At 47.9% G+C, this 72,089-nt stretch overlaps 1 protein-coding gene across 1 annotated transcript; it reads right to left on the bottom strand.

The window, feature by feature from the left end:
- Window positions 1–38,498: 38,498 nt before the first annotated feature.
- LOC144143164 (uncharacterized) lies at window positions 38,499–70,365 on the bottom strand. Its single transcript, XM_077674965.1, has 11 exons — window positions 70,338–70,365; window positions 68,223–68,530; window positions 65,963–66,107; window positions 61,296–61,588; window positions 58,233–58,585; window positions 53,371–53,505; window positions 51,351–51,561; window positions 48,515–48,738; window positions 43,284–43,479; window positions 41,950–42,192; window positions 38,499–38,892 (listed from the first exon to the last, which is right to left on the bottom strand). The coding sequence occupies exons 1-11, from the start codon at window positions 70,363–70,365 to the stop codon at window positions 38,623–38,625; spliced, it is 2,406 nt and encodes an 801-aa protein (XP_077531091.1). The 3' UTR covers window positions 38,499–38,622.
- Between the last annotated feature and the right edge of the window lie 1,724 nt (window positions 70,366–72,089).

The following is a 72,089-nucleotide window of genomic DNA, read 5'->3' as shown; positions in this document are numbered from 1 at the left end:
TACATATCGTCAATTATTTTTTCTGTGCATATTGCGCGTAAAGAACAAACGCAAGTGGAGATGAACCCTTGAACTGTGCTCGAAGTGGCAGTGGCACCTCGACTAAACCGATGGACTTGCTTTTACGATAATTGATTTAAAGTTTAAAAAAGACTTATGTGCCCCATCCTGCGAGAAACCTACGTCGTCGTTGTAGTTGTCCTGTCAAAAAATGGCCTCTGCTGTAAAAACTAGGGACAAAGTCTGCGGGAATTTTAGGTAATCCTATGGGCGGCGAGCACTAATCTGGAATGTTTACGCTTGTAATTGATGGCTTTGCGAATTTCTGAAGCTTGCATATTAACCGCGCAAACCTCCTGATTTGTCGCAAATCCCCATAGCGGGAATGTTCGCCAATCCCCTAAGTGGCGCGTATGTAGCCAATGGTCAACTAAAAGTTGGTGTCGTTATTGTTCTTTTATACGTGGCACATACCTACCTGCGGGATTGGCCCGGAATCGGTGGGGTTGAGACTGTAATGTGCGGCTGGTTGCTGAAAACGTTTATTTAACAATGAGGGTGGGGGAGGTGGATCGAAAAGTGGTGGCTGTCCATCTTGTCTTCACTCAATTCAAACTACAAATCGGAAGCGGAAAAGCTTTAGACAAGTGAGCTCCGCATGACACGTGAAAGCGATGGACGTGAGTAAAACAGCTACCCACTAGCCGCGCACAACAATTATTATCTGGATAAGCTCTGTTATGGGACATTCTGCTTGCGGACCTTATTCGCCAAGGACTACCAACGGAAACAAAGAGACGAACGCACAACGTCGCAGTAAGAAAGTTGCTACTAAGTACGCGCCTGCAAATCCGCTGCCTGTGCTGTTGCTTTAGTAGTAGTCGTTGTCCGGTCGAAACAGTAGTCACAAATATAAAAAGGAAATAAAGGAATTAAAGCAGTTCCACTCAACGTGAACGCTGTCGGAAGTGCAGGGCAATGATTCGCACGGTATCGCGGTTCTTCGCTCTTTGCTATCACCCCTTATGCTTTCCACTCTCTGTCTCACTTCTCTTGATGAATTAATGTGCGGTTTCGTTCAAGCAGCTCGATTTTCCCGCCGTCGCACTGCTCCCGTGCCTTCTCCCAGGACAGCTCGCATAAACTTTTGTTTTTTGATCTCCCGGTAACAGCATTAGCGGGAGTCCTCTTATTTTTTGTTGCTTTCATTCGCACGTGCCGGAGCGTTTCTGTGCCATTTTTAACTCGTCCTTTCGTGTGCCGCGACCACTTTTTTTCGCTTACTACGGTAAAAACCAAACCAATGAGCATTCTCCAGTGAATGGACGCGGGGACTGCCGGTTAATTACAGATATGCTTGCTTCGAATGTACCTGCAGTTTTCTTTGTGCTAAACAGTGGGGACATGTATGACAAGTGCCGGCGTTTCCAGGAGTTTCGAACCGTTTTGCGTGTATAAACCTCTTGTTAGAGCATCCCCTTAACTTTTGTCTCGAAGGCTGGATCGAGGGACAGGCGGGAATCTTTTCTAAGGCTCTGTGTTAGTGCGTGACGCCACGTTACTGGGGTGGCTAGATAGCGCGACCGCGGACGATCTACGACGATGAGCCGGACCCCTCGAGTGCTCTGCACTTAAACTTCTGTGCCTTTCCACTCTGCGAACAAGGCTGACCAGTGAAGCTGGACGCCATCAAAGGAGAGGGTGAAGCAAAATACGTTTGTTTAGAATTGGCGAGGGAGGATACTTCTTAGCTAATTGTCCGGATGAAACATGGAAGCATTAGAGATTTGTTAAAGCGGACAAACAGGGGGCTGTGAGTTTTCCTCCGTCATCGTAGGCATCTTAGTGGACGTCAGTGTAACGCACAAAACCAAACCGCTAGGACACTGAGAAACGCAGTCAGGTCGCATCGGACCTATTTGATTTTGATTTTACCACCTTCACGACGGGCATGTCATCGGTGAACGCATGAAGCCTCCCTGCAGGACGGCCCTACAGGCCTCTCACCCTCACTCCACCAGTGCAAGCATAAACTAGCAAATGGAGATGTGCGCTTGTTTAAAACGGAGAAAAAAAATGCAAGCTTGCACTCGAGCACAACTACATTACAAAGGTTTTTACAACACAGAAGCAGCTTAAACGGCTAGTTCTTTCTATGGCAATTACAGCGCACTATTTCCGGTATCATATCTCTTGCCTCAGAAGCAGACATTTCGTTCCCTCATTGCCTTACTTCCTAAACTATCAGACGATGAGTGCGCTATAGTTTCTGGGCCTATTACACTTTAAAAGGCAATCTCTTATCTTAAGACCGACAAGACCCTTGGGCCAGATTGTCTGAGTGGCGAGTGTTATCAAACGTTATCTGATATCATTGCTCCCATTTTGTGAGGCATATTCAGAGGAGCATAGGACCGTAACGTTTCCGCCAACGTTTTGTTAGGACACAGTGTTAATTATGAAAACGCTAGGTGAATAAAAGTGGGAATCTGCAGGAGGCTATCGGCAAATATCTCTCTGCAATGAATCTCAGAAATGTGCTGCTTTTAACGGCAGAAAAACGATTTTCGCATTCCCGAAGCAGTGGCACCTTATATGGCTTATGATTATTTTGTTTTCTTGCATTTATTGAGCTTTCATTAGTCATGCGGTACGTAGGTATCAACTTATCGAATCAGGCAGGCAATATATACTCCAAGTTTTGTGTGCCGCCATAAACCAAAAAAAGCCGTAATTCCCTATATTCTTGCAAGTTGTAGGGAGGTCGGCAACCATGTAGCTAACTAGAGGCTGCATTCTTCATGATAAGACATACGGCTACCCACATTAGCGTGTAAAAGTAGTGTCAGCGCTGCTGTTTAGCTTTAATAAGGCTATCCGAATTAGGCGTTGCGGGCTATTTTAAGTGCGAATGCACTTTATAAGCGACCCTGAATTCCGGCGACCGCCGTCCGTCCACATAGCAACAGCTGCGGGTGCGCGCGCTCCTCGTCTTCCTTGGCAACGGGGGGAGATGGGCGCGCGCTGCCTGGCCGCTGACATGGCACATACCCACGTGGGGGATTGGCCAGGAATCTCCTCGTCTTCCTTGGCAACGGGGGGAGATGGGCGCGCGCTGCCTGGCCACTGACATGGCACATACCCACGTGGGGGATTGGCTAGGAATCGGGCGTGAGAAGGGCTAGAGTACTGACACGAAATTTCAAAGCTGAGATCCGCTCTAGCAATCAAGTACAACGACAACACAAATAAGTGTCTGTGCATGGCACATACCCACGTGGGGGATTGGCCAGGAATCGGGCGTGAGAAGGGCTAATGCACCCGCTTAACGGAGTACTGACACGAAATTTTAAAGCTGAGATCCGCTCTAGCAATCAAGTACAACGACAACACAAATAGGCGTCTGTGAATAAATGCATCTTTCTTTCTTTGTAGTTGTGTGTGTGTGTGTGATCTCTCTTTCGCGAACATTACCGAACCGCGCAAATTCAACTCGTGCATTCGCACTTTCACATTCTTCCCCTCGGGGAAATGCGGGGAAAGTTTTTGTTCAAACTAGCGTGGGGTGTTTGGAGTTCTGTGGGAGTGCGTAGAAAAATTTACAACGAAATGTTATGTTTTAATGGGACACCATGACATTTGAGGACGAAAAAAATCGTAGCTCGTTCATCCTGGCAGTAGGGAAGTTCAGCGAAGCTGGCATTTTGGTTGATTTTCTAGGTTGGGATTTATGTATATTGGGCACTTTCTATATTAAATTATAAAGACAGCGGCCCAATCTGCACATCACTGAATAAGGGCACACAATTATTCCGTAGAGACTCAAGCGTTTTATTACAGCACAGCTGCGCATATCACAGCGCAGGTTTTAGTGCCCCGCAAAGATGGATGCCTTGGAGTGCGTGACATTACGCAATGACAGGCATGAGATAGACGCCGTGCCTGGCAAGCAGTGGACACGACCCCGGAAAAAGGCGGCAGCGGTGAATAAAGTGGGGCTGTAAAGCGTCCCTTTCTGCAGATGACAAGCTTCACAGCGCTACATATAATATGAGAAAACCAGCTGAAAAAGAAGCCTCCGCTGATCTACCTGCTGTCGGCTTCGCCTCTAAACACAAATTCTCGTACCTTTTGTCTAGGGCTTTCTTGTTGCAGCTTCGCTGCAAAATATGCTAGTTTAAATGTGTATTTATAACTTGCTTTGTCTTATCTACTCATTGAAGAAATACTGCTGTTGAAATCGATGCAAAAGCTTGTAGTGACAATTAGGGACATCTGGCAACTAGAAAACAGTTCTTGGGGGAATAGGCATAAGTTACCAAGTTAGCGAGCGAACGTATTACACGCTGTGGTTTTTTACGTCAAATAGCGCCAGCCGCATTCGATTCTTGTTCAGTCTTAACATTTCTGAAACCAGAAAAGGTAGACGCTAACCCATTTAGACAGATTTGGGCACACGTTTGTATTAACATTTGGGCATAAATAGGGTAGTCTGGCATTTCATTACAGTACAAATGATTTTAACGGAAAACAAAAAAACTACATCATAAATACTTCATTCAATGGTTGCCGGGGCGGGTTGTTGCAATGGTTCGAAACAGTAACCGTGAGCATTGGAAAACGGCAGCCCAGACGGGAATAGAATACCAAAAACCGACACCACATGGTTTCAGTTCAGACAGTTTCTGGGACTCGCATTGAGTAGCGGACCACATATCCATGACTCTCGGAAGTTCACAGCAGAGCAGGCCACTGCTACAAAGAAGGGGCTCCACAGATACCAGCTGTCAACCATCGGAAAAGATTCACTCTGAACGTTGGCCATTGAGCGTGTTCACTTGCTTCGTTGAGGGCACCTCGTCAGCCGAGACTACTTGTTGAGACCCGCAGCGATGACTCCCGGCTTTACGCAGCGTCGCTTTTATCCTATCAATGACTACTGTATATAGTCGCGGTAATATAGGAAGAGGATCACGTTAGCCCCGGCGACACCGCCGACAAAAACGCAGGACACGCGAAGTACGCACATCCGGAAGCTGCGCGAATTAAGGGTGGCGTTGCCGAGTTCTTCAAAGGTAGCCAGTTTTGCTCGACCGTTGGCATTCTCCATGTCCTCTACCCTTGTGCACTTTGTCTTTCTTGTCTTTTGCCTCTCGCATGCCCCTGGGAAGAATAGGCCACAACGGGAGCCCTTGATTATTATCATGATGATGGCCTGGGGTGAATGGGTCAGGCCAGCTTAGGAGGATTGGCCATAAAGAACTTTCTTTAGTAATAGAGCCCTAAGCGATGTGTGCCTAACAGAAGAACATGGAAAGTCCCTCTTCTTTATGGTTGTCCGCGCGAACCTGCGGTGGGTGCAGCGTCATGTGCTATGGAGATACGTGAAAAGCTTCTAATTGGTGAGCAAGAATTTTCATGGGTTACGAGTTATACACTCATTCATTTGGTTCTAGCCTCGGCTAGTTTGAAATAGATTTGGGTGGTAAAATTTAGATGGGGTAGTCCTTTAACCTAATGGTCCGCCAGGCGAAGTGTCTCGTGGCAAGCATGATCACCAGTGAAAGCCTACGACTACGTACATGGCAGTGCCCAATATCCATCAAAGAAGAAATATAAAATGACTTAAAGCCATAGCACCAACAATTTCAAGCGCTGACACGTGCTTGTCGTTACATCTGAGGAACGCGTTCGTAGGGTCGGCATTTCGACTTGCGAATTTTCAATATGTACTTAAATGAAATTTCAAAGTTCACGTAACTATATATGTAAATAGCTTCTTGTTTACGTCGAGATAAATCGTCAGAAATTTTAACTGTACTCACCTCGTTTCGCGTATTTTAAATAAATATTATTTTCTTTCCAAGGAGAAACCGATGATAGAGTACATTTCATCATACGTCGGCACATGGCGTTTTCAGGACTTGGCAGCCAAATAGTTGAAGCCAAGCCGAGCCAGAGTGGCGACCTATCTCCAAGACGGTAGCGGGAGGTGTCACGAAAGAAAGACGAAGGTATAACAGAAGGCACGGCCAGTTTCAACAGCGACGCTCAGCTGAACAGGATGGAAGAGCTCGGCATTCGCTCCGTCAAACGCAGTCGAAGGAGGTGCCTCTACCGTGTGGGCCTCTTTGTGATGGGGATGCTGGCCGCCATCGACGTGCTCATCTTCTTGCTGTACATCCACATCAAGGGACGTGGATGAACTTCAAGGACGCCTGTCCACGCCGGCAGTCATCGCTGTGCTATTGGGCCCTGAGAGCACCAGCAGGCAATCTCCGCCAATGTTTTGAACTCAACAAAGCAGGTGAACTTGACACCTGGTCCAGTGAATGGGTTGTGGTAACTGTGGAGTTCGCCATTGAGAAAACGCGCCTGATATGCCGAATATCGAATTCACGATGCTGGTGGACGGCTACTGTACGCTGGCCATGCAAATGGTCACGCTAGGTTTGGTATTTAACGAACTTTGCCAAACAAATTTTTACGTTTTTGATACTGAGCCTTTTGTTACATACGGTGCCTACTTTTGATGTTTGTATGTTCAGCACCGGTTTTGTTTGGCATGGTCGCAACAATTGATGGCAAAATATATCAATCCAATTTTGATGCAGTAGTTCTATAGCTGATTCGATGTCTGAATGTTTATATAAACCTATTGATTCATTGATGTTGATCTAGATTAAGCACCGATCCCATTTTATTGCCTGAGCAATAAAAGGGTCATCTACGAAAAAATTCCCCGCATTTCCCCTAGGGGAAGAATGTGAAAGTGCGAATGCACGAGTTGAATTTGCGCGGTTCGGTAATGTTCGCGAAAGAGAGATCACACACACACACAACTACAAAGAAAGAAAGATGCATTTATTCACAGACACCTATTCGTGTCGTCGTTGTACTTGATTGCTAGAGCGGATCTCAGCTTTGAAATTTCGTGTCAGTACTCCTTTAAGCGGGTGCATTAGCCCTTCTCACGCCCGATTCCTGGCCAATCCCCCACGTGGGTATGTGCTATGTCAGCGGCCAGGCAGCGCGCGCCTATCTCCCCCCGTTGCCAAGGAAGACGAGGAGATTCCTGGCCAATCCCCCACGTGGGTATGCTATGCGGACATCGCCGGTGGACGCAGGTTCAGGGTCGCTTCAGAGGTGCATTCGCACTTAAAACTGTGGCTTCGGTCCGCGTCGTTTTATAACACAGGGACCAAAAGCATCGAACGAGACTAGACTGCAGGGAGCGTGTTGAGAAAGCTGGCTTTGAGAATGGACAGAGCGAAGTTTCCAAGGGGTTATCGGTCGAAGGCAGTCTCGTTGCCTCAGACTTCACGCGTGCTCTCAGCACGTCAGTGTTGGCCGGGCTGCATCGGTTCGTAGACACTGCAAAGTATTAATTTTGTAGCGTAAGCTACACTGGCCGAGGCTGAGCAGTTTCGCGTGTGCGGTAAAGGGCCGTTCTGCGCAAGCGCGAGGGACATTGGATTGCAATAGATTGGATTGGATTGGATTGAATTAAAGTGGATTGTGTTGGATTGCGTTGCGTCATAGCTGCGGCAGACGCACTGGCGCCGGTGGGTGCCCAGGTGTGCGCCTCAATTGTGCAGTGGCCAAGTCTGACGCTGCACCGGAGCCGCTTGATAGCCGTTTCGCTGGCTCGTGAAGAGCCGTGATGAGCATGCGCGAGGAGCAGTGACTAGACAGGACTTGACTGGACTGGACTGGACTGTACTGAACTGGATTAGACTGAATTGGACTGGACTGCACAGGATTGGACTGGATTGCTGAATCTTAGCTCACGCTACGTATATCGTGGCATAGCAGAGCTAACCCACTACTAATTTTAGATGCAGAACATCTGATTCACTCGCCTTGTCCCTCCGGCGTCGTCGTCGTTGTCGTCGTCGTCGTCGTCGGCGTTGTCCACCCCCCCCCCATTCTCCTCGCCGCGCCAGCTGCGCTCTTCGCCGCTCACCCCCTCTCCTCTCCGATAGCGAACACTCTCTCGCGAGGGCAATGGATTGGATTCGATTCGGTTGGATTGGCTTGGATTAGATTGGATTTGGATTGGATTGGATTAAAGTGGATTGTGTTGGATTGTGTTGCGTCATAGCCGCGGCAGACGCGCTGGGGCCGGCGCATGTGCAGTACTCTCTCTTCCGCGGTTTCCTCTCCTTCGGGCGCGCTGCGCATATAACGGGTGTGCCGTTCGCCGGCGAAGCAACATCCACGCTTGGCTCAAACACCTAGAATCCACGCAGCTTTACAAGTACGCCAACGTCCTCATCGACTGGGACCGGCTTACGCAGTGCCCTCAACGTTATGCGCGCTATAAAACGCGGTCCCTTCGCCGCTCCGCCTATGCGTCGCATCTACACAGGGATTCCCGCGAGGGGAGGTGGGAGTTTTTTTACACCGGTTTTCGGGAACGTTTGCCGGAACGCCCTCACAGTAGGTTAGCGGCCCAACTACGCATCTAAAATGGTTTTCTTAGATTGTGTTCGACACCACAGGCGATATTATGTTGCTGCAGATGCGGCAATTTGTCGGGCTGAGTATTATGTTTCTTATGGCATACTGTAGTCGTATGGTTACGCTGTGAGGCCGAACGCAGTCATCTGCCACACGGCGATTGACATACAATGTGGCGATGTTAGTTCGCACGTTGTTAGCAATTAAATTTACCTTCTGAAAAGGGTAAGCATAGACCTAACAACAATGCATTGATGTGGATTTGGCCAGCGAGAATGGGAACTCTTGTAAGAACTTTGCGGCCTATTTAGAAACTACAATTTGGTTGCCACGTCAACATACCCATAGAACACGGGGCTACGTCTTCCATTATGCTAAAGTTCCGCTATACCCATTCAAAGAGTTTGGCCAGAGACAATGGCATAAATTGTCAGAAGCTCTAGGGCTACCCATATGGATACACTGATATGGCGATATAAAAACAAATCTATAACTCATATCACACACGAGACGCATCACTGCCTTTCGGAATTTTTTTTTTCTGGTTAAGTGGGTTACTTTTTTACTTCTGTTCAAATTACGGTGCGTAATATGGTTGGGGATGAACCGAAGGGTCTTGGAAACGAAGTTTCTTTGGTTGGTGAGCAATTCCCCGAAATCCAGGATTTAATTAACAACACCTACACTGAGCTCAGTTGTTTGGTCATTACACTGCTTCTGCATAGGACGGCTTTACTGGTGCACAGGCCCTATCGCAGACCAGACGGCAGCAAATCCTCGCGCAGACATCTGCCCGCGTGATACCCCCTCCTTTTCTTTATTTGTATTACGGCCAGATTGGATGGGTAGTGGCACGTTGTCGCTAGGCTAGTTTCTGTTTTGGCCAGCTAAACTTACATGAAGTAGCCGACCGGACTTGATCTATTCAAGTAAAACGCCCCCTTTGCTCTGTGTATATTACGTGTGTTGTGTCGTGGGCGACGGCGAGCGACCTCGGCAGCGACGGGAGCGAATGCGGCCACGCCGGGCCCAGGTACAAACCGAAAGAAGAGTGCGACTTCACTGATTCAACCCCAGACAATGAATGATTTATTCCCCATCACGACGGCACCACCAGACACGCATACGCACGTGATTGGAGCATTCCCCTCACGTGCGTCCCACCGCAACGACATCTAGTTACAAACCAATACAACACATGCGCATACAGTGCGCGGGCGCTCCACCAGAGGGCGCCACATCACCACAACGTGCAGTGGCCTTTAAGGTTATGATTTCAAGCTTGTATTCAGACACACATTGAGTTTAATTGGGCGCCGCTTGCAAAGTAACTGTCTCTGAACGTTTGAGCTTTTAAGGTACGTATGTTATCACTACATCTGTTCACTACTCAGTGCTACCCAATAGCCGCGCCAAACCAGCTTTTTGTTTCCAGTTTCCTGGATGTGTTTCAGATCTTGCAGTTAAGGGGCATTTATGTGCAAGCTTCTGCATCGGTATGTTCTTTTTCGATGAAATGATGTTGTGACCGAAGAAAAATAAGCTGTACTTTCAAACCCTTACAAGTACCCCAGTTGATCTAGGCACTGACTAAACAAATGACGATGCTTAAAGGGACACTGAAGTGAATTTGTCAAGCTACCGTTTTTGCTTGGACTGCGTAGACTGGCTCAAATTAGCACACTTTTCATCGTTTATCCGGTTGACAAATCGGTAATTATTTTACAAAGCGCGAAAGAAGAAAAACTACCATGCGCGGTTTGCGGCGGCCGTACCAACTATAGCTGTGACGTTGGGAGGAGCGGGCACCGTGATTGGACGATGCCCAAGGTGAGCAACCAAACAAGTTTCGGTTTCGGTTCTGTAAAATACAACCGGGGGCGTTGTTGGATGGGCATTCTCAAAAACTCAGTAATCATCGTACCGCCCTTCTGCCATGTTGTCAGCTGTGAAAATGCATAAAGATAAGCCTCCCAGGACGGCTTGGAATCGTAGCATTCACTAGCCGAGGCTTACGCAGTGCATGGACGCCCTCCACGTACCCGCAGACGCACAAATGTCATGCGCTTTTCCCCCATATTTGGAGCTTGCCTCACTCATGCCTGTACCGTAAAAAGCGTGTTCGCACCAGGCCAAGGGTCTGTTCATTCTGGCCTCTGCCCAGTGCCCGCAAGCAGTCGGTGCTTATGGCAACAGCACGCCAACGAGAACTCGCTAGCGCGCCAGTGGCAGCCTGCGCGCGTTCTGTGAACTACTTCGTGGAGCCATGAACGTTGCGGCCCCCAAAAAAGGTGAACTCAATGTAGAAAACATCGGCAGAAAACGAAAAAGTTAACTTACAAAAAAAAAGCACGTACCCGCGGGGACTCGAACTCGTGACTTGCAAAACACTTGCGACAACACACCTAGCGCCCCAGACCACTAGGCTACGAGACCGGTTTTTTTTTCTTAACAAAACCAGGTTTATTTACATCATAAGCATGTACAGGGCAAGACACAAGGCAAACATGTACTGGGGAAGACACACTACTATACATGCTGCTGCCTTTGTTACATTGTTGATGCCACGTTCCTGACTGGCGTGTTACGCTGTTCAATAGAAATCACACTCATACACTATAGAGAGCGCATTTACGGGTAAAAAAGGAAAAAAAGGGGGAGTTGTGTTTCGTTGCAGCGTAGCTTGTTGCTGGCTTCATATCCACTTAAAGTGTTCCAGCTCCTTTGTTTTAAAAGCTACCGTCGCACGGCAGCAGCGCGCAAGGGCTTGTCCAGTTCTGAGTCTGAGTCGGGTGCCCCGAGCGCACTGACGGTCCACCCCATCTTGTGGACGAAATGCCTCCACGCTGGCTTTGGGGTGGGGGTACACTCCACCGCATCCACTCGCGCACACCACAGTGAGTGTAGGCTGTTACGAATCGGCCAGCGCCACGTGTTTTCCTGCATCAGCGACCACGTGGGAATCGACCATGCGCGCCCGCGTGTCGGTGAATCGTACTTTCGTGTCTCGACATGCCGGGTCAGTCACCTCGCTTTGCAACGCGCCTCTGGCGGCTGCCAGCGACACGCCCAGGCATGCTTCATGACGTTCGCCACACCCTTCAGGCACCTGCGCGTCGGTGAGTCCCGCCTTGACCTCCCCGGCTCAGACGTTTCGCTATCTGCACGATCAGCAGTTGATGGCGCGACCCCGGTACCCCTCAAGGACACTCTCTCCCCCCCTCTCGGACGCCATGTGGGACGAAGCCATGGGTGACTCACTAACTATGGACAGAGTGTATGCGTGTCTGTGATTTCGTGGCGTGTTACTCTTGGGGGCGTTTTTTCGGGCATAAAAGAAGCAGCACAAACGCTGATATTCATTCCTGTCTGAGCAGCGAATCCATGCGGTCGCTCTGCTCGTGTCCTGTTTTGTAACCTCGCCCGTCAGGGCATTGTATGTTTTTTTTTGGCTTCGGCTCACCTCTCGCCATGAAGTAAACAGTTACGTTCGCCTATCAGCTCTGGACGTCTTCCCGGCTGCAGTCATCCTTCACGGTCGCAACAAGGCCAAGTGTAATGAGTTATGACGCATTCGCACAGCTCCGAGTGTTCTATCGGTACGTCCAGGTAACGGAGACCTGCCCAGTCAATGTCCCAGTGGACGCCCAGAAAACACTGCACCTCGTCCCAGAAATAACGTGCAGTGTTGCATTCTAGGAAGACGTGCTCCGCCGTGTCCAACCTCCCGCACAGGAAGCAGCCCGCACCGCGCGGCAGAAAGATGCCACGTTCTTCCTGTCTTGATCCCACCGGTAGCACCCCGAAGTGGAAACGGCCGAAAAAGTTTTTCGTCCCAGTCGGAATCGGCAGGCACATGATTCGCTTTAGTACGCCCCGCTTAGCCGCGACTGGTGGCTGTCGGTACAGGGGTGGGGGAAGGAGCTTTGCGAGAAGGTCGCGGTATAGCCGGCGGGGCTTAACTGCTAGGAGGTAGTCCCATGAAAACTGCTGTTCCATATAGGGTGATGGCGCCAGCGATTTCTCTATAGAAAGGGGCGGCTCGCGCGCCATGGTGCAGTTGGACAGTTGTGACCTTGGAGTGCTCCACGGAGAAAAGGGTCGGACTGGTCTCGGAAATATATAAAACGTTGGACTGTCAGCTTAATCTCCACGTGGACCAGACCTAGGCCGCCGGCATCTAGTCCCCAAAAGAGATTTGTGCGTCTCATAGGCTCGTACGAGGAGCGCCAGACGAAGACCGCCCACTGTCGGTGTAACTTGTTCACCGATTTCTTGTCGATGGAGGTGACTCGCGCCGAGTATAGGGTAGCCGGGTACACTACGACGTTGCAGATGTGTGCTCTGGCGACCAATGCGATGTGGCGTGTTCTCAATGGTTTCAACTTGGCCTACGCTGCCGTTAGCCTAGGTCGCCATCTGGCTGCGTTGGCTTCCCATAGGGCCATGTTCACGCCCAGGTAGCGGTGTATTGAATCCTTCCAGCGAGCGCCACAGAAGCTGGGGGGCTTGAGTTCCCATTCACCCAGCCAATACCCCTCCGATTTGGAGAGGTCTAGCTCCGCTCCAGAGAAGCGGCAGAAGCGACGTGCGAGCTCCGCGACCTCGCTCACCTGGGTTCGTGATGTGCAGACGACGGCGATGTCGTCCGCGTACGCTAGCACGCGGGGTTCTTCATTCCCGAGGACCAGTCCCCTGATCGAATTGGAAGTAGCGATCATTCGACAGAGCGGTTCCAGATAGAGCGCGAACAAGACAGGAGACATTGGACATCCCTGGCGGACCGACCTGCTGACCTCTATGGGTTGTCCGAGTGCTCCCCCCAACATCACACTTGTTGTGATGTCTGCGTAACACCTTTCTAGCCATTTCATCATTGTTTCCCCTATCCCGCAGTGCTGAAGTAGACCGAAGAGAAATGTCCGATCGACTTGATCGAAGGCCTTTCGAAGATCCAGTTGCAGTACCGCAATAGGCATCACGCCCATCTCTGCAGCCTCGCAGGCGGTCCTCATCCGATGTAAATTGGTGTTGATTGAGCGACCTTTGAACCGGCAGGTTTGATGCTCACCAACCACGCCTCGGAGGGCCGTCTCGAGGCGTCGAGCTAGGATCCTAGCGAGTATCTTATAGTCGGTCGATAGGAGTGTGATTGGGCGGAAGTCGGTTACGGCCGGTAAAGCTTTGGAGCTGGTCTCTTTGGGAATCAGAACTAGGTGGCTTTTCCGCATGGAGGGAAGGAGCCGACCTTCCTGCCTACATTTTTCAAAAACGGTCACTAGAATGGGGCCCAATTCTTTTCGAAACGCCCGATAGAATTCGGCGATGATGCCGTCCGGACCTGGAGACTTGTTCTTAGGCAGTTTTTTGATTTCGCGGTCTACCTCCCACGCGGTTATAGGCGCGTTGATTAGGTCTTTTGCGTCGTCCGGCACTGAGGGTAAGGAAGAGAGTACCTCGGTGGGCACGCCGTCTGGCGTCGGTCTAGACCGTAAAAGGTCTTTAAAAGAGTCGCAAAAGGCTGCCGCACTTCCTTCTGCCCCTGCGCGACTCCTCCACCGTGGCTGACCTCGTTTATCTTTTTGCGGGCGATGCGCTCGCGCTCGAAAGCTCGGAAGATCTTGGACGGCTGCGCCTCGTACTCGACCCTCTGCTCGCGGCTGCGGACAAGGGCGCCCCAGTATCGCCGCTCTAGCTCACTCCGGAGCTCTTCTTTAGTTAGGCGGATGTCTTCTCGGAACTCTCACGGCCGTTCTTCGTCCGCCTCGATGAGGCCACGAAGGGTCTCCATAAGGCGCCGCTCGTTGGCTCTCTGTTCGACCGCCTCACGCCTACCTATCTCCATGGCTACTTCCTTAACCGTGATTTTGAAACTTTCCCACGCGACATCATCATCTAAGTTGTCTTCAAGGCCTCCCTTACCCTTATGGTGAAATCAGGGTGTTCGATGCACTTCGCGTTCATTATCCAGCGACTGCTGGACTTCGTTTGTGAGCGCGCCTGGCCCATTGATAATGAGCAGGACACCAGCCCATGGTCGGAGAAGGCGATCGGTATGACATTGTAGCTAGCTACCCGCTGTAGCAAGTCGCCGCTAACGTAAAAGCGATCCAGCCGTGCCTGGGACGCGCCACGCCACCGCGTGTAGTGGGGTGCACCCCAGTCACGATCACGTGTCACGTCAGTTAGGTCGCTTTCGCGTAGTACAGATGACAGTGTGCGAGCCGTGACGTCGGCGTTGCCACGGTTCCCCGCCCTGTCGCTGGCGGTTAGTACGCAGTTAAAATTTTCCCCAAGAACGACATTTCCCGCCACGTTTAGGATTGGGCGAAGGGTAGAAAAAAATGCCTGCCGAGCTTTGGGTTCATTAGAGGCATATACACAAACGAAACGTGTGATCTCACCGCCCAAGATGGCGTCAACGAGTGAGAATCGGCCATCTCCCCCCAGTTCGCAGTCGATAATGCTACAGGATTCTGATTTCCGAATAAGAATGGCCGTACCGCCGGCACGACTTAGCGTTCGTGTGTGAAAACACCAAGAGTCATGTCCAAAGCAGCGCACGAAATTTTTGGCGTCATCAGCCGTTGAAATTTTTGTTTCTTGAAGAAGGGCCACATCGATTCTTTGGTCATTCAATAGATCGAGGAGCCAGCGCCTCCGTTTTGCGGAGACGAGGATGACTACGTTAATGGAAGCTAATCTGCTAATTTGTTTGGAAACGGCCGTCGCTCGCTGGAGGGAGAGGGCTCACCTGTTTCGGGTCAAGCGCGGCCGCCGCCTCAGCCGATCTTGGTAATATAACGTATATATTGCACAACACGTTTACACTTTTATTCAGTTTTGGCATTTCAAGCGGCTTCGGTGACTATTTATTGTATTGCGCTCGTGCAGTAAGCGTACCCCGAGTTTCCGCAATAGCTCACGTTTAGCAATTGCATTTCGTAGACGGAAAAGCGTTCGCAGATGCGTAGTCGTGCTGCTGACCGCTGTGGTTGTTCGCCCAGCGCAAAAAAGTGCTTCCCGCACCCTAGTTTTACGCTGTACGGTAAAAATATCAGTTGATTTTATTTCCTTAGTACCTATATTGACTTCGCTGACACTTCTCTCGCCTTCAAGAGGTCTTATATTTTCCTACTGGCGTACCAGTCAGCGAAGCGTCGCATGTTCGCTTGTGCAGCGCTTGTGTGAAGCGACCTTGACTTGGAGCTAGATACAGTGTACAAATTAACCAACTAAAAAAAGACACATTCTTCCATTCACAAACGTGTCCTGGCTTCGTTAAAACTGAGCGAACGAATTGAGAACGACTCGTCGGCGGCCGGCGGACGAAACGCTGGGCCGACTGACTCTGTCTGAAGGCCGGGGAGCCGTGCAGTAGCGCAGCCAATTGCGAGCTCGGCACCTCCTGACGTCACACGAAAACGCCACAGAAAATGGGCGAGCGTAAAGAGAGGAGGTCAGCATTTTCGAATTAATTTTTCTACTAAATAAAATCGCGTAAACGCGCCCAGAGTGGTCGAAACATGGCCTGGGGACTCCGGGCTACAATTTGCGCTAGTAATCCCGCAATGTTTACATATCACTTCAGTGTCCCTTTAAATGGCTGTGTACTTGACGTGCCCCTCGCTCCATCACAATTTCTGTATTTGTCAGGAAATGGGTATCACACCTTACGTAAATAGGAATTGCTTACTGGGTCGATTCCCGGCCGCGGCGGCCGCTTTTCTGAGGGAGGAGAAAAGCAAAAACGCCCGTGTGTACGAGATTTCGGCGCACGTTAAAGATCCCCAGGTGGTCAACATTAATCTGGAGCCCTCCATTACGGCGCGCCTCATCGCCTGCGTTGCGTCGGCGCGTTAAACCCTACGATCAATTGCTTACTGGTTGCTATGGTTCCCCACGCCAAACGAATGCAGCTGTGTGCAATTATCTTTCATCCCGTACATTTTTGTAAGCATCCATGTGCCGCCAAAGCTCATTTGTAAGGATGAATCAGAACTGAATATTGAAAAGTACGAACGCAAGCATTCTCTTTTGTTTCAATACAAAAGCTGTGCGTACCGAGCAGCTAACAGTACACCACAAGAACTGGAACCAAAAAGCCGGGCCGCCAAAGGTTTCAACCGTGCATCACCAAAGAGACAACAAATCTCTGAGGACCGCCTGAGACTCAGTACCGCGGGCCAGCAACGTCTCTGGTGAAAAAGGCGTTTCTGCACCCCACAATGCTAACACAGCGAGGGCTTGACAGCAGAATGCATCAGTCCCCAGTCCAAGAAGTAATCCCACGAGGCTGTCCTCTAAACGCGGTACTCCACAGAGCCCAGATTCCATCCCTTGGCCATGACGTCCAGGTCACTTTTCTTTGGGGAGGGCACTACATCGATTGACTGTGCAGGGTGAGTGCTACAGCGCAATAAGATGACCACGGGAGCATCCTTTCTATTGTTTCAGGGACCGCCTATAGTCGAGGTAGTACTTGTAGAGGATCAAGTCGATGACGGCGACAATTAAGATGGCGGCAGAGGTTGCACGGATGATGCATCTGGAGCGACTAAGAGGCTTCGTAGTGGGGCTGCCAAGCTCTTCTACGCCGCTCAGTTTAGCTTGACCGCTGCTGCCCTCCATGTCTCCCGTTTCGTCTTCGTCGTCTTCAGGTCACGCCTCGAGAATGCCGGCGTGGAGAATGGGCCACCATTGGGGAGTGCAATCGGTTAAAAAAGATGAAAAACTTGCTGTGGTGTCGCTCAATGTTTCGGGTGCACTGAAAGAAACAACAAAACAAACTTTCCCTACGTAGTTTACTCGCTGATATTTTAAGTAACAAACACGAAAGCTGGACATGATAAGCTAAACACTTTTGTTGTTGTTGTTGTAGAACTTTTATTGTGAGAAGAAAGGGGAAGGGGGCAGGGGTGAAAAGTTGAAATGAAGTTCATGGGTGGGGCCCAACGTCGAGGGCTCCAGATGCAACGGCTCCCACCTTGGCTCTCTGGATCAGACGTAGCTGATCTTCGAGAGATGAGCTGGTAAGGGCTGCCTCCCATGTCTCGATAGGATTAATCTGTATACTATTGTTTTCCTGGGGCCAGATGCGCGGGCACGCGCAGGTTGCGTGAAATAGCGTGGCTATCTCTCCGCATTTTGTGCACGTTTCTTGGAAGGAATTGGGGAACATTTTTGCCAGTCGTGACTTATGTGGGTACGTGTTTGTTTGTATTTGTCTCAGGATTTGAGCTTCTATAGCATATAATTCCTTGTGTGGAGTAGGAAACGTACTTCTCTGTTGCCTATTAAGCGAGAGTCTTTCTCCATATTTTTCGGGGAGCGGGGTGTGATAAGCGTGATCGTCAGGTGTGCGGTGTGTGAGTTCACGCACTGCCTTGTCCGCTGCTTCATTACCCTCCAGTCCTTCGTGTCCGGGACACCATGTGATCTTGTATTTTTTCTTCAGGTCAGGTGGAAGAAGGTTTTTGAGGCGTTTTGGTATTCTTCCTGCGGCAAGATTCCATACTGCTCTCTTGGAGTCTGTTATTATGTTCAGACTTCTGCTCGGATGCTGGAACATGTGACAAAACCAACACCACACTAGTGGTCACAGATTTCAAGGGAGCTCTGCAAGATTGCATGACAATTAGACAGTCAAACACAGAAGAAGCGGAGACTGGTGCCATCCTCATGGCAATTCGACTCGGCGAAAAGAGCTAAACACTTGCCCCGCTTAATAGCTCCATCTGGTGTAGACTTAAATACACGCTTACTAGATGATTCGTTTTTCTTGTTCCAATTTACAAGAGGGGATAGTTAATTAGGTAAATGTAGGGAAAATCCCCAAGGTTGGGTAAGGTGCTGCGAATAATTCTTCGCACATTTCAGGCGGATGCTTTTCAGGTTGATGTCAAATTTTTCTGCGCAAGGACTTAAGACTAAAGATACATGCGCTTCGATCTGAATAAGCCTTTACGTCTGGGCAAGTTGCTAAGACGATAGCCACGGCAGTTACTTTGAAATACTGCAGGATTTAGTGCGTATGGTTTTGCACAGAATGGGTACTTTCCGCTGCTGAAAAAAAGAAAGACGAAATGGGCCTCGTCAACAGCCACCTGTTGATTTCTCGCCTCTCACGAAGTAGAGAGAACTCGTAAATTGGGCTTAACTACCCAGAAAAGATTGCGGAGATATATTGGTCGTAATTAGCACGGCACCGGGATAATTGGAGATCTATGGGAAAGGCATTTGCCCTGCAGTGAGCCTAGATAGGCTGATGATGATGATGGTGGCGATGATGATGATACAGAAAATAAATACATGGCAGGCGTGAACGCAGGAGCTACCGTTTTAAGCTGTGATTTAGGTGTAATTTAACTCACATGTGACATTTACGGCAGCCGTTTTATGTAGCCGACTACAAGAACAGGCGTTTCTCGCTGAATGGGGCATTTAAGGTTTTGGCCCTAGATAACATGTAACTACCTCGTCTACAACGCATTTAAGGTGGCTTAAACTCACGTGAAAATGTTTTTGCTGTATTGATACGTTTTCTGCATCCCGTCCATTTATCTTTTGGTACAACTTGGATCTATGCGACGAAGTCTTCTTTTGGTCCTGCGGAGTTCCTTGAACTCCAGGCGTGACTTGAATTATGATGTTTAGACCGTTTTTATTTCCACATTGCGCGCTACCCCTCGGGTGTTCATAGCGCGGAGAAGCGACTGTCGCCATGTGTTGGAATTAGTGGCCCATACAAATGTCTCATACCAAGTTAGAGGGATTGACCAGGAAGTATTTCTTTCATGGTAATCAACGAGACAATGGAAAATAGTGGAGCGGAAAATGAATTTAGTCTCTAAGCTCCTGAAAGAAAACAAAAACAACATGAAAGTCATCCTAATCGGAAAAAATTGAGCATGGCAAATGAGCCGTCCCCGAATTTATTGAGTGGATGCCGTTGCACAAGTCCTAATGGCAGTGGTCCCGCTTTGTAAGTAGCCGTATGCCCACGTGACCCCCTCTTCGTTTAAAGTTTTAGCACTACGTGATTGGACAGGTGAGATGAGATATATGTCGGCTTTTTTTCGTTTTTTCGTTGCAATACCTACCACGACCAGACTGGCAACTGTACCTGAGGAAATGAAAAGCAGAGAGTCGCAAGAGGTTGGAAGATACCACCCAGTTGGTGTACTTGGCCGGCTTAAGACGCTCACACTCTCAGGGGAGGTGATAGCAACTGCAATCTATGCTAACACGGCACTGACTCCTCATGGAGTACATAAATGGACACACATAGCAAAGCTCGTACATCCAACGCTCCCGCACTGGGACGAGACGTGCACACCTAGCCTATATCATTTGATATGGCACTCTGCATACTTCACGCCTGGTCGCGAGCCACTAGTGGACCTCGTTCCTCCACTCATGGATAAAAGAAGCGCATTAGCAACGCGTTGGCGCAGGCCCCTCAGCGCTACAGAAAATAATTCAATACTCACTAACCTGTGGTCTCTACAGGTTGGTGTTATAAACTCCACCGAATCCTGTCACAAATGTCGCACCTCTCTCTCCACGAAATCTACGAACAATCCCATACAAAAATATTGTATGGTCGGCATAGAAAATTCCTTTTTTTGTCATCTTTAGCTATTTGGCCCAACAATCTTTAGACGTTTCTGTGGCTGTCTTTAGGGATTCGTATCGCCATTTCTATGGGTGTATTTAGCTTCTTCTATAGCCGGTTCTACGGCTATCTTTAGCTATCCGTATCGACATTCCTATGGGTGTCTTTAGCTTTGTTTATAGCCGGTTATATGGAGGAGGAGGAGCAGATAGCCTTTATTACATTAGGAAGACACTAGGTCAAGTGGGGGAAGTGGGAGTAGAGGGTGGGATATTCGAGGCTTGGGACATCTTGAAAATAAACCGTTCAAGTTGAAGCTGGTTGGCTCCTTACGAAGGCGGAAGAGGCCACGTGGGGTGAGGAGAGCGGCATGCGTGTTTTTGCAATCTTCCTGTCGGGCGACTCGTTCTTGATGGATGTCAGTACGTATAGTTTGTAGTACTTGGGTGAGTTGGGGGTCCATTTTAGATTTGACGGTAGGAGTTCGTTTTGTACTAGGGCTTCTAGTGCGCCTTGTGGATGAAGGGGGCGTCGAAGTGGGCGTCGAAGTGGGCGTTTGGGAGGATGGCGGTTGGGAGGGCGGGGGTCTAGGTTGTTGGGCTCGTTTAAGTTCCATGATTTCAGCCTTGAGTTGCTGGTTTTCCGCACGAAGGGCATTCAGTTCAGCGAGCATATGGGCCATATTGCTCTCAGAGTTTTTCAATTGAGGAGTATTTTTGGGCTCATTTGTAATGCTTTGGGTAGTAGGAAGACGGGGGAACGAAATGTCTTTTTGCTGCACAAGATCCGCCCAAGAGACGCCATTGGGGCGGTCCTTGGCAGGGGGTTTGTTGGGTGGCGTGGGAACTCTTCCAGGGCAGGTGGGGTTCAGTGCAATGTGGCCCAACTCATCGCAAACGACGCAGTAAATGGTGGGTCCACAGTCTGTAGTGTCGGGATGCATTTTCGCACAATTGCGACAAACTGCTGGGGAAGGACAATGTCGAGACATATGCCCGATGTTATGACAGTTATAGCACACCATGCGACGCGGTTGATATGGTGACACTTTGATTATGGCCATATAATATTTGACCACTTTTGGAAGAGTTGGAGAGTCGAACGTTAAGACGGCTCTACTGGAGCGGCCAAGGCGGTGACATGCGATGATTTTGGCTTGTTCACAGCGAAGCCATTTCAAAATTTCTTCGTTTGTTTCATTGGGCTCAACGTCAATTCACCTCTAGATGTGTTGGGCCGATACGGGGACAGTTTGATTTCGATTGGAATGGTGACTGAAGAGCCGTTCAGGAAGAAATGTAACTGAGTAGCCGATAAGAGTCGTTGCGTGTGGGAATCGTCGTAGACGGTGATATAAAGGCAGTTACCCAGTGTGTCGTACCGGTGGGAAGCTAGTTCGGCATGATAAGGGTTTGGTGCAGTTGTGCCAATTAGTTGGGCCAAGGTATGTTTGGGAAGCTCATTGACGCTGATTTTAGCGAGCGGTCTGAGCACGAGCAGCGAGCGTGGCCTACTCACCCGATCAGTTTTGTTCACGGTTCTACTGGTGGAAGAGGTTGGCCGAGTCCATGAAGCACGGTCATTGAGAGGGCCGAGGTGAGAGTCTGTTTTTGGGAAGTGCGGATGAGCTTCAACTGAGCTGTGAACACTTGGCGGGTGTTGCACGTCGTCTTGCATACACACATCTTCACATTCCGTAGTTGGGTCACTATGGGACGCTGTTCCATGGGTGGTAGATGAAGTGCTTGGTGGTGTAGAGGTGTAGGGCACTGTTGGAGGGACAGTCACATTCTGGGTCGGTGGCGGCGAAGCCGCGGTCAGTGGGGGCAGTGTGGTAATCGCTGGCGTTGCAGACGCAGGAGTTGAAGCGACGCCAGCTGCAAGTCCAGCACAGGGGGCCGCAGTAGTGCCGGCGGCGCTGACATGATAGCTGCGAGGCCTAAGGCAGCAGTGGTGGTGATGGGGCTAAATAAAGCCCCGTGGATACATGAAACCAGGGAAATTGGGTATTAAAATGAAGCGTGGTTCTTCGGAAGCAACGGGGTATCACTAAAAAGAAGGTGGGTGATAGCGAACACGGTTTAAAAGCCGTTGAAGCAGGAGCCGATACGCAACCATACCGGCAGGTTGTCTTTAGCTATTTGTATCTACATTCTTATGCGTGTCTTTAACGTCTTCTATAGACGGTTCTAAGGCTGTCTTTAGCTATTCATATCGACATTCTTATGGGGGTCTTTAGCGTCTTCTATAGCTGCTTCTTCTATAGCTGTCTTCTATAGCGTCTTCTATAGCTGTCCTTGGCTTCGTCTATAGCCGGTTCTAAAGACACCCACAGAAATGTCGATAGGAATCGCTAAAGACAGCCATAAATCTTCTATAGCTAATTAGGTCAAATAGCTAAAGACAACCATAAAAAGGATTTTCAATAGCCGATAATACGATATTTTTGCATGGGCTGCAGCCAGAAGGGAATCACCGCTGCTTGAAACACAGCGACAGCAACAACCTCTAAGAAATTATTAGCAAGCTGTCATGCCGGCCTATAGCCTTACGGATCTCTAAAAATTCTCAGGTGGCGCGTAGGCTGTTTGTCTAGCTGCATTCTGTACTATATGTTCCGTGAACACTTCAGCGATATAGGGGGAGTGCAAGGTTGCGATTGCAAACACTTCGCCAGTTTTCATTCACAAAGGGCTTAAACACAGGCGTCCAAGGAAGCAAAATCAAGAGGTTTATTCATCCCATTCATTATATAAAGAGCTACTATCTACGGTACTTCGCCGCCAGTAAACAGTTGTTTACATAAGCCGATCGAAACACACAGCACACCCATTCCAACACTCTGGCTCACGCTTACGTTACTCGCTCGACAGCCACACTACGCGGCAAATTCCCCGCGAACGCCCATCGGCACACAACTGCCTACAGCTTCTGGGTAATCCACAGAAAAGAGAGCACTCAGAAGTCATTCGTTACACTCAGTACTCAACGCACAAAGCTGCAAGTACGGTGGCTAAAATTGAAATGCACTCTTAATAAAACAATGAAGACGGCCGCACACAATACCATAATAAAAAACGTTTTCTAAGTCCGCTCCATTAGTTCCTTGTAAGTTTTCTCAGTTCACGAAAAATAATTATCTTTGTCACATCACCGCGGCCAAATCTTCACTTCTGTGTACGTTGCAATGCCCGTGTGGTGCAGGGTAGTTTGGAAACGCATTCTTGAACACCAAAAAAGTCCTGCATTTTTCGCACTATACAGCCTCTTCAGTTCGTAAGATTCCTCACCCTAGACTTTTGCGTACGATAAAATTCCTGTCGAGATATCGCGGGTATTCGTTTTCGCATGACTTGCGCCGATTGGCTGACTTGAATTATTCGCAACACTGTCACCGTAAACACCAAAATTTACGACAGCGAAAAGCGACACATTTGATTGGCGTCACACCATCTACAAGAACACATTACGGTCGAATCGTAAATTCCCAGCACCAGGCAACACGTGCCATGACCGCACACATGAGGAAGGAGACGAAATGTGGCGGACTGAGTACATCCTGGTATAAGCAGGTCCATCGCGCTAGCAAATAGTGCGGAGATGCGTGCCCATCTTTCGACGTTTTTCTAACTTGTTCGCTGGTAATTATTTTTATTTGGTAAATACAACATCGCTTAGCGTTTTCTTTTCTTCATCCGCAAAAACTACATCTGTTCTCAGTACTCAGGAAAAGTTGTCTGTCACTATCATTGCTGCGGGTACCAATACTAACACAGCGCGGAACGCCTGACCCTTCTTTTCAACCAAAATTTTTCTTCGCACGGCCGGGCTACAGCGGCGACGTGAGCTGCGCGCACGCCACCCCTCCAGCCCGGCCGTGTCCTCCGGTGCCCATCGTCGAAACCAATGTGCCCAACAAACAACCGAAAATAAAACAGGAAGCATAGGTGTCCCCTCTACCTTTTCATCGCTTACCAGAATTTGCTTTTCGCGCCTCCTTCGGTCCGGCATGGGTCGCTCTGCCCCTTTCTCAATGACTAATCTCAAAGTGGGCTCTTCGGGAGAAGGAATGCGATTGTTCGCAGCTGCCACCATATTTCTGGCCATGTCCGCACGTATTGTGGGCCGCGAAAGTTATTTCTCATTTCCTTCGACGCTGAGAGGGCCGTTTTCAGAGAAGCCTCCTTTTTTACCCGACCGCGGCAGTGAAGGGCCCCAGAAGAAGAATTCTCCGAATTTATAAGTATTTGGGTCAACGTTCATTTGCAAGCTTTGCCGACGTGCAGTATCCAAAGTTGCAACCGGTATATCACCATTAATCAGTAGCTGTCTTTTACTTTTCCCATATTTTTTTGTTGGTATAATAAGTGCCTAACGTTATTGACGAAACACTTGATATAGCCGGCCGATCAACCTCATCCTCGTTATCCAATCTGAGTTGTAGATGTTGCTAGGTAAATCATGAGTATATGAATTTCGCGTCATAAGTCATATTTAAACCAGCGGAATTTGACTTAACGGTTGCTCGAATTATACCTTTATAGGCTAACACTTTTCTATTAGTGGCAAGTGACTTGGAGCCTTCTGTCTCTATGTGGTTACCTAAGGAAGCGTTTATGGATTCAAGCCTGTAAATTCTGCGCCAAACACGTTTCTAATTCCGGCTCAATGTTGCTTAATTTTCACACGTCTAAAGGTTTATTATACATTGCACTGTAGCCAGCCGACGAAGCTTTTATGGCTGCCTTTCTTTAGCTTTAGGCCAAATTCTCTCCAATAGCTGGCAGAAGAAAGCCGAATGGTTCCAAGTATGTAGACTTAGAGCTATACAACGGCATCTATCCAGCCAAATGAGCTTTTATGGCTTTCTCTCTTTAGCTTTAGGACGAACTCTTTTCAATACCTGGCAAAAGACAGCTGAATGGTTTTGACTCTTTAGAATTAGAGCTAAACAACGGCCCATACCCATCCAAAAGAGCTTTTGTGGCTGTCTCTTTAGCTTTAGAACAAATTCTTTCCAATAGCTGGCAAAAGACAGCTGAATGGTTTCGAGTCTGTAGACTTAAAGCTAAACAATGGTCTATAGCCAAAAGAGCTTTGTCGCAGCTGGTCTATAGAACTAAAGTTACACGTATTTCTTTAGCTGACTATAGTAACCTGAATAGCTGTTGAATAGTTCTTCGTAAGCCCTGCGCAAGCTATGGTTCATTAAAGAAAACTTAAAAATGCTCCAGTTAGTACTAAGATGTTAGCCTACAATACATGCGTTTGGTCAAAAGAGGAGTATGCCGCTGAAGTATGGGATCCCCATTTTAAGAAGGATGTTATGCAGCTTGAAAGAGTTCAACAAAAGGCAATGAGATTTATTTTTGGTAAATATAGAAGGCTTGATTCGCCATCCTTGTTGATGCAGAAGTACAACGTATTGACTCTCGAGGCTCGCCGGAAAGTTAGTCGCCTTGGGTTTATTCACAACTGTCTTGTAGGGAAAACTAAATTATTACTTCCTTACTGTATAAAACCTTCAACTTCGCAGACAACTAGACATAACCATGAATACTCATTATCGCCAATTTTCGCCAGAACTGACACTCACAAGTACACATTTTCCCCCAGAACTGTGTCTTAATGGAATTCTTTGCCACGAGAGGTGAGCTTGAGCCCCACATTGTAAATTTTGATGATTGAACGTTGCTATAGTCGTCGTGTTGTCTTGATTGTTGTTACTAGTCTTCATTATATTGAATGAATACTGTGTAGCCCCTCCTGCCAGGGCCAAAATACTGGCCTGCAGTATCGTTAAATAAATAAATAAAAACCGTCAACAGTTACTGTCATCGCTCGAGAACAGACGCTCAACCTGCGAGGACCCCAGCAATGTTTGTCAAACAGAAGTCGCTTTTCACTCCAGGTTACCGGCACGTATTTTCTCTTCATGGCTCCTTTCAACTGCAGAAAGTATTTGCAGTTTTGCGTAAAACATCGCGGAATTTCAAAAGTGGCGATGCTTTCTTTTTAAACATTGCATGGCAACAGTAGGCGCGTCACTTAACTAACAAATTTTACCTTGCACAAATTTTATTCTTGTCCAAAACATTAGACCGTAGATGTTTGCGTGCAGTGCTAGAATAATGTACTCGGTACAAAGCTTTCCAGTCAAATTATTTTATAGCCATTATTAGTATCCACTTAGAAAACTGGTGCTCGCTATGGATGATGCAACTAAATGTTTCGAAGTGTAAATTCATGCACGTCACCCGCAAACACTCTCCCGATCGCTTTACATACTCGGTTACCTCAACTGACTTATCACGGGTGGAGACCTACCGGTACCTCGGTGTCCTTTTAAACAGCAAACTAACCTGGTCTGACCACATCCAAAAACTTGCAGCCGATGCCTCTAAGATCCTCGGGTACATCCGGAGATCGCTATCATGCTCACCTGCTCGAGTCCGCCAATTGGCATACACTACCTTTGTACGCGCAAAGCTTGATTATGCTTCAGCAATTTGGAACCCCCATCAAACTTATTTGACAAATTCTCTTGAGTCTATTCAAAATCGTGCAGCCCGTTTTATTTCTTCTACGTACGGCTTTCCTTCGAGCATCTCAGCTATAAAGTCGTCCCTCGGTCTCCCCACACTTGTTTCTAGGCGGAAAATAGCAAGGCTCTGTCTTTTTCATAAACTATATTATACATTTCCTGACATGCACACTTCATTATTGCTACCCGCACTGCGCACCTCACGCCGCCTACATAACTCAATGAGCAAGCAGCGCCTGTATGGCTCCACAAATTCGTTCAACAAATCTTTCCTTCCTATCGCCATAGAGGAGTGGAATAACCTGCCTGAATCTATAGCAACTGAACGCGACTCTAACAAATTCAAGATGTCATTAACAGTACACGTATACAATTAGACCCCATGTCCGAACAGCATGTAGTACGACCACCCCCAGATGTTAGTGTAAAGTTTCCATGTAGGTGTTCTCCTTGCTCTTTTTTTTATCGCTGTTACCTCATGCGCTGATCTGATTCTTATTGACACATCCTCCTCCTATTGGCGCCCCATGAGTCGTGTTCTCCTTATTTCCTCTTGTGACTACATGTGCTCACACTACTGAAGGGATCACAACAAGCCTGTTGTGCGCCAACTTTGCTTGTGTGCCCTCCTTACTGCTGGCTCACCTTTTCATGAATGATGTTGAATCTGTTGTATTTTCTCCCTCGTTTATTTTTCTTAAGCCATTGTTACCCCATTGTTACCTCGTTTTATTTTTCATATAAGCCATTGCTACCCCATGCAGTCAAGCGGCAGCTGGGATGAGTCCCTTCTTGTTTCTCCCCCCAAACGGCTTTTACATGTTGCCCGATCTTTCTCTTTGGTGTTCCATTTGTTTTTCCTCCTGTCTTGTTTTTTCTTTTGTTTCTCCGAACATGTATACGCTTTCATGTTTTTCGCTTCACCCCATTTGTGCAATACCCCTGTTATTGCTATTGTCATGTTTATGTAGTCTTATTGTTCTTGCTGATGTCGTGTTTACGGGGCTTTAATATTGCCCCTGTGTTTTCCCCTTGTTTTATCATGACCATCGGAAGCTCTCGTTTCTGCCCCCCCCCCTTATGTAATGCCCAAGACAGGGCCTTTAAGAGTAATTAAATGATGATGATGATGATGATGATGGTTGTTCTCGTCAACTGCCTGTCAGAGTTTCAAGTTTCTTGCCAGCAGCCGGCCCGTTCGAAATGAATATTCGCCCGAAAAGAGAGAGAGAGAGCGAGAACAATCTTTAATTAAGCTGGCGATGTCAGCCGAGCTACGCCACCTGGATTGCTACACCAGATGAATGCGGTGACAATGACGATTATAATGATGAAGAGGAACACACATGATTTCAACTATTTACAAAGTCTGATCAAGGCTTGTGGCTTTTATATAGGTCAATAAAACTATTGTGGCACGACAGGTACGTTTGGATGAATTCCAGGGACCTAATACGCCCCTCAATTCTGGCCCTACGGACAGCGGCCGGCCCAGAGACACTGCAAGACACACTCTTTGGGTACTAAATCGCCCAGTCACATGTTAGGTGTTTCAGATCTTCCCGCACATGACACTCTGGGCACAGTGGCGAGGTAGACTGGTTGATTTTGTAACAGTAGCGTCGCGTGTATGCAACGTTCAACCGCATACGGTGGAGTACTGCTTCATCACGCTTGGATATTCCAGGTGGCATGCTAAAGTTACAGTGCGGGTCGATATAGTGGAGGGACACGTAATGATGGGATCCGTGCAGCGTTCTATTCGCCGAAAGATTGCGTCCTCTGCCCTATTTGTTGTAGCGTCAACGTATTTACCTGGTTGCCCTACGAGTCATACAGAACTTAGTGTTTACCTCGGCTACGTCAGTCTTGCTCTCTGCCTTGATGTGCAACATTCCGATCACCCCTTCCCTTGGAAATCTGGTTGTTTGTTTTGTACGCAGGTGAAAATTTCAGTAAGCAATCGCCGCACACTGTCCGCACGAATGATTTCGGACTGTGCTACAAGCACCATTAGATGAGGGAGATTGATCTTGTTTAAACCAACGTACGCATACCGGTATCAAACGTAAATGATATAAAACCTGTAAAGATTTCATTCAAATGTTGGGTACAATACGGCGTGAAAGTGGAAATCACAAATCTTCTGTGATTCGGCCAATACGTCTGTTGGCAAGCGCTTGAAACATGTTAACACCGATATAAATCGGAGGGGGAAGACTGAAAAAAGCCCAAAAGAGAAGGAACTAGCTGTACTTGAAAATTTGCAATAATGTTCTAATAGCCTTCTGACAAATTTATAACAAGCGTACATCGGCCTTGTGCTGATTTACAGCTGAGTTTTTTATTGGGCATTGCAGCCGCTTCTGTCACCAATTGAACCGCCCCCTGGATAAGCAACTCTCCGAAACTCCTTCCACTTCCTTGCCATGGCCAGGAGCGTCCTGTTCTCCCCGTCGGTACCTTCCCCTTTCAATGCCGTGCGTAATGTAATGGCCACCAAGGCCTCTCATGGTCCCTCCGTCGCCGTTCTTCAGAACTCTACCCAGGCCACGCAGTTTTCTCTCTGGCTAGCGCTCCAACTTCTCGTGACATTCTGCGTACCTGCCAACGCTTGTCTGTACCTCGAGGGGTGCATTGAAAATGGAGATCAGGCGGTTTTCATTAAAAAATTCGGAGCCCTATATGAAAGTAAATGCGAACACTGCAGCTGGAACTATTCTTGGTTTTCTTGTTTTTGAGGCGAGGCTTGTTTTGCCTCACTAAAGGCGAGCGCTCACACCAAAACGCATTGCAGGAAAGTCATCTTTTTCTTACGATGACGCTGTCGAAACGCGAAGCTTGTTCGAGTCGAAAGGCAGTGTCTTCAAATTGCGAAGGTAAAGTGCAAAATCCAAATAGTTACGCCACGAGTTCACTACAGGAAAGGAAAGTTACACAGGAAGCACCTCAAGAAAAAAAATTACACCACCTTCTCGTAGGGGAACCCTGAGTAGTATGCGAAACAGCCATGGGGTCGACTGAAGTTCCCATTAGTTTTCAGTTTGTTGTTTTCCTTGACGTCCAGCTTCGCGTGCCTTCGTTGTATGTATCAGTAGCTTCTTGACGTAGTTTGAATGAGTGAAGGACATAACGCGCGTTCGTTACACATGCTCCCATCCCGGTTTGTAGCGCAGTGTGAATAGCGCCACGTACCTCCCGTTGGGGCCAGAAAGTCGTGGGATCGAAAGGGGGTGCCGCCTAACTATTTCTTTTTATATTGGACTGCCCTGACGTCAGCCCAAACGCTGACGGGGCTGAAGAGACGCGCATGCGCAGTAGAGTGCGGATGGCGGACAAGGACAACGTGGGATGGAGGGACACATCCCTGGTTATGAGATGCTTCGCATCCAAAAAACGCTTCCTGTGGTAAATCTAACCGGGGTCTCCAGCAATGTTAAGCCCACGTCTATGCGATTCCGCGACTCCGAAAAGGCTGATGCAGTTTCGAATTTGGACTTTGGAGTTTTGATTTCGGACTTTGACTTATCTTGCAGGGGAGAAAGCTTCGCGTTTTAACTAACTTTCTTTAAAGAAAGGGCTTTGATGCTCTAATCATGTTATCTCTATTTCGCATCCAACTCGCGAAATGAGCCCTGGCGTCGTTTACAATATTGTTCAGCTTAACGTGCGCAGCGATGAGCAGCGAAGCCTGCTGCTGTGAATAATGGTGGGCCTATTCTTTGAAATTATCGCGACACGATGAAGGCTGTATAGGCGATAGGCTGTGGAAGCACTAGGCGCTAAGGCCACACAACCAGGAGTTCGGCTACATCTAGCATAATTCATTCGAATTGTATTTAGGCGAATAATTAACTACGTGCTTCCCTTCCAATGAGACACTCCCAGAGGATGGATCAATCTATTTTTCTTCTGTGAGCACTTGCAAGGCTAGTCAAGCCGGGTCTTTCCTGCATAGTACTAACATTATTAAAGGCAAATTCACTGCTTAGTTTACTTATCTAGTCCTGACCAATTATCCTGCTCTCTCTCATATAATATTTTCCAATGGTACCTACAAGGGGAAGAAAAAGTACCCGTGCTCGCCAACGATTCCAGCGACATTAATGTCAAAATGTAGCCACGTCACTGTATGTATCTTTTGGTAGGATTCTTTACTCCGATGGTGTTAGGTCATTCAGCAACGAAAAGATGTGACGGTGATTATTGATATGTAAGTCAACCAAATATGCTGTTCAAAGACTTGAGATTCCTATCAATTTCGAGACCAGCTGCTATATTCTGAAATTAACGCCGTGGCAATAAAATCCTCTTGATCCTTCATGCATTTCCCGCTGTTATTGCTTAGAGGACTCTCTTCCGGTTTTTACTTCCGGATTTTACTTCCGGTAATAATGGCATGGATCCACCTTGAACATGGCAGCGCTATTCTGGGGAAATAAACATTGAAAGTAACTTGCGCCTAAGATTAGCGTTTAGAGTTAAACCTGGACGAAACGAAGTGGACAAAAGTTCCAAATTTTTCTCTGCTCGGAGGTTTGCATTACGTCCACATTTCGAGTGAAGGCATGCGGTAATGAAACTGGCCGGCTGGATGGAAAGGAAAGCATTGGCTGCCTTCCTTTGCAAAACGCACTGCTGAGAAACATCATTTCACTCTCTGAAACGCTTCGTCATGAATGACAAAAAATTATATATATGAGTGAGCATTTTAAACAGTCATTCTTGACTAAGAAGGAAATATGTTTTCATCACCGGGCTACTTGGTCATATGAAACGCCGTAACAATGAATACGATCCAAAACGTATTCTAACAGCCCGTTACTTTTTATTCATTACGTAGATTCAGCCGGGCATCATTATGTGAAGTTCAGAGGCAAGCTGCCGAACAATCCTGAAGACAGGAAACCCACCGAATCGCATCCTTACGCGTGGTTCGAAAAGCATCACAGGTTCTTCTAATATAGCGACTCGAAGTTTTAAAGAAGCGTTCACGTAGAAGTAAGTGCATTTATCACAGCTGACCATATAGTCAGGCTTTGCGTCGGACACCGAAACTTCTCCCGTGGCTTCCAGTAATTAGTTTCGTGCACCCATTTTCAGCCTCCGTCAAGACGTTTCATAAGTTCTCCGTTGATGCCGGGAACACCTGTCGGTGCGTCAGCGAGAACGGCCTGTGCAAACTTATCTTGACCATGGTTGCTTCTGATAACACGGCAGAGAATAGTAAGTACCACAGGAATCCACAAACGAGGGCAGTCACTTGCTGTCGCCGTTTCTTGAGAATGGCGGGAACGGGCGTCCAGCCACGATATCCTGCAAGGACGAAGAGAGGTCTTCAAGGACGCTGTCATGGGTTGACAGAGGTGTAGTAGTACAGCAAGACGATATCCATGAGGGCGATAACGATGATGATGGCACGGCCGACATTCACAATGCGCCTCTTATTATTCGGGCTCAATCTTATCATTAAGAAGATCATGCTGTCTTGAGCCAAAACAGTTATCCTCAGCTTCTTCCTTTACTCTTTCTCAGTGCAGTTGTGGCGTAACATAGATAGACTACCACAACAATCGTGGCAATTTTCTCCCTATTGATAGTGGCCGCGTAAAAGAGGGGTCTGGTACCGCTTAATATTTTATCTGGTACAACAGCAAATTACATTTGGCAAATAAAAAAAATGACCGTGCATATGCTCACTTTGTTGCAAATTGCGTTTTGAGACGATAGTGTCTGGCGGCCCTGCCCCGTAAATCAACTCAAGTTTACCGCGTTCCACTGCTCCTCTACGAGGCCCTTCTCCATGCACGGCGCCTGGATACACACGCTCTCCCCCGCCCCCAGCGGTCCCCAGCGGGGGCGAGCGTATGCAACCAGGCGCCCTACTTAACGCGCGGTTCACGCGCCATGTACTACAATGGTTCGTTATGGCTGTATAACTTACAATGCCACCAGGAGCGTTAGTGGCGCGGGAAACAGCAGGTGAGGGCGTGATAAAGCAAAAATCAAGCATCCAGGTATGTTTTAATAAAGGGGCACTGATAATACCACCTATGACGCAGATAAGCGTATTGTCTCGTTTTCGTCCAACAACGTTGGCAAGTATGACCAGAGCAACCGGATCTAGATGCTTACCAAGAGTTTTGGGTATATAAGCCTCTTGTTCAACATAAATTCCACTGTCGTCGGGTGACTGAATAGACAGACACACACGCAGACAGACAGACAGACCAAAATTTCTGCGCTCAAGTAGCTCAAGAAAGGCTCTCGTGTTTAAAATTACCGCAGCTTCCACTAGTGATGGACGGCTTTCTGGAGAAGCACCAGAACTGGCTGCCGTTCGTCGGAGACCCGGCTGTCTCACGTCACAAGGATTTCCGGGTTTGCCGCTGAAGGCTATCCATGACTGCAGGACCGGATCGTTTCGTCCGTAACCTTGTAGCGCAAATTCGGTGTCTGTGTTCCCGACTTCAGGCGCGCGCGCGCGCCTGAACTAGCGAGAAGAAGAGCCCGCGAGAGATCACGCCACGAATGCTGAAAAAAGCCTTCTCGAAGGCCGAGTTGGCCGACACCGGGGGGCGTATTTCCAAACGCTTCGCTGCAAACAGCACACGTGACATTTCTGTTCGCGTGACGCAAAACGTCGTCATTGGCTGCGCCCCACACCTAAAGCGACCTAAAACATACCAAATTCCTGTTATTAGCAAAAACAACACGTAGAGTTGAGTTTCAAATCATTAAATTTTGAAAAAAAAAAAGTTAAGCACTTGGAAAAAATTACGCCCACCTCCCGTCGCGGGAACCCTGGTGTGATGCGACGCTGAGGGGGGTTCAAGCGCAAGTGGAGAGCAACCGTCGGCCGAAAGGCCGCCGGAGAGCGGTACACCGGTTATATGCGCAGCGCGCCCGAAGTAGAGGAGACCGCGGAGAGAGAGAGTACTGCACATGCGCAGCACCGCGCGCAGCGCCGCCCACCAGCGCAGTGAGAGCGCGCTGGGCCGCACACCCGCAGATGTTGAGAGACAGTGTTCGCTCTCACCTGGGCACGCGCCGGCGCCAGTGCGTCTGCCGCGGCTATGACGCAACACAATCCGACACAATCCACTTTAATCCAAACCAATCCAAATCCAATCCAATCCAAATCCAATCCATGCCATGCCATGCCATGCCAAGTAAAGCCAAGCCAATCCAATCGAATCCAATCCAATGCCCCTCGCGAGAGAGGGTTCGCTATCGGAGAAAAGAGGGGGTGAGCGGAGGCGAGTGCGGACGCCGACGACGACGACGACGACGGACGCACGCAGGAAGGACAGGGCCGCCGACAAGGGATGCTTCTTTTATACTGGTCGGCGCCGGTGACGTCACGCTCCTACGCTCAAAAGGTGACGCTGTTGAACTTGTAGTACCACCAGGGGATGGTGGCTCCGTGAGGGGGACATATCTAATCCTGTAGATTTGCGGCGAACATGCATCACCGCCGAAAGGGTGCTCGCTGTCGTACACGTGCCCACTCGCTGGTAATACGGCGAACCCGTTCAGGACCTGTAGAAGGCAAAGCAGCGTTTTGGGTATGGCCATGACCGTTCTGGATTCGCCGTGCCCTCCAGCGTCGTGCCCTCCAGATGCTCTCAGCGTCGCATCTAAAAGACGGAAAGATATACCTGCTGGGGCTCGAACCCAAGCCATCAGCGCAAGTACTCAGTACTTTACATCGAAGACAGAAAGCCCGAACGGCGTCCTCCTTTTCGCGGGCGATTAAAAGAAAATAGTGTGCAGTGACATCACATATGACACCTGAGTGCTCAGTGCAGCGAAGCGTTTGGAAACACACCACCGGGGCGCTCCGCACGAGGCGCCCGTTCACTTGCGGTCCGTCTCCTTTTTTTTTGGGGGGGGGGCGGCGGGGGGCGGGGAATTATTGTCTTGTAACGCTATACGGTGGAATCAAAAGCTTAAGCAGTTCTGGTGTTAAAAATATTAAAAAACTACGCCCACTCCCCTCGCGGGAATCCTGGTGTGATGCGACGCTGAGGGGGGTTCAAGCGCAAGCGGAGAGCAACCGTCGGCGGAAAGGCCGCCGGAGAGAGGCACACTGGTTATATGCGCAGCGCGCCCTAAGGAGAGGAGATCGCGGAGAGAGGGAGTGCCGCGGCTATGACGTAACCCAGTCCAACACAATCCAATTTAATCCAATCCAATCCAAATCCAATCCAACCCAAGTCAAGCCAAGCCAAGCCAAGCCAAGCCAATCGAATGCATCTAATGCCCCTCGCGAGAGTGTTCGCTATCGGAGAGGACAGGGGGAGAGTGGCTGCGGACAACAACAACGGACGCACGCAGGAAGGACAGGGCCGCCGACAAGAGATGCTCTCAGCGTCGCATCTAAAAGGAATGTTAAAAAGCCACATAGAACTACTGCTGAGGGGAATGCCCTGAAGGCGGAGATGCGTCTGCCGGTTTAGACAGCGACGAAAAAAATGGAGGAGAGAGGGACAACAATTTCAATGTGTTCTGAGCCCGCGGAAATTCTTAGGGTCTCCACCCAAAGGGAGGCATCCTTAGTCCAAGAAACCTTGATTCTAGCTGGCCATCGAGGACCGCACCACCAGTAATGGCTATTACGATGGCTCGGAGGCTTGGTAAGGCTGCAAACTACTCATCAGCATTTACTACGCACTTCCTTAAAGGAGCCATGAAGAGAAAATACAACTTTGTTTAATTTGAAAGAACTGGAATTCAGTATCTCACTCAGCTCCATTACAGCCCCAAAAAATGTTTTTTGAACGAAAAAAAACAAGTATTTAAAAACTTTCAAAATTTGCGCCACAGTGACGTATTATGAGCAAGAATGATGTCACACGGGCCAACAATAAAACATAATTTTCAGTGCGTTAACTGCACGTTAGCATTCAAGTGATGCGGTCAAATGGAACTAGAGGCCCCATTACAAACGTCCAGCCATGTGTCGTCGCGACAGGTCAGTTAGGCGGCCGTCAATCGCACAAACAAGGTTCCGTGACGTCATAGAAAAGTTGCGGGAAATTGACTAGGGGCTCGCGACTGCTTCACACGTTTTCTTCAATATCTCCGTTATTTGTTCGACGATTGCAATGATATTAGTATCATTGTTATCAAGACTAAGCCGTCTTTCTAATAAACCCGATTTGTATTTTGTCTTCATGGCTCCTTTAGGCTTGATGGTTTGTGGGAATGATATCGCTAAATCAATAAAGCTTTCGGGGTTCTGGTAACCATTACCAGTTTCTTGTACAGTCACTTGAGTGATTGCGTGCCGTATTATTGCGAGTATGAATACTGTTCCAGAATTTCGCTTTGCAACATCCATTAATCCGTTCATTCTGCTTGCATAACACATGGAATAAAACGACCTTTTCTAATTGAACATTTTAGCATATCCGCCAGTGCCGTCAACTCGTGACATCTTATGGCGATAGCTTCAGTTACAATGTCGAATAGCTGAACGTCATCATTATCGCCATAATAAATGTTAGCACAATCATTCCGTCTTGATAACGGTTTATCACTGCTTCCGGCACCTTTTCCAATTCATTGCGAGGTCATGTGTAACCAAAGACGCACAAGCTGGTCACGGCAAACTTTTTTCGGGCCCGAGAATTGCCGTTGTAATCTTGTTCATCTTACTTTTGATATTACGTTGAACTGGGCGTGCAGAGACCTGAGTAACCACGAGACCATGTCGCGCTGCCTCCCTAGCAGAGCGCGGACTGTGTCATTCAAAGCTGGCCTCGCTGTTTTTGTGGGACCAATTGAGCCATACTCGTGGCATAAAACTAGGCCGTGAACGTGATTTCTGCTTCGAAACGGCGTAACCAGACGCAGGACCGGTTGCACTGGGACATTGAGGAATAAATTCAAAATATACCGTCTTTTTTTCTATTATAAGACGGTCACGGTTATAAGGCGAAGGTGCAGTTTGGAGAGCAAAAAAAAACCTCCACATCTGTATACTGGGCTTCGAATACAGCGCGGGGCATGAATTTGAAATTACGGATTTGGGAAAAAAAAATTACACCATCTTCATGAGGGGAACCCTAAGGCGATGCGAAGCATCGCGGAGTTCCCTTTATTTTCACTTGCGTTGGTTACCCACATCGCGTGAACGCCGGAGCGAGACTCATCCGAAGAAGCAACAGAGGCAGTGGCGCATGTACGCGGTTATATAAAGCGCTGGCGTGGAGAGGAGGACGAAGGAAGTGGCGCGCAGGCGCGCGCTATCGCGCAGCTGGCGTGGAGAGGAGGACGGAGGGAGCAGCGCGCTATTGCACAGCTGGCGAGGAGAGGAGGACGGAGTGAGAAGCGCATTATCGCACAGCTGGCGTGGAGAGGGGTATGAGGAGGCGAGGTGCTGACGCCAATGGACAATGGACAACGGACATAGCCCCGAGCAAAAGATGCTTTGCATCTAAAAATCTTCGCCGTATATTCGAATAAATGCGGTATGTCCAGGAACAGAGAGAAAAGAGAAAGTTACACGAAAATAACTGTTACTTTGACAGCAAGTGAGCAACCGCGTATTTAATGCTTGGGAGTAGAGGAAGGTCACGGACGCACCCAGGGGGTTACAGGACAACGTCGCATTTACGCATACTGTGTGCGTGGGCTCTGCCTCGCACAAAGCATTTACGCATACTTTACACATATTTACGCGTGTGCCTATAGGCGCGTATGTGAAATGATTTGAATTGCGGCAATATCGGTGGCATAGGGAGCCTCGATAATTGGAAGTAAAGCACTCTCTCACTTTCGTTTTGTCATATCCTGCAGGTATCTTCTGCAACGTTTTCAAAATCGGTATAATCACTCAAACAAAACTGAAAATGTCAAACTACCATAAAAAAAGAATATATAGCTGACTGTGACCTACCGATCACTGGTAGCGCAGGCGTTTTTTTCTCTACTTTCCGTTATTTCTACTAGAATACATTTTGGGTGAGACACGGGACCCCACTGCCGATTAAAGAAGCCAAATTCTATCGGAAGTCGTTTTTACAATTGACGCGGAATGTTGGATAACTTAGTAGCTAAATAAGGAATTCACGGCGTTAACGAGAACGCACGTTATGTGTGTTCCGTCCCTTCTTTACCTTCGCCTTGTTCGTTCGGGTGAACCACGCATACAGCTTACACTTTAAACCAGAGCCAGATTCCAGCAATATCCATCCCAAGCCTGCATTAGAATTGCTTAAGCGATGTTGTTTGAGCCGAGAATGCAAGTTCGAAACATATATCGAAATACCGTTGCCATCAAGGGCACGAATTTTCGTTTCTTCACATTGAGGAGAAGCGGAAACAGAACCTTTTCTATCGCTGCAAGAAATTTGTTAAAAAGAAGCTTTGGGTGGTTAACCCACCAAACCAGCACCAGGGCTATGATAGTGAAGAGCTCTAAATTAATTTCGATTAACTGGGGATCATAAACGTGCAGCGAGATCTCGCCACACGGACGTTTTCGCTTCGGTTAGAAAAGCAGCCACCGTGGCCGGTATCAAACGAACGTCCTTGGGCTCTGCCGCACAGCGCCTTAGCCACTGAGCTACCGTGGCGGGCACCCGCTACTTCATTTTGTTCCTGAAAATCAGGATAGCAATTTGTTTGCAAGAAGAAATTTGGGCACGCAGGGGCATGGGTCCTAGAAGTAATGGTGTTGCGTAAAGGCGTTTAGAAGGCAAATGTATTTCAGCTGCAACAAATGTCACACAGCGATGAATCAATGCTACTGACGACTATTTATGCATCTACAATCGCTGTGCTAGCAAATCCCAAAGCCTAGCCGATGATGTCAGTACCTCTTTAAAAGTGCGAACGCATGAGGAGACCGACAAAACAAAAGGTTCGTGTGTTCAAAGCATTTATGACGGGCGAAAGAGTTCACACACGTTTTCACGCTTAAAAAGAAGATGCAAACAAATCCCCACAGGAAACAAAAAACAAAACAACAAAAAAACGGTCACTGCTGTCATGCCCAAAACGGGCACTTGTCTTCGGACCAAAGTCTGTCCCCACGTGTGCATCCGAAGGTTTTGGAGAAGTGTGCCGAGTTGTTGACAGCCCCATTGACAATCACATCTCCCATTGGGTCTCCGCAGTGTCCGAGGGCCCAGAGCACGTAAGGGAGCTCGCTGTTGCTGTAGCGTGGGTTAAGGCGGTGGCCTAGACCCACGTCATCCGCGAGGTTCCTCCTGAAGGCGTCGAAGAGAGGGTCCAGTAGGGCAGACTCCGTCACCACCTGTGAGCGAGTAAAGAGAATTCCGTACAACGTCAGCTTTTGGAGAAACGTAATAACTTTTGTTACGAAAGATCAAAAGTGTTCCTTAATTTAAAAACACTTATTGAGCATAAACGTGGGTGGTTTTTCTAGTCCAAAAAAATTGGCCGCGTGTCTGCTCCTTTCGTTGCAAATGTCGTCAAAAGACGATAGTCTTTATCGACTTTTGCCAAGTAAATGCCTCCCTTCGCTTTACCGCTCACCTCTCATGTTGTCCCTCTTGCGTCGCGCTCCTCCCAAGGTAAAGACACCAAAGGTTCGCTTAAATCATTTTAAATTTCCCGCGTTCCACTGCTCCAAACCGGGTGTCTCGATGCGAATGCTGCCGTACGGCGAAGACGCGCGTTAATCGAGGCACCCTACTTCAACGTTTATAGAACCGCGTTTCCCTACTCCACGTGCCTTGCAAGCATAACGTGGAAACTATCTAGTGGAACTTTGCGTAACTGTTGCCGGTTGATTTCTTAAAATGGCGCCAGAAGCTATAGTGGCGCTGGCGACAGCAGGCGACGGCGGAGTAAATTCTTTTTCTGCAGTTGATGAAGTATTTAATTTCCCAAAAGTCAAGCATGTTTGAATTTTTATAAAGGAACACTGCAAATATCAGTTCTGTATTGATTTGTTGTCTCATATTTACGTAATGTCTTGTTCTTCTTCAACAATGTTGACAAGTATGAACATTACACCGGACCAAGACGGGTAGATTTAGCTGTGACTATATAAGACTGTTGCGCAGGCATTGTTTTGCTTTGGCCGGGTGGCTGAATCGAGTCACAGACAGACAGACGGACAGACATACAGACACACAGACATACAGACAGACCAAAATTTCTGGGTTTAAGTAGCCCAAGAAAGACTATCGTCTTTAAAAAAACGCGCGCCAGCACAGCAGCCTGGACGGCAGCGATGAGGCGTTCCTGATCCTCGCCCTTTGAGCTGGCCAGGTCGAGCGTGGAATGGGAAGAGAGGGTGTTTGGCGCGTAGGAGCGTTCCCAGACTATCTGGTAGGTGGTATTCGCGACGGAGCAAGAGAGACGTTGAAGCGGCAAGTGGAAAGGAAGGTGTTGTGGAGTTTCGAGACGTTGTAATATATGCTGGTCTGTAGACACCGCCAAATGCGAGGCGAGTGTGCTCCGAGGGACCTCTAACTTGAATACCCTCCTCCCCACCAGAGGTCATGATGTTTACTTCTGTTTGAGTGTGGCTGCTTGCAAAGCATTCATTGAAGAACGTTGCTGTCGCCGTGAAAAGTATTCATCTGAAAAGAAAAGGGTTTCTATTGTCTCTGGGGCAGGCGGTTGTATTAAATAGTATCAACTTGATTAGTGTGTTTACAATAAATAGAAGTACGTGAACCATACAATGGTTACCCCATACAAATAATTTCGCGCAACTTACAGTCGACAGTAATGGTCTCGATGACTGACAGACCATTCTGAGCTTTCTTTGAATGAATAAGAAGCTGTAACGAACGACACACTAAACTGAACTGTGTTTTTCTGCGCATTGCAAGCTTTCCATCTCCAAGACGGATACTCTATGACGCTGAGTGCATTATACTTAGGATGTAGCGCTAGTTCGTGATATTACGAGCAATTACACTGCGTCCCAACTGGAGCTCTGCAAACGCGACGTATCAGCAGTCCGCAAGCTGCAGTATTATTATGCCCCGAGGTCGCTGAGGGGTGACGAGCAGGATGCAAAGAGTCCTTCTAGCCTGCAGCTTGCAGGTAAAAGGCTCGTAGCGGTGGCTCGCTGGTATAGTCGAGAGAGGATTCATTGACTCACGTCACCCTATCATGCATAAATAACTCCTTCTCATCGGATCTTAATCTCTCGTCACTGGAAATTACCAGGTCTAATGCACACAAAGCCTTGGAGCACGCCCTAAGTGCAACGAGAACCATCTTCATCGAAAAGTGAACAATCGATACTCCGAATGATATGTTAAGATACCACTACCTCTTTGTTTGTACTGCTAGTAAAGGTTGCGCCAATTTTAGTTCTAGCCAACGAGAGCTTGCTTTACTATTTCCCCAAACGTGTTCCACAATAACAAGTTTTCCGCTTTTCAGTCTTATATAGTGCATAAATTTTAGATATCATCGAGCTGCTTCGAAAGTTAGCGTTATTGAGATGAAGGAGCTACTCCAGAGAACGGTATAAAGTGCTACCACGTTGAGGGCCCTCGTAAAACGTTTGCTTGATTGCAAAGGTGTTTCAAAGGCATTTTTGGGCGAAAATTAGGTTTTCTGTTTTCCCAGTAGCGCCTTGTAAGGCTTCTTAAGACGTATAACACGCCAAGCACATTCGTCACCCAGATACCAATCATTTACAGTCTGTCCTGTCGTTGGAACTTTCGTCAGGCAATTCACATTATGTTTAGAAATCTGTCCCAAATTAAACGCCCCGGACAATTCATACCAACATTTTCGCAATGGCGGTCAAAGAAGGACACGACCTAAGATTGCTGATATTCTAAAAGAGCACTTGGCTGCCACAAACCGCCTCTTGAAAGTGGTAATTGGTAACACCTACAGAGGGCCATCTGTCCATATACTAGTGTCAGGTTCTATGGCAAAGGAGCCTGTTTTTGTGTCGAAACATATCCAAATCTCGTGGCAGTGAATTTGAAGCAATCTCGTCTCTCCCTGTAGCCATCATAGCCTGTTCTGATTGCATTTTCCAAATGAAACCAAAACACCTCAATTTTAGAGTGCTAATTGGTAAGATACCGCGCGTCCTTGATAACTCCGTGTAAACACCTGCAACGCACTCATAATGTGACAACTCAACTCATTCTTCAACCTATAAGTACTGTTTTTTTTATGATATCCTATTCTCTCTCCCGTTTATGATTCCCACCTCTTCCCACCTCTGCACTGTGTCGTACGCCGGCGTGCCCTGTCTGTGACAAAGTACAATAATCACGTGATTTCTTCCTTTCCCATTTAGTTCGGACTAAATAGACAACAACAACAGCCCAAAAGCGGCAGTACGCTTTCGTATCGAGGCTACCTGCTCGGCCACTGCTTTGCTGGAGGCCATTTTCTTCTGGACACAGTCGGTGACTCCCCTCAGTCGACGTTCGCTCGCCCACCGCCAGCTGTAAGGTCCGCCGCGGTGCGGAAGAAGCACGCGCAGGATGGGGGCTCCCACAAGTGTCGTCATGATGGGGTCCAGGGAGGGCGTCGCGTTGATCATGACCGCCAGCAGCCCTGGCGGCACCACGACATTCTTGCGCTTCTTCGTGTAACGGCCCTGCGGGAGAAAGGAGAGGTCAGCGGCTGTGACGATGCCAATCCTAGGGAAGAGTGTCAATGTACTCAAGTGACCATACTATATTAACACCTGTATTTTGAATGTGTTGTCATTTTCTACTTGGTTCGTTATTGGAGCTTTGTTTATGCCCCACATTTTGGTTGGAAGTTGTTGTTCGCCTAGCAATGCTTGCTGTAGGAAACACCGGCTTAGAAACTCCAATATTAGTGTTTTTTCAAGCGGGAGTGTTACCTAGATTGCTGGTGATAGTTATTCGTAATCAAAGATATCGGCGGGACGAGAAGATACTTCTGACACCACCAAGCTAAATTATAGCAGGCCGGATAGGTGGACCTTGATGCGAAGGCCTAGATAAAACTTCTTTTATTCCACTGACAACGGCTATACGGCTATACTAAAACAAACTCCAACTGTCTCACTCTGCCTCTCGTGGGAGTTAAATTGTCGAAACAGCCATTTTTCGCCACCTTTCTTGTGCTGTTTTCCCGCGCACTAGGCCAGTCATGTGCTCCCGTATCGAGCGGTGACGCGGTTGGCAGCGTGGCTTCCAGGAAACCATAAGAAACAGTTTACATGGTTCGTCCAGCCTTCGGGAGGTGGCACTCCAACGCGTCCATATGTCTCAGTGCCTGCCTCTCAAACTCCTTGTTAAGCTCGAGCGCTGCAGCAAGGCTGGACGTTCACTTGCACGCTCCGCACATCGGAGAAGTGACCGAAGTACACTCGGGTACAACTTAACAGCGATGGAAGTGTCCGCTGTGCATCATCAACGCAGCCGGATGTTACTCCACGCGGCGCAAGTAGTGCTTTACTGGACATATTTTCAACATGGCACGAGCTTTTTTCGTAATTTTGTGGACTTAACATGCCCATAAATTACCGTAGCGACGACAAGTAAACTACGTCAGAAAAGGCAGACGCAATCACGCATTGATCAGCTATTGCCGTTACTAACTTGTTCCCGAGTACCCGTTTCCCTACTGCACCCAATGGGAGTATTACACAAACGGCGTTGGTAAAAACATACGCAACTAAAGCAGGCTCAAAGCACGAAGTGTTGGTACACTTGCCTCTTGAGCGAATAGAGACACTTCGGGGGCCTCCTCACGACGCGAACTGTGCATAAGATCCGTGTCCAAGGCTTCCAGATGGCGGCGCACCTCACGCGCTACGGACTCGTTGAAGTCGAGTTTGAGGGCTGCAGCCGCGACTGCCATTTTATCTAGAGCCCCGTCTTTGCTTGCCGCTGCTTTGGCGATCCTTGTCCTGCGGTTAAAGAGCATCGCAGCAAAAATAAAGTGAATCTTCAGCTTATTCTCCTCTGCTTCATCTACTCGGAAGACGCGGGTTACAAACGAAGCAGAGAAAGTAAAGAAAAAATCCCAGACTATCTCCACTAACGTGAAACCTGGGGAGGGGCGAAGAATATAGTGTATAAGTGTGTTCTTGGCACCTTGGCATTTCTGCCCACGGAGATGAAAGCGTTGGGCGTAGAGATATACAGCTTTACTGTAGGTCTCGTGTCTTTGAAGCGCGAAACGTTCTAGCGTGAGGCGGTGGAAAACGAGTGTCGCGGTGTGTTCTTTTAGCTAGCGTTACGTTCAAGCGCGAGGCATTCGAAAACGAGTGTCCCGGTGTTTTATTGCCGTGTCTAATCGATACTACGACGACATGAGACGACGACGACACGAGACGAAGACAGCCCGACCCCCTGAGGGGCATCACTCTAAAAAAAAACAAGAATCTGGCCTCCGAACGGGCACGCACCATACGAGGAGAAATTCATGGGTGTGTAAACATCCTTCTAAAACGTTCGGCATGTATGGAGTTATGGGAATTCAGAGTTCTTAGCCTTGGTAACCCATCGCCGGAATACAAAGAGTCATACATTTCGGCAACACGGGATAATAGAGGAGGGTATTAAATCCGTGTATACAGGGTATACGGAAAACTTACGGCGATGTTTTTAAGATTTCGTTCACCCACAAAGGCGAAACGTGTCAACCGTTTCTATTCTGAGAAATTATTCCATTTTTCTGTTTTTGGAAGGACTACACACACTAGGTATGCCGGCGTGCGCAATACTCCGTATTCCAATAATTCCGCATGTAAGGAACATTTCACATGGGAGGCAATATGCCATGCGCGTGCACCCAGCAAGGTGTCAGCAGAGTTGCAGGGGGATGCGATGACCTTTCGCGTGGTGGGTAAACATACGCGGGAAAGGACGCAAAGTCGGATAAACAAGCAGAAGCTCTGATTGTCTTATATCACACATTCCATACCCATCGAGCCTTTGTACCCGGCATGCACCGAACCTTTACGTTACTCGAGACCTGCGTGCTCAACTTTCAGGCGCCATGAATTGATGCAGAATATATGTCCGAGTATTAGGAAAGCAGAAATCAAAAAGCCGTTCCACTCAATGTGAAGGCTGTTTCAAGTGCAGAGCTGTGATTCTCCATAATTGTCTGTAGCGCTGTTATCGGCTCACTGCTACCACACCGGGCAATTTAAATTTCCCGCCTTCGCAGTTCTCGTGCTCCCCTTGCCTGAAACTGCGCCAGCGGGAGTTCTCTTCTTTTCGTGATTGCTTTTCCCTCCGCACATTCCGGCGTTGTACTGCCGTTTTTTTTTTTTTCGCTTACTATAGTAAAAAATCAACCCAACGAGCGCTCCTAACTAAGTGATTGCGGGCGCTGCCGGTTAAATGCGTATGTTTTGCCTCAAATGTACCTACAGGTTTCTTTGCGCTAAACAACGGGGAGATGTAGGACAAGCGCCAGCGGTTCACGAGTTTCGAACGCTTATGACTATATAAACCGCTCGGCATTCGAAGCCTCTGTGGGACGCCGCGACGACAGAACGCCCTGGGGCCCCACTTGGGTCCAGCTAGCGAGCTACGGCGACAAGGCGAGCGCCTAAATTTCTCTGCACTTAAAAGGTCAGGGGAAGGTCTCATCACTGGAGATGATGGCAGAGCCGAGAAGTATGCCCTGAAGAAATCTGCTTGCCGAGTAGGACCTTCCGCCAATTCCCTATGAAAATTCTGAAACAAAAAATGCTCCGCTTCGCAAGTTATTAGCGGGACATGGCCCTGAGCGAAGTGCGTGCTCATCAGTTCTCGGACTCAATGCGCACGGCACACCGTCTAGTAATGCCTCTAGAATAGCGGAACAATAGATGTTTCGCTGAGCCCCACTGCTATGCTGTAGACTCGAAGGCAGCTGTTGTCTATCGTGTGCAATTCAGTGTCAGGTTTGCTTTAGCTTCATGGTGCACAGTCCTGGCCAGCGTCATTGAACAGTACTGGTTAATCGCTGGCTGATACTGCTCAGTTCATGTTCAGCGTAGTGAAACTTCCGTCATTTTTTCGCGTTCGGTATACCACACAGGTGAATTCTGTGCCCCTTATTACCCTTTTTTACGGTTTCGCCCCCTTTCCAAGGGTAATGACCGATGCGAAGCAATGTTGTGCAAACGACTCATTCTGCTACTTTGCATGAGAGGCATGTGTTAAGACATGGGTGATTTTTATTTAATCTAAGTCACTGTTTAGCATAAGACAATTAGGATAACACATGTGTATCGGAATGGAGCAGCGAGACCTTTCGATGTATGTAGAGACGACCACTGTGGGTTCAACCGCACCGCCTAATATATCTCATTATGAGGCGGCCATGCTAGACCATGTGGTGACTATTTGTCCAGACGCGGGAAGTGCATCAACAATCACATGTGATGCACATGACCCCTTGGAAAATGCTATCATATCCGATCACAGTGACTTCAGTCGGAAGTGATCATGTCACAGCAAGACGCATCAAACCGTCGGGCAGAATGAACTGAACGTGCTCCATAAGTTATCAATGAAAAATGCGAACTACATGACCGAAAAGTTAAGGATGTGTATCGATTCTGAGAAAGAATAACAGCTGTACCATATATGCAGACGGACCTGTATTCTTAGTCCTAGAAAAGGGCCTGTAGTTCTGCTTTTTAATAGCGGGAATGTTTAGGGGCTCGCAATGTACGGCGGTGCTGTTAATGCCAGACATTGCCCTTCACGCCAGGAGAAGGTGCCTTCACTGGGCCGACAGATACTGCCACCGCCTCGACGATCGTTCAGTAACCCATCGGCGCTCGTGAGCCAGTGGGTCAGAAGGTCGAGATGGGAGGGGGGAAATGATAATAAAAGAGCGCAGCCATCAGACCGGCTTTCCCGCCATGGGGTTCCAGTGGGCTCGCCGGGCAACGCTCGCCCGTACGCGCTAGGGTACACCCTTCCTCAAAATCTTCTCAGCCAAACATAAGGCTACTGGACCACAAAGAATTCAAACAATAAGCTTTATGCTCGTCCGTGAATGCCAACAACTTCTCTCCAGTTTCATGAGATTTCACAAGCCCGAAACTGGCTTTAATTTTTGGTCATGGGTGCTATTACCAGAAAACAAAAACAGCTCAACCAACCCGAAGACAGACATATAACAAAATTCTGCGGCCACTTTAGAACACCGTATATTGTTTTGTGATGACGGGCTGCTGAATGAAAAGAGAGATTAACGCCTGTACAGTTTTCATCGATATAGGAATACATGTGAAACCGCGTAACTGTAGAGCGCCAAAATTTTATATCGGCGGGTTCTGGTGGTTGCTAATAAATCAGTCTCTGTTACGACAAAGATGACAATACTTTTGTAGCTGTAATGCGCATGGAGGATATGATAGAGGGAGAGTGGATGCTCGGGCTCGTTCGTCATTATGCAACTAGAATGCACAGCGAGAAAGAAAAGAACGAGACAAGAAACAACGCAATGCAGTAGCTAAATGTCCCTTTTTGTAGAAAGGAGAAATCTCTTGTGAAGCATCCGATGTTCGTGTCCCACATCTCACATTTGTGTCCTCGGGAGCAGAATACATTGATCAGAAAGCTCAGTTCCAGCTAAAATGTTGCATAGAGACACGTAGAGGCACTAACATTATTTCACACTCATTGAAACCAATTGGCGGCATCGCCTATATCGCTAGAATCTTAGAAAGCTCAGTCTCAGCTAACGATGTTCCCTAAGACACGAAGAAGTCACAGAATTATTTCGCAATCACTGACGTGAATTCACGGCATCGGCTATGCGCTGTGTAGGAAACCAAACCCATTTTATTATTGAGAAGAAAACCCCGATTTGTAGGTTCAGCAATTCCCTATTTTTAGCATTTTCCCTCGCAGGTTTGTCAAGAATTCCCTGTAAAATTCTCTGCGTTGTCTTTTAGCAGCTGATAGATCTTTACGTGGTTTCCTGTTCACTTTTGGGCGTTATCCAGAGCCGCCTGTGTCTACTTTACATAGCTTTCCGGGCGCAGAAACCGTTCAGAAAATCAATTTCAGCCTGAAGGAAACTCTATTACATCTCTCGCGCGACAGCATTTGACTGTGTATTTCACATTTTGTACCAAACAGCATGCTCACTTGGCATGCTAAAGTTCCAAGTTAAAACAGCCCGTATAAAAAAGACGACGACATGTTGGAAAATCGAGGTAATTTTAGCTCAGTACCGAGAATTCTGGCGCCAGTTTTTGTTGACCGCACGCGGACAAGGACGCACCCGAAACATTTTTTTTCTATATTGCCCAGGAATACATGCAAACAGGCTTCAGCCCTTCATCACGCATTACTAGCTCTTTGTCATGGACTATTCTTTTCTCTACGCTCCCTCCTAATGTATGAACTGGATTAGAAGCAGTCTTGGATGCTTGTGGCTAGCGGGAACACGACTGAGTATATTTTAACGCAGAACCGACCTCGGTGACAAGTTAAGAACGGCACCGGAAGTGCACGCTGTGCCTTATCACCGTAGCCGGATGGTTCTCCGCGCGGCGCAAGTAGGGAGTTACTGGGAATATTTTGAACATGGCGTGAGCAGTTCCCGTGATTTTTTGGACTTAATATGCTTATAAACGACTCCAGTGACGACGAACAAACTGCGTGAGACAAGGCAGACGATATCACGCATTCATAGCAAACCCCTTTCAAAACGCGCGCTCACTGACGTCACGGGTCCGGCGATTTGGCGGAGTGATACACCACATGAGGGGGTGCCGTTCTTGAGTTGTAACCGAGTATACTATTAAGGCATGCCTTTAGAAACAAACAAAAAAATGACGCGAGGTCCAATTATTTTTTTTTGTCTCCACGACTCCTACAATTCGCTGCATCAGCTGAAGATCTCGTTTTTCTCTTTAGGCCGAAATTGCAGCCGTAAATTCCCCGAAAAAGGGAAAATTCCCCGCACGGAACACCACTGACCCGTTTCGGCGAGCCAGCCAGGTCGGCACGCGGTCTCGCAGCGCCCAGCGTATGAACCAGCCGACCCTGGACAGCACGTCATGTGGGCGGGGAACGGTCTCCTTGAGCACACGTCGAGCCAGCTTGGTGGCGTTCATGTAATAGTGATCTTCCAAGAGGTTGAAGCAGGCCTGCACCCGAGGCTTTGGCGGGTCCGTGTAGACTTCCTCGTAGATTCGTTGCGTCTGCGGGTGGAGCAATAATGTACGGGCAATGTGACGAAAAACAGCGCTTAAAGGGGGTCAAAGACAGTAGTTGACACGTTTAACAGAAAGAGTTTAGGCGCAGTTTTTAGATGCGACGCATCTCTTGCTCTGAGGCATGTCCCTCCTGCGGCGTCGTCGTCGCGCCGTCCGTCCGAATCCCTCCTCCGTTCTTCTCTCCCGCAGCTGTGTGCAACACTCTCACTCCGGCTCATTAGCATACCACAGCTGGCGCGCTTGTTTGGGCGCGCTTCGCAACGTAACGCTGCATTAACAACTGCTCCGGCGCGCGCAAGTGTGCGCATGCGCGGCTCTCCTTCATTGTCTCCTCTCCTTCAGGCGCTGTGAATATAAAGCGGGTATCGCGCTGCGGCGGTTAGTGAAGCGCTCGCTCTCGCACTTGACGTGACCTTGCTTGACTACTTCGTGCTTGACTTGATTCTTCCAATGAAGACGTGATGGAAGCGACGGTCCGTTCAATGAGTGGTGTGACAGAACAATTACGCCCATCGTCCCGCGTATAGGAACACCCGCATGTGATGGAAATGCATCATACGCGTTCACAACATGTTTCACGCGGTTTAGAGAATCAACCCAACGGAAACACCAATTGAACCCTCGATGCGTCGCATCACACCAGGGTTTCCTCGCGGGAAGATGGGCGTAATTTTCGTCATATTGTGGGAAATAGCTAGCCCAAGATCAAATGTTAAAGGAACCCTACAACACTTCTTTTAACATTTTTTTTTTCTGAATCCTAAATACTTTCGCAACTTAGTAAAAAAACACATCCAGTAATTAGAATAGTAGGTCTCAAAGTACCTCATCCAAAAATTAATTTTCTGTACCCATCAGATAAGTTAGAAACGTCTCACAAAAAATGTCTTTCTTTCCCGGTCTCGCTGTTCTTCTAGCGCTCGTATTCGGTCATTCCAGCGGTGTAGCAGCTATTGGCCGGATTTCTTTCAGGCGCAGCAATAAACGCATTCGATAGCGACCTTAAAAAGAAACCCCCAAAAGCAAAGCAGAGATGGAAGTCGTATCTGCTACGGCGAGAAACTCACGCAGCGCCGCTCCGTGCTGGCGATAACTATAGCTTTCGCAGTTCTTCCAGGTACGAAGAAAAAACTGAAAGGGTTCATCAGAAGTGTTGTAGAGTCCTTTTAATGGTGGGAATGGATCGTTTCCACGACCTTCATCTGCGCATGCAGTTGCAGGCGTCGCTATTGGTGGCTCCCTCTTTTTCAAGCCTTCGGTTCTGACGGATGCTGTTGGCACGCCATGGCCAGGCCAAAACAAACTGCGGTTGGCGTTTGGCAGCCAATGACAAAATGCTAAGTCGTTAGACGGCTAAAAAATACCGTTGGAAATTATACCAATGTTTGTTAACAGCGAACCTAAAGAGCTACTTTTGCGCATAAAGTAAAAAAAAAAACGGACGCAAAGTGCATTCAGAGCAAGCGTCTTGTATCTGGCACCCTGGGGGCCCCAGAACTGCACTGCAATCGTATTCGATAGAGCCACAAATTGATTGATTGTTAGTGTTTAACGCCCCGACGCAACGCGGGCGATTAGGCGCGCCGTAGTAGTGGGCTTCGGATTAATTTTGACCACCTGGGTATCTTTAACGTGCGCCGAAATCTCGCACACACGGGCGTTTTTGCTTTTCGCCTCCATCATGAAAGCGGCCGCCGGGGCCGGGAATCGAACCTGCGACCTAGGAGCCACAAATTATGATTTTGGTATGCACCGCTACTACCGCCGTTCTTGGAGTCGAAAGGTTCCACTGCAGTGAGAGCCGAATTTTTATCCGCTACACGTATGCTTACGGCCATACTTCGGTCACACCAATTATGACTGGCGGTTATAATTTTTATTCTGTCATTTTATATTGTATTATTTCAAAACCACAATAAGGGCACAGCATATTGGGTTGGGATATATTCCGAGCTTAGGCGTAATTGTACTATAGCTCTAATGGCGAAGGCTTTTACAAGCACCAGAGTTAAAGCATCTGGTATGTCACGCGATGCTCCAGCGAAAAAAAAAAACGTGCGGAGCACCAAAACAACCCAGAATAAATTTACAACGCCCAGATAGAAGTGTCTAACCGGTTGCATCTAGATCCAGGTTTATTTACATATTCAGATAAACGTAAGGGCCCTAAGTAAGAGGGCATTACATAGAAGAAAACAGGCGCTCGCAGAAGCAAGAGGCCATAAGGAATAATGGCAACAAAATAAAACAACAGAAAGCACAAGCAATAGCGGCTGCAGGACGTAATTACAGGACCAGAAATTACACAGGCAAAGACAAAATTAAGTCTTTTCATTTTTAATGTCTTCTCATTTCATTTTCATGTCCTAAAACTGTGTTATGTTATATTCAGTGGCAATGTGATGTGGTACGTCATTCCGTTCTGTTGTCGTGCTGGGAATGTATATATGAGTGAACACGCAATGCAAGCGATTAAGAAAGACGGATAAAATACCTATTGCTTAACTCCATCAATCTGCACAGTAGTTTTACGGCACGCTTCGGGTTTCCTGCCGTTTGTACGGCCCCCCCATTTCTGAAGAATGTTACCCGCTCACCATGGACCCCATGAGGGGCGAGAAGTACATGATCTTCCAGTACAGCTGGTAGCGGTTCAAGTGGTCGTCGTCCGTCATCTGGAGGTCCATGAAGTAGTGACACCTGGCTGCCCGCGCCACCCACTGGCAGGCACCCGGGACCCACTCTCGCGCCACGTAACCCTTCTCGGGGGGCGCCACCCGATCGTCCATGCTCAGGTTGGTCGTCAGTCTGCGGCAGTGCGCAACAGGCGACTATGGTCCGGTGCAGGATTGGAATGTTTTAGATGCAAAGCATCTCTTGCTCTCGGCTCCGTTGTCCGTCGTCCGTCCGACCGCACCTCTTTCCCTCTCCCCACCAGCTGTGCGATAGCGCGCGCGCTGCTCCTCCTCTCAACCTCTACACGCCAGCTGTGCGATAGCGCGCGCGCTACTCATCACCGCAGCTGCGCGATAAGCGCGCATGCGCGTCTCCTCTCTCATCTCCTCCTCTCAACTCAATCTGCTCTATATAATAAACCCGGCCCGCGCACTGCTCCCTCAGTTGCTGCTTCGGTGGAGTCACGCTGCGCCGTCCGGAGTTGCGTCATTTTTTGGTATTTGGATACCCAATCTCGTGAACGTTTCGGAAACTCCGAGATGCTTCGCATCAACTCAGGGTTCCCTCGCGGGAAGGTCGTGTCATTTTTTTTAACCAAACACGATGCGGTGCAAAATTTCTGTTGCGTAGCATCGATACTCTGCGAAGTATCCGGACCTGCATGTTTATCCCAAACCTCTACAAACCATTATAAAGTTTTTGCTAGTGTGTTTCAATCAGACATCGTAAAGAACTCATGGTGCCGGGCTAGTTGGTGGTACTTAATCTGAAGGATTGTGCTTGGTATTAAACAGAGAGACGGACTTCAAGAAATCTGCGAGTCTATGCGCAGTCTTTGTGGCATTGTTTACGAGAGTGGTATACGTTCTTTTTCTTTCAAGTTCGTTTCTGTGTTCAACAGCAAGCTCCATCCTTCAAACAACAAGCCATAGGTTTTTTTTTTTTTTCACTGCTGTACTGAGCTCGACAATCACCGACGAAACGAAACTAAAAAAACGATTTTGTTATTGCCAGTTACTAAGTATGTACGCTTTAAGAGGCTTATGGTCTTCTCTGCGCAGGCCTAGATGACGTATACAGTAATGCAAGTACTGACCATGGTCTACCAGAATTTGTGTGTACCTCGCGTTTTTAGGTGCGGCCTTAGGGCTTCATGTATTGACGTGCATAGTTAGAAAAATCGTGCGCCGCGTCTGGCGTGAGTGTTCGACGTCGTGGCCGTTGTCTTTATTGAGCTTTGCAGACAAGCCTCATCAGCATATAAATGCGAGTTCCGACACCTGCAAAGGCGTGGCTAAACTCACGCGAAGTATTTTCTAGCGCCTAATGATAAATTTGTCAGGCGAGTGCATGTCCCCAATTAACACTGTGCAAAAATTTCAGTAATCATTGGGGTCGCCGTTCGCAAATTCAATCTTCCGCTCATCCCAGGCATGGGAGCAATCGGCTTAATGCCAAGAACTTCTCCGATTGGTTGGGCTAGAAGAATTAGAAGAACGTTTCACTGAATCGGCACTACGTCGCTGTCAGGATTGAAACAAGGAGTGTTTATGCAGAGAACTTCTTCGCCGCAACCACACGCGGCTGCGCGAAAAAATCTAGGTTAGAGAGGAGTTAGAGGCATATCTCTCGCAAGACAGCACGCACGATGCGAGCCACTGAGTGATGCCCAGATCAAGCAAAAACGGCGGGCCGAGACGGGAGTGGCAGTGTCAACGTGTCAATGGCAAAAACCGGTGGTTACTCCGTTCCTCTCCACGTTACTCCAAAACGGGTAGGCCACGCGTCATACGCTCTCCCGATGAGCGTGCAGCTTAGGCGCAGGGACATCGCGAGCAGGAGCGGCCACGAGTTGGTCTACGCCATGCCGATTCTGCAGACTGTTACAGTTTCGGTGGTTAACCATCTGTACGAAAGGCAAGGGCGCATTAAGTGACGTACTTGGCGATGTATTGGAAGAACTCGGGCATGGTGCGCCGTGACCCCGTTCTCGTCCTGAAGAACCTCTCGGAGAGCTTGAGAGGCACAGTCGGCACCCGTATGGGACAGCCTCTCATTTTCCTCTCCTCCCAGTCGCTAAAATTGGGAACAGATTTTGTTCAATTGCACCACATCCCGAGGACAGAGTGAGTAAGGTTTTCTACTCTAACCCTTTGAGTCACGAATTATTATATTCACTGCAAAAAAATTCCACACTTGGTGGTTTAGCAGTGTCAAGTGTCTAGAGGTAAGAAAAAAACGTTCAGTCTCTCTAGAATACTTATTACGCAAATGGCGTCGCGTCCTCGTGCGGAGACACCATTACTCAATCCTGCTTTTCCCTATAAAAAATAATAAATATCCCGAGGCAGTTTACAAACAAGGAGGTGAAATATTAATTTCTGCACATGAAAGAGGTGTTTTTAGCCTTTATAAACGATTTACGGTGCAGTAAAAGGGAACTTAGGACAGCAACACACCGGAGCTCCCACAAAACTTGGTGGCGTCCATTTTGAAACGATGTTTATGAGTGCGGTTCCGCCATTCCACATCACATGGTGCTACCTTTCACTTCTGTAGGTTTCGAACATCGGCCGCACCGCTCTGCAGCATGAACTCTTTTCGTTTTCACGAGGAAAACGACGAAGAAACTCGCGTCTTCATGTGGAGACACGGTGACTGAAAGGGCTAAGCTTAATCACTGCTCGTTATAGACATCTTGCATAAATGTTTCGTCGGCACTAGAGTTCATTTTTAACGACTCAAGCTTTCAGCGCTCTACATTAGTTACAACCGTGGGATATTACGTTGCATTTGAAATTCTGGGATTTCACGAAGAGGCGTACCAGTTGTTGTGGTAACAGGAGTAAATACAATGGCAATGGGCACAGGGCTACACGATGGGCGGCGCGGACGCCTCGTGGACGTGTCTGAGTGAAACGGAAACGTTACGTAAGAATAGGAATAGGGGTGGGTTCCTTTCAATTCGGTATGTGAGCGGAGGCAGGAGACAAAGACAGATGACAATAATAATCATCATCATCATCAAAGCCATCATCATCATTATTACTATTATTATTATCATCCTGTCTACACCCACTGCAGGGCAAAGGCCTCTCGCATAGGTCTCCAATTGTGCTGGTCCTGTGCTAACTGCGACCAATTTATCTCAGGAAAGTTCTTAATCTCATCTGTGCACCTTACTTTCTGCGCAGGTTAAAGAAAGTGACATCAAAAACGCTTTATCTGTGCGTGTTACAGTACCGTAAAGATGGGACGCTGCCCTGAGGTTTGTGTGATCGAGTAATAATAAGGCCAAAAGCAGTGGTATGGTATGGAGTGATTAATCTCAGGGGGATCAAAAAAAGGGTAATACCCAAGAAGGGAGAAAAATATGAAGTGACAAAACAAACAAAATAAAAAATAAATGAATAAAAAAATCAATTCACTGCTGTAGATACCCTCTGAATTCTTACGAGAATTTCAATGGCCCGTTTTAAACGGTCAGCATTCTAATGTTCAGTTCGGTAAATATAGAAGGAGTACCGTATTTTCTCTTTCCCACACCTAACCTTTTTCGGACTGCTCTTTGTAGTTAAGCAGGTTTCGCTGAAAGGGAAGTAAGTAAGCAATTAATACCTCCTGTGACGTAGCCACTGTTAGTTTCGATTCAAAGTAGCACATGGAAAGAAACGGCGCAATGTGAAGAAAACTATGGCCTCCTACAAGCGGCCTCTGTATTTGCCTCGACGTCTTCCATCTCAACTTGAAGTTATCACTAGCTTAACGCAGTAGAACGACGTAATCAGATACAGAGAAGTCCCGCGCCTTCAGACATGACATTTGGATGCGCCTTGTACAGTCATTGGACAAAAGAAACACGATCACTAAAATCTGAACTGGAACACACAAACAGCGCGATTTCTTTCCACGCGAGTCGAATGTACACGTGGCCTAATTGAAATAACAGAGTTCCGAATGGCAGCTTTCCAAATATAGCAATAGCGCGCCATTGTTAGACCTTTACGAACAGTATTTTAAAATTTTGATTGTTGTGTTTCATATTTTCACGTTCGCATTTTATTTTGCCAAGTCTGTACTTTTGGCAGAGCCGTCATTTGGAAAGGCGTCTCGTTTACATTTTTATAGTACTTTCAGTGTAAAGCCCCCCCCCCAAAAAAAAAAAAAAAAAAATTAAGCTTCTTGCCTCCCCCACAACCCCCGTATCCCCCACTACGCATCGATGTCACCGTTATGTACGAAAGCATCGGCCCTGTTTGTAACAAGGCAAAATGCTCATCAGACCATCCAATACGCTAAGAAAGACGAAAAGCAAAGTTCTAACGGTGATATGCAGTGACCACGGCGCAGTCCAAAGAGTGCACGAAAAAAAAAACATCTTTGTACTTTGCGACTGAGCATATTTTCTGGTTAATGAGCTGAACTAAACTTGATAAGAGTAAAGTTTTACTCTTGAAGATAAAAATGGCTCTCTCCCTTTGGCTATTTTTCCAGAAAAATTACAACTTTACTGTGAACTGCGTCATCATCAAACGTACACTCTAAAACAAAACGGCTAGTACAAAGGTAGTGATTAATTGTATTTACTAACTCCTTACCAACTTTACTACCCGCAGAGCGGTACGTAGGCCCTAAAATGGTATCGTTACTAATCCAGACCGTACACATTTTTAGTAACTGCTGCTTGTTTGATACTAACATTCATTGATAGTAACAAAATAATATGAGGTATTGAACATACTAACTACAACACTTTTCTCACTCCAGTTCAGAATTCAAAATTTCTTGCAAATCCACATGCTGATTTGCATATGCTCGCATTAAAATGCATACCTATGAAATTTTTTCTAAAATATTCTATTTTTTTCAACAAGCCCACCGATTCCATCCGAGGACTTTCCTCTGCTAGGTATAAAAGCAAGAAAAGGCGATGTATTTCTAACGTAACAAAGTCGTACTGGCTCTCCCCGTGCATCCCGTTGGTTTTCTTGCTCTTCTTATTTGTCGTCTAAGTGTGATATGTGCATGCTGAATATGTCTCGCGTTCCGCGCTCACCCGATCCGCATCGTCACGAGATGCTTGATACTAGGTTATGCATGCCAACCTAGTAAAAGCACTAAATACCTATTGGATACTGTGACAAGTAACTACTTTGTGTTCTGGTATTAAATGCACAACCTTTTCTTTAAGAGTGTAGGTTAAATTTGAATTAATCCATTCGCGGCTGATTTTCCTGTAATTTTTTTCCGCGTAGTTTTGAATTAACACGTTTCACAGCCTTTTTCCTTGACACCATAATCCCTTCGCAGACGGCCAAGTATTTATCGCAGATGAGAATTTCGTAACGTTTGCAACTTCAATAATAAACTAACTAGTAGTGACAAGTAAATGTAACTCGGCGTAACAGTAGCATCATCGTAGCACCGAATTCCAGCGTAGTATTTACTAAAATACCTGCATTACAGTATTGTCTACAAAGCATTCACAAAAACCTGGAGAGGTTTTTTTATTATTTTTTTGCCAGGGGGAGGGAGGAGGGAGACGTGAGCGTATACACGGACGGACATCTACCAAGGCCGGAGAATTTCTATACGTGGCTTATCTAAAAAATGGCGAAAATAGCCCCATTTAGAAACTCTAGCCAAATTTGACTGTGAAATACAATAAGTATAAACAAATCCCGGAAATATATCTCTCTTAACATTACCTAAGCAGCATATCATGAACGCAGGAATCGCAACCGTTAAGTAAAAACTGCCGCGCCGTTCCCGAGGTAACGTGACCAGTTGAAGGGAGTATGCAAAACTTCCCATAAACGCTTTCACTATTTCCTTGCGGTGTGGAAGCACTGCGAAAGCTATAGTTATCACCAGCACGGAGCGGCACTGCTTGATTTGCAAGTTGCAGCAGATATGGCTTCCATTTATGTTTTACCTCTGTGGGTTTCTTTTTAAAGTGGCTATCGAATGCGCTCATTCCTGCAACTGAAGGAAAGCCGCCTCACCGCTGTAATGACGTGATTCCAACGATGGATGATGGCCAAGACCGCAAAAGAGAGAAAACTCTTTTGAGCAAGTTTCTAAGTCACCTGGTGGGCATAGAGGAGTGGTTTTGCTGAGGTGGTGTGGGACCTCCTAATCTAAGTACTGGATCTTTGGGTTGATTTCTTTCTGCAAGAATTTAAGATTTCAAATCGAGGGATGGACGGAAGCCCATCTGGTCAGGAAAACACATGACAACAATAAAAACTAGCACCCACCATGAACGCTAAAAATCCAAAAAAGCCATTTCGGCTCCCGTAGTCACGCATTTAGGATTTCGAAAAAAAGTGGAGAAAAGTGTTGCAGGGTCCCTTTAAATAGCCAAGTTACCGTACATCCTTGGGCCCAATTCCCTAAAACGACGGGGCGTCGCTTTGAAATGGCGAGGTAGTGCCATGCAAATGCATGTGTTCTGGGGTTAGGGCCGTCGCTTCGGGGGAAGCTGTGCACTCAGTGTGAACCGCAGAAAAGCACTGTGCCAAGGGCGGGAAGCGACACCCACTGCCCCCCATCGTTTCACTTGTCACTTCGCGCCCTTGCCACAGTGCTTTTCTGCGGCTCACACTGAGTGCACAGCTTCCCCCGAAGCGACGGCCCCAACCCCAGAACACATGATTTGCATGGCGGTACCCCACCGTTTCAAAGCGACGCCCCGTCTTTGTAGAGAATTGGGCCCCTGCTCTCCGGTGCCGGCTGTTCAAGACGAACAAACATTGGGTTGGCTGTGCGGACAATGGAAGACGTCTTCACACTCCACTCACTATGTGATGTGGTCCTTGATGACGACGTCCCTGCCCTCCAGGCAGCGCTTGAAGAGGGACGCGTGGGCGTAGGGAAGCTTGCCCAAGTTCTTCTTCTTCTTCTTCCCCCTGGTCTTGAGGAGCCCGCGCATCTCGTCCATGAGCTTGTGCGAGCCCCTCTGGTAAGGCGTTCGCGGCCTCGCCTCACACACGTGGCGATAGAAGTCGTCGCAGGGCGAGTGCTGCCGTGCCGCTGCCATGACGGCCGGGTCGTTGCCGTTGGTCAAGAAAGAACGCAGCCACCGGCAGCCGGGGGCGGAGCAGGGCTTGTGGGGAAACTCGCTGTCTGCGTCCCATGGCTTGTACACGTATTCCTGCGACATCGCGTTGTCGCGAACAAATGATGGCACGCGATTTCAGAAACACATTTGCGTACTCTTCATACGTGCTGCGACACACTTGACGAACTAGTAAAGCGGCGATGTATTAGGGGAAATATTAGCCGTGTATCTGCTCACTTCACTTGAAATGTCGCAGGAAGACCATATTCTACTGCCGCCCATGCCAAGTAAGTGCCTATTTTCTAACACTCCCCTCCACCTTCACCTCTAGCGCCCCCCCCCCCCCCCCCCGTTTAGCTCATTTCCCAATAAACACGCTAGAGGTTAGCTCTAGGCAATTCAATTTCCCCATGTTCCACTGTCTGCGCGCAATACATTGGAACTTTCCGTAACTGCTGGTATTAGAATGTCGTTAGGTGGTTTAGTCTCGGGCGCGAGATCTGTTCTTTAAAAAAATGTTGTTTCCAACGTGTATTTTTAAATTTTCCATCGCAAATACCAACCGCGCATGCATCTTTAGAGGGACCCTGCATCACTTTTCTTCAACTTGTTTTAAAATCTTAAATGATCGCAGAACGTAGTCATCCAACACACCCACAACTCAGATTAGGGGGTCGCAAAGTACCTCAGCGAAAAATTATGCCCATCGGATAACTTGTAAACTCACTCAAAAGGTTTTTCTCTGTTTCCCGTCCTTGACGTTCTTCGACTGCTCGAATTACGCCCCTAAGGCCACGTAGCGGCTGTTGGCCGATTTTCCCTCAGTTGCAGCAATGAACGCTTTTCGATAGCAACTTAACAAAAAAGCCACAAAAACAAATCAGAAATGGAAGGCGTATCTGGGGCGACGAGTAAATCACGCAGTGCCCCTCCGTGCTGGCGATAACTATAGCTTTCGCAGTGGTTCCAGACGCGAAGGAAAGAGTGAAAGCGCTAATCGAAAGGATTGCAGGGTCCCTTTAATTAAAAAAACACTGCCGAGTACCAGTTATATATTGTTAATTTGCATCAGATATCGCTAACGTTTTCTTTTTGCGCTACAATGTTGACAGGCATGAAGTATTGTAGCAGATTTAGTGAACTGAAAATGGTTTTGCTATATAAACTTTTCGTTTCACAATTCCACCTTTTGGCCTGGTAGACTGAATCGAGGGACATACAGACAGACATACAAAAAAGTTTGCGTTTAAGTAGCCAAAGACAGACTATCGTCTTTACAAAATACATGAAGAGTAGAAAGCCGCCCAATGGAACCATGTTGGCAAGACCAATTAGGCCTTGCCCGTCTCTGGGCCTCAGTTATCCCGTTTAGTTGATGAGCACACGGTAAAGGAATGAACTACGGGCCTCAGAACCGTTTGTTTGACTGAGACCAAAAAGCAATAACTGCATGTCTGCGAAAATTTTATATTTTATATGGGGTTCAAGACTGAAAACGACGCAGGCTAATGCGATCCCCTCAACTGAGGCCCACAGGAAAGCCGAAGTGCACCTTCGGCGTAAAACAAAACGAAATCTAGCCCATAAAAGAAAATCAGAGTCCAGTCACCCTTTGAAAAAGGGAAGTCCAGCAAAGCCGGTGCTCCTGAGGTATTTCAATGTTCGAGTTTGCCTGCATTAGGCGTCAGCTATGTAAAAGTATGGGGACAGCACACCGAGCTCTATGTCGTAGGCAGGGACCATGACGTTTTATAATAGAGCGGCTGCGCCAATCACAGCTCAGGCTCCAGTGTGCCAAAGAGCGGGAGGCATTGGGCAAGATTAAGGGGGCGAGAGACGCCACGCGGCCATGAATATGCAGGGCTCGGGCAACAGGCGGCAGCGGTAAAGAGGAGCATAAAATGGACTTATATTGACTCTCCCACTGCATACTACCGTGCTCCACTGCGGAAAGGGCAATGTGGGAAACCCATGTTGCAAACACCAAGCTTACGCCGATTTCCCTAAAGTCGTCTTCGCCGCTTAACGTGACTGCATTGCTGCGAAAAAGCTTCTTTAAAAGCTTGTTTAGCGGCAAGTTAGTATAGTCTAGAATTCAATATTAATTTGCGCTGCATATTTGAACGAGGGACAGTGACAGTAGAAAAAAATTACGCCCACCTCCCCTCACGGGAACCCTGGTGTGATGCGACCCTGAAGGGGGTTCCATTGTGCGTTTCCGTTGGGTCGATTACTCGAATTGCGTGAGCAATCGTAGGAGTGATGCGAGAGAGAGAGAGAGAGAGTACTGCACATGCACACAGTGCGCAGCGCCGCCTACCGGCGGAGTGAGAGTGCGCTGCGCCACGCGCCCGCAGATGTTGAGAGAGCGAGTGTTCGCTATCGGAGAGAGCAGAGGGGGTGAGCGGAGGAGAGACGCAGCTGTGCAGACGCGGACGCCGACGCACGTAGGACAGGGCCGCCGGCAAGAGATACTCCTCTCAGCGTCGCATCTAAAAACAAACCCAAATGATAGTACGCAAACGATTGCGCGCGTTCCTGCGTTTTGTCTTTTCCACTGTCCCTGTCCCTCGTCCAAATATGCAGCGCCAGTTAATATTGAAGTTTCTTCAGAGGAAATACAATCAGTATTGCATCGGAACATGGTGGCCCTGGGGCCTTTCTATTTTGTATAAATTGTTTCATACGCTGCACACACGCCACCGAGTAAACCGTTGCCGCCAGCGTGAGACCTCAGGATCCTAGCCATATACAATTTTGCAATAAAATGAACATTGCTGAAAGAGCTGAAAAAACGTATTACCATGAAATAGCCGGCCCGTTGGTCACTCGGAATGGGGCGACGGAGCACGTTCTTGTCCTTGCAAGTGGCCGTAAGACGCCGCCTCTCAACGCGACGCCTTCGCGCTAACAACTTCTTCTCTCGCCGTCTTTCTTCTGGACTTTGCTTGGCTTTCTTGCAGATATCCTTGCACTTGTCGTTGCAGTTACACTTACAAGAGCTGCGGCTGGCATTCTTCTTCAGGTCCCGTTGGCCTTGGTAGCCTCCCGTGTAGGGGCTGCCGCCGGGACTCGCTGCGCAGCTTAGTTCGCTTTCTGGCGTTGAAGAAAACGGTTCAAAGAAGAAAATTATGCGTTTAGTGAAGGCCAAAGAACGAAAAAAAAACTAGTTTTATTCCCCCTTCCCAAGGCGTTTAAAAGGGCTAATCAAAATTTGATGGTAAGGTAATGGATACGTTCATTAACGCACGAACACGCACACAAGCCCTCTTCAATCACGAATGACAAGGCATTGCGGATCACGAAGAGAGACGTTTCGGACTCCAGCCCATATTCAACTAAACAGATCGCCAGTGCCTTTGATCGCCGGAAGGATGACGGCAAAGTTCCTAAAAAGTGGAAATCACGTGTGATCCAGGTGTGCGTCCCATCCAGCTTTTTGTAGCGGAACGTTTTGCTTTGCTGCTCACCACCGCCAAGGGATAAATTCACTGACACTTCTTGAGACATGGTTCCATCACAAATATCCCTCATTATTGCACTTATCATCTGGTGGACCTCCTTGTTTATCAGAATCAGACTCATAAAGACTGTCTGAATATGATTTCGCTCGCGGCTTTAGAATGTATTTTTGAGGCACCTATAGTATTAAACCCATGCTTAGGCATCCCGCGGTTGTATAAGGCTTGTAAATAGCTAAAAGCCGTGCGATGTAAGCACAGTTTTTGTCACAAAACATTTACCACTTGCAAGTCACAATTTTAGAAGTTACGATTGTACGGAATGTAAACCGCGGCCATCACGACTTAGTTGTCCAATAGCGCACTGCTCCCAGGAAGACTACACCGCCATCTCATCTTCAATTCCCGCACTGCTGCGACAGGGGACAAGTCTTAGGTTCCTGTCTAATCCCTTATGAAATCACGGGCTAAACCTACGGTGCCTGAAAACTTTCGCTGGAGTTGATTTATCATGCGGTATCGCGTGACTGACTCCGGAGGTCCTGTTCAAGGCGATAGTATATACATAAGCATGGGCGTCCAGAAGGGGGGGCAAGGGGGGGCAACTGCCCCCCCCTTGGAAATTCGGATATTTTTATGCACTACAAAAAAGTGCACAGCTTGGCTGGCCCATATTTAAAATAACTTTGCCCTGAAGGACGGAAGAGAGGAGAGAACGACCCCAACGTTCTCTCCTTTGTCCCGTCCTTTAGCGAAAAGTTTTTTTAATTATGTACGTGAACCAACTAGCGCAACAATCCACGCTACTAAAATGATTAGCACACTCAGGTCCTGTGTATCCGTATGAAACGCCCTTCAGGACTGCGGTAAACATTTCACTTTAGACACTGACTAACATTGCCGGTCATGTGACGGCAGTGAAACAGACTGCCTGTGCTGGCTATTGAAGATAGCGAACAATTCTGAAAGGTTTGACTTTTTTTTTGTTTTTTTTTTTTCTAAACTCTAGATTTATGCAGTCTTACCGCAAGAACTTCAGTTTTCGGACAAAGTTGCAGCTATATCTAGCAAAAAATCTTCACCGCTACACCTAGTAGGGAGAGTGTAACATACTCCCGTGCCGTCCGATCACCTTGTACACCCTTTCCTTCGAAATTGCGAAATGTCGGCACCACCCAAGCCCCGAAACAAAACCTATAAATCAGCCCCTCAAAACGCTTGTACGCCTGTACTGCATTGAAAGCCAGGGAGGCGAGTAGTATCTTTATTGCGTGACCCATTTCAACAGACTTCATCACACATGTCATCTCGCAATTTGCCCACAAAAACCCGAGGCGTCTGCAGCTGCTATTCAAGGAAGATTGACGGAGTGCAGTTCTATGTATGTGAATGTATTGTACTGTGTGCTGGTGATCAGCTGGCGTGAGTCGAGAACCCTCACGCAGAGAGACTGGCCACTCTTACAAAGTGACAGTAACTCTTCGCATTTTCTTTATTAACTTTACTTCTTTGTTCGGTAATAAAATCCAATGTATATCCCCCAAGTCTGGTTCTAATTCGCTGTTTGTACTTTTTGTAACCACAAATAGCGCCTTTTTGGTGCTTCCAACCGTACCCCCTCCCCCCTCCCCCCGCTAATGGATGCCCCCCCTTGCAAAAAGTTCTGCGGACGCCCTTGTACATAAGTAGAGCAGAACAGAGAACCGGTCCCGGTGCGGTACCCGGTAGGGCGACCGACGCTACTGCGCATGCGCCAAGAAGAAGAAAACGGATTATGCGCATGCGCAGGCGTACCGGTTACAATACCGGGACCGGTTATCCCATCTGCTAAAACTCTCTTTTCTTGGGCTACTTGAACGCGCAAATATTGGTCTGTCTCTGTTTCGGTGTGTCTGTCTTTTTTTTTAAGCCGTTATTGAATTCGACGTTTATATAGCGCTAGCGATTTCTAGATATCTAGGTCTGGTGGATCTGCTCATAATTGTGAAACTTGTTGAGCGAAAACAAAACATTACGGATATCTGAGGCACAACACCAATACATAACATATTTGCAGTGTTCCTTTATGAAAAAAATACATTAATGTTTCATTTTAAAGTTGATACTATTATAATGGGCCGTGATGGTAAACGAAATATTAGCCAGTGTAGGAATGCGATACGCGGAGCCCATAGAGGGAAGGAAAGACTAAGCATAGATTAAGCAGGAAACGTGACTGAGGGCTTTTTCCGTAAATTAAAAACGTTTAGCATTTTACGCTGCCATTGCGTTTGAATAAATAGAGTGGCACTAAATAAAGTATTCTGTTAACACAACAGATGCCTAATGTCAAATCAGAGTGGCACCGGAGAACATTCCCCGTGGGTAATGCACGAGCATTATGATGTTCCTTATGCCGTTGGCATCATTGATATAAAGAGAAAATGTAGAAATAAAAAAAATGCGATGTACTTTGAACAACTATCTCTTCTCCCGACTATGAAGGGGTGTAGTTCTTACCATAGCTCGTAGAATCCGAGGGATTGGTGCCTGCAACAAAAGCGGTATCTTAGCGACCCGGCTTCCCTAGACGACACATCACCCTCCGTCGAGATGGGTCATTATTCGCCTTCAAACGCAAATTGAGCTCCTCTCGTATGCCCCATCCAAGTTTTCGTGTACGTTAGCATCGCACTGGAGATACCGAGCGAATTTATAGGACAACGTAATGGTGGTTAGACTAGCCCACAGTGAAACGTCCACCAAACACGTCGCAATGACAGTCTGCACCACAAACTCGACATAGCAAAGAAAAGTGTGATCTTTTAAGTGCAGACCACTTTAAGGGCTCGCCTTGCTGTCTTAGCTCGCTAACGGCCGATGCGGCTGTGGGAATCAGGCGCCGCAATAAGAGAACGGATTCTAATAGAGCCTTCTGTACCGGCGTCAGGAAGGCACGCTGAGCCTTCGAAAATCACGCGGTTAAAATAGTCGTAAGCGTTGAAACCTCGTGAACCGCCGGCGCATGTTACACATCTCACCATTGTTAGGCGCAAAGAAAACCTCAGGAATATTTCAGCAAAAAACTGTGCATATAACGGGTAGCCCCCGCGTTCCTTTAGTTAGGACCGCTCGTTCAGTTGTTTTTTTAAGCGAAAAAAGGGCCGCGCAAGAAAAAAATGGCGCATTGGAAATGCCGCAGAAAGGCTCCAGCTGCGCAAGAAAAAATTACGCGTTTGAAATGATGCAAAACAGTTCCAGCAAACGAAATAAAAGCAAGCCCAAAAAAGGGCAGAACTACATTGGCAGAACTCCAGCTGGCGCATTTTCAGGCAGGGGGCGCGCGAGCACTGCGAAGACGGGAAATTTGAAATGCATTGGGTGGCAGCCGTGATCGGATAACGGCGGTGCAGTCCATTATGGCGAATCGCTGCTCTGCACTTCCGAAAAATTTCACATTGAGTGGAACGGCTTTACTTTTTTTTAAATGTCGGTGCTGTTGTTACTGGCCGTAAGTTACGTGTTGCATAAAACTACCCCATAGAAACGCTATAGCGCAGCTGTCACGCAACTCCCACAATACCCACTAGACAACGGAAAGCGTTGTAGACAGGGTCACGCCGTAATCGTCACAACACCTCCTTGAAAGATAAGCCACATCACAGCGTTCACGTCTCGGTTCGTTCGTATCAGATCCATTCTCCGTGTCGTCAAACGCTTGCGCTCAGTATCGTATAAGAGACCTTCTCGTAACACCGTCTGCGCAGTGACTTTGCACCCAGCTCTCGCGAAGACGACGACGACGACAACGACGACTAGCACTATGGAATCAACAGCAAAACGTTACTATTAGTCCGTGAATGCTCACCTACAGCTTCGCCATTTAAGTCTTTGGAATGAGTGCAAGTGTCCCCGAATTTTTTTCTGCTTTGGCTATCGTTACCATTATGTTGGGACCTTTTTTCGTTCTTGTTCAGCAATAAAACAAACGGTGGCTAAAATATATAGAGGTGAACAGTACCTTGCTTACCGGCTTCGTATTCCCCAGCGCCTGTAGCGATGGTGCCATTTTCACTTCCGTCTTCAATGTACACGTCGGTGTTGTTCCATTCATCCTCCGTCTCCCTCGAGTAGCCTTCTGCGAAACCCTCCCAGTCGCCTAAAGGTCTGTCCACCTGGGGAAATAATTGCCAGGAAATACCAGTGACCAGACGAAAACATTCTATACCCGTGATTTCTTTGCTACTAAATATTTTACTGTTAAAGATTCATTGCTGGACGTTTGTGAATGCGTAAACATCTCGTCCATCTTCGTCTCCAACTTAAGACTGGGCCCTATGCGAACGACATGCTGCCCCGGTTTTAGAAGCCAGCCGCACGGCGTTTCTCGCACTCACCTCGCACACCGCTCCAACCATGCTCTGGTGTCGTAATCTTGTCAGTTGTCACGTTTATAGAGTTTTGTAGTAAGTATGCTAGAGATGAAACTGTGCCTGGGAACCCATGTCGTCATGGAAGATTACGAGATGAGTACAGCATCTGGCTTGGGCTTGGCGTGGAATTTAGATCGGTAAGAGTTTCTTTTGTTTGCTTTCTCTACTATGCATTTATAGGTCATGGACTCCTTTATGAAGCGACCAGCGACAACTGTTCCGGCAGACTCCAAGTAAAAAGAATTTATTTACTTCTATAGGGTTACGTCAGCTCAGTATCGCAGCGGCGTTGGCTGCCTGTCGCTTCTTTTCATGTGCAACACTACCGGCACTTTCGCCACTGTTGACTCAATTTCAACCTTTTTTGTCGCCTACTTGGACCTGCATTTGCGGAAATTTTCATTATGTGCTGGGATGCCGACCGAATGCGCTACGAGCGGCGAGGCGCCGCCGCTTGTAGCGCATGTAACTTGTGTCATCCAGCCGGCACGTGTGCGTATGTGCTTGTATGTGTATGTGTTCATTTCGTTTACCTTTTTTATTGTATTTTTACCCCCTTTACTTTATCACCTTTCCTATCCTATCTATCTGCGTATCATCCTCTTCCCCGAAACCACACACCAACAGGCGTTCCGGTGTCCACCCCTACGTGTAAAAAATTACACCTGCAAGTGGTCTTTCCTTTGGAGTTTCAACTCAATAAACTCATTCATTCATAATTAGGTGGCACCGACCCTTTTACCTGTTCACGTTTCTTTCCTTTTATAATGCCTCTGCTGCATCCAATAATCGGAATCTCCTGTCTGGCGCGTTCTCGACAAATATACCACCCGTTCCTTACAAAGGTCCTAGTTAGTACTTGGCGGATATACCACTGCAGGAAAGTAACTTAAACTGAGATTGTTTCTAGTTTAATTCTGTCTTATTTAAAATGCGCTGAGTGATGGACGTCGTATACAGATGCACTCCACAACCACAATATAGAATTTTGAATATTTGGAACATCTGTTTTGCAAGGGTTGAGGTCGTCTCCCACGTCGCAGTCGCGGAGACGTCAGCCGTCACCCCTTCGGATGGGGGCCGCTGACAATTAGGCCGCCTCAACGCGCTCCGCTTACGCAAGCGAGCAGGGCCGTGTCCTGCCTGGGACAACAAGGAGCGGCTTTCTTCTTCGGCTGTTGGGTGGCAACCAACATGTATGAACGTTCTCCGAACGCACCTTTCTCGGCCGGAGAGTATTGTATCCGGCCTTGCTGTTTCTTGTTTTCTTTAAGCTTTCCACTTCTCTCACCGAGGGTATTTATGTCGAGCCCGGAAAGAGGAAGGAGGTCTTTTGCTGTCGAACTCACTGCAGGTCGCGGTTAGGAACCCGCGGCACCGGCTAGACTCCGGCAAGCTTCTCAGCCCCACGGCGGGCTAAGTTATATTGTCTCGTACATGGTATGTAAATATTCCTGTCCATAAACTGTTCATAGTTTAGATATGGGAGTCTGCTTCGTCCCTCAAAGCGACACGAGACACTGCGCCGCATTCCTGGATAGGGAGAAGTCCTGATATTTACTTGTTTATTGTCCCGTGCTGTACATGGGCGAAAACCGTTGAAAAAAGCTGATTTACAGCAGCTTCACAAGCCCATCGGTCTGGTTAAGGGCCGATGGGCCAGTATTTTCTGGGTGGAACGTCGCACAGTGATATTACGAAATATTTTGTTTTTGTGTGGTACCCTTGTGCTAGTGCTTACGTTTCAAAAATGAATACAACAGTCGTATACTGAAAGCATTCTTGCCAAGCGCTTTGGAAGCTGACTGCTTCTAAAACGCCCGCATAGTGTTCTAGCTTATAAACCACAGCACCAACCTCTGCCTTCTCCTGAAGAATTTTCGTCTTTCCCATCATCCAGAATGCGAAGAGCATGATGTCAATGGCCAGCAGACATACGAGAACCTTCTTCCCGCCTTCGACGATCTGCCTCTTCTCCCGTTTCCAGGCCAAGCTCTGCTTCCTGGTGCGCTTGGGATGGCCGAACAATTGGTGCAGTGTCCAGACGGATTTCCTCCAAAAGCCTGTCGGCACTTCATCTTCGTTGCTGCACGAAAGACGACAAAATGAGCGAGCGCACGTGGCTAGCCTCGAAATAGCGAGCGTCTGGATACTTTCTTCTTGGGCTGCGTTCAAATATCAGTGGTATAAACCACTTCAGCACACATTTGTTGGCTACGAAAAAAGCTTGACTTATAAGAACCATTTCCACTACTGGCTTAGTTTACTAAGATAAGCTGTTGATAGGACGCCCAATATCCGATGTACGTAAAGCTTCCACGTTTCCGTCGTTTTTTCGGAACACCAAACCCGGGAAATAGTGGAGCGATTATGCTGTAGCGGAAAAGTCAGCCTTTACGCCTTCTACTGAACACGGCCCAGCTCGTTGGTGTGCAGTGTTATGCGCAGTAAAAAGTGAGCAAATACAAAAACAAATGCTGTCCAGAACACCAGGGAAACGATTAGAGCGACACGTTTTGCATTCAAAACCTAAAACTTAGCACAATGTTAAATGTTGTGGTTATCATTGGAACCCGCGAGACCTTATGCAAAAGTGCCGCCATATACGGGAAGAAAAACGAAACGAGCACGCGACGCCATGTTGGGGGATGGCGGTCGCGGGATTGCTTGTTACGAAGCATGTGAGGGGCTTTCTTGGCTTGGCGATCCTTTTATATTCAGATTTAACCGCACCAAATAGAGCGACGAGTGATCTGTGGACCTTTCTCTGTTGCCCACATTAGCGAGCGACTTCGTAAATACGCATTATGCATCGAAAAAGCAGTCCGGGAGGCACCGGCAGGGAAGCTGTTGGAGGCTGTCGCGTTTCTTCTCCTTTTTGTGTGTGTGTGTGTGTGTGTGTGTGTGTGTGTGTGTGTGTGTGTGTGTGTGTTTGCTTTTATATAGCAAACATTGAAAGTTCATCCGTGTTGGTTCGCATCCTGCGGGTTTCTCATGAGGTCATTCCTGAAATTCTTCGAGCCGATGCCAGCTGCCCTGAGGTTGAAATGGGGAATGGGGGTGCACTCGTGATATAGCTATACGCTAAGGATCCTCTGGGACGCAGAGGAAACCTGCCAAAGAAAAAAAAGACACTTAACAAAATAAATTACATACCTGGCATTTTTTTAACAGCGGACCTGTTGTTGCTGGCCGTAATATGTAGCGCGTAACGTGTGTGGCGTGTAACGCGTCAAACATCAATTGCCAATAAAATACCAATAAATTGCCAATGAATAATTAAATTATCAATAAATGGCCACGCGCTCGTGAGTGCGTGCCTCGCGGCGACCGCCGAGCGTCCCTAGCACACGCAAAGGCTTTAGCAAAAAAAAAAAAAAGAAACTGCGAAAACTTTAAAGAGCGAGAAAATGCCGAGTGCTCGTGAGCACGTGCCTCGGGGCGACCGCTGAGCGTCCTTTGGTAGCGCCGTGGACAACAAAACTGGGTGCACACTACCACTTTGAAAATTACGCTCGAAAAATTTATCTCGGGAAAATAGGCTCGGGTCGAACAGCAGGCGACAAGCGGTAAATGACCGATACACGGGTTACTGCGGACGTCACTTGCGCTACTCATAGCGCTACGTGAAGGTTGTAGCTCTCGCGGATACCTTATGTCCTGTAACGTTTGGCAAACGAAAGAATGCGTAGTACTTCCATGAGAGCCCACCGAACGTCCAGAATAAAAAGAAAACACGGGCGGGCGCACAAAGTACGAACAGCAGACTCAAAACTCTACCCGCATGATAAAGTAAGAGCTGACCGATGCAGTGTGCCTTAACTACCAGCAGGGAGGAGTACTCAGTGGCAAATAGAGGGCTAGAAAATAGCTCACTTTGGGACCTTTTTAGTCCTACACATATTATTCGTTTCGTGACTATGCATGTGATGTAGCTATAATATTACTGCGCGAAGGGAAATCGACACCCACAAGCGACTTCACGCAGGGCTCGAGACATGCTTCCGTCGATAAATAAAAAAAAGATGTGTACGCCATTTCCGTGGTTGTCCTTGTATCATCTTTGTGCCCAGCAAGTTACACGGCAGTATTTGGCCATCTTGGACAACGATAAATGCCGACGTGCGCGTCGCTTACCCCGGGCTATCATGTACACAGCGGTACCCGGAGATCCAGGAATCCCCCAACATGGCGGAAGTCCACACGGTCCCCGCAAGAGGGCGCCAGTTTTTGAATAAGGTCTGAAGGGCGCAGAAAACAGGGAGGATGGCGCGCCCAGTATATGACGCCCATGGCCGGAATGGACGAGCGGCAAACGCGCACTTTTATGAAAGTGCGCGCCCGCCGCTCCTCCAGCCCGGCCGTGGACAGCCGGTGAGGGTTCGGCATGGACTCGGGAGATGGCACCACCGCCTCGACGCGTGCGAAGGAAGGCTCGCAAAAGGCGCCGGCGCAAGGCAGAGAAATTTAGCAGTGGCTTAGCTTGACTATGCCAGGATATATGTGGCGTGATCTAAGGTTCAGCTGGCTATTCTTAGGTTTCCTGCTTGTCTAGGATTAGCTGCTTATCACTGCTACTATAACGATTTACAATCCAATCCACTCCAGTCCAGTCGATTCCAGTCACTGCTCCTCGCGCGTGCAAAGCACGCCTCTCCATGAGCCACGCGAAACGGCTATGAAGCGGCTCCGGCGCAGCGTCAAACTTGGCTATTGCGCAACCAACGGAGGCACACAGCTGGGCACGCGCCGGCCCCAGTGCGTCTGCCGCGGCTGTGACGCCACTCCTCTGGAATGCGCAGATCGGCGAATGTACAGACCCAATTCTCTACTCACCCGCAATCCAATTCGATTGGATAATTCATTCCAATCCAATACAATACAATGTTCCTCGCGCTTGCGCAGCACGGCCCTTCAAGGTCCACGCGAAACTGCTCAACCTCGGCCAATCTAGCTAGCGTACGCTACAGAACTCTTTCCGGGGCTTTGTGTGGACGGTTAGGAGTAGAGGCTGGACCCGGAAAATGTGAGCTGGCGGCAGTGGAACGTTCTGCCTGCTCGGACATTCCCCCTCCAGCCTGGACCTATCGTCCACCGGCAGCGCAGGAGCCGAATGACTCCGGACGCTCAAACAAACGGTTAGTTGTCGTGGACGGATGGGCTAGCGAGGTTTTTGTACAATAATCCCCTTCGAAGGATTTACGTCGGATGAATTTGTCTTCTTCTGCCTCCTACTGCGGTGTCGTAGAAGCGGCAGCCACATATGAAAGCAAATCGGAGCGTGAGTCGTTCCCATAATCTCTGCAAAAGAATTGTCAGCATAGCGCCGCGAGGTGGTATTGTTGTAGCCTACATCTTTCTCAGCTAAACTGAATTATAATGTAGGATTTTTACGTTATATTATCATTGCCATCACATATACACAAAATACATATGCACATAGCCAGCATATGTTGATTGAAACATTCATCTACAGCAGTAGTATTATGATTCATTCATTAATTTCTTCTCCTAAGAGGGGTTAGTAATTCCGCAGAAAAAGAGCAACGATTACGTTCAAGGGGACTGTCAACAATTACTATCACGTGTTTGATACATGTTTCAAGGAGATTGTGAGAGGTCAACCATCACTGTCGCGCATTACCTCCGGCGTTTCGCCGTTGTTTGCGTGGTTTTGTTAACGACGCTCATCTGCGATCATTTTCGTCTCATCTGACTGCAGAT

The sequence above is a fragment of the Haemaphysalis longicornis genome, unplaced genomic scaffold, assembly GCF_048455015.1.
Source record: "Haemaphysalis longicornis isolate Haplotype H1 unplaced genomic scaffold, Haemaphysalis longicornis Haplotype H1 scaffold_6, whole genome shotgun sequence".
In the NCBI taxonomy this organism is placed as follows: Eukaryota; Metazoa; Arthropoda; class Arachnida; order Ixodida; family Ixodidae; genus Haemaphysalis; species Haemaphysalis longicornis.
The sequence above is the reverse complement of the archived record's forward strand: the minus strand, read 5'-3'. Positions and strand labels throughout refer to the sequence as shown.

Coding starts and splice junctions, on each gene's coding strand:
- LOC144143164 (XM_077674965.1), bottom strand. CDS start 70,365: ATGTCTCGAGCCCTGCGTGAAGTCGCTT. Junction 68,531..70,337: donor AGCCCTGCGTGAAGTCGCTT/GTGGGTGTCGAT, acceptor ATTTGAACGCAG/CCCAAGAAGAAAGTATCCAG. Junction 48,739..51,350: donor CGCCCCTCATGGGGTCCATG/GTGAGCGGGTAA, acceptor CTCCACCCGCAG/ACGCAACGAATCTACGAGGA.